Raw genomic sequence first — 72,089 nt, 5'->3', positions numbered from 1 at the left:
CTCACCCACTGTTCCCTAAATCCCTGAACTGTCATCTCACACACACAAACACACACACGCACACACACACACGATTCGGTGCAGAAAAAGACGGCTTAGTGATGGTGTTTGGTTTCGTTATCAGCATCACCTCTGTTGCGGAATGACGGGTCAAAGGTGTTGAATTCAGAAAGCGAGGATGCGTCGCGAGCCGGCGCGCCCGCGTGTGCGCACGCTCACACGCACTTGATCTTTGGCATCTCTTTCTGATTGGTGTTAGAGCAGTGACAGTAAAACGGCGAGGCATTAGAGACGAATGAGCGGAGAAAATAATCACAGCACTGTCAGCGCTCACTGGCAGGCAAGGCGAGCTGATTGCCATACAAGCAATTTACTTGTTTGATTGACTGACACAAAATGGCTGCCGGGCGCTGTGATTGAATTCAGGCTTGTCTTGAGGCCAGATATCGCGGGGATGCAATAAGCATAATAATGCAGGCGTGATCGATCCATCAAATCGCATTCTTTATTACAAATGAGTTTTCATAATATTTACAACTCTCAAATTGCCGTCCGGAGGGACCCCCGAGATCCAATCAGGCACTTATTATCAGTGTCTTTCATTGGGGAGACACTATGGGGGCCCCTGGACTGCTACATGACTGTTCTTTGTTTATGATTTATTTAATTGCAGTCAGTTTAACAGTGGCACCACTGGGGCTTTGATTCTCTTTGATCTGCACCATTAAAAACAGCCCCATGCATTATGTAGAGCCTGTTTGGTGTGTAAACGATGTTTAAGAAAGCTAATAATTGCTCTGTCTGTCTCATATTTCATCATTTATTCATAGGAGATGTGAGAATCGCAACGCGGGGGCCCCTTGCTTTTGCTCTCTTTTGATTTATTAACCACCTAGATAGGCCTAATTAGAGAACTTTCTGGAATAGTTGCAGAACGGAAACACAATTTTGACTCTCTCCTCTCCTGTTCCCCAGCTCTTTGTCGCTGACACGCAGCTGAAACGAGCTCATTTGCACTGATAACAGACAGCGCTGAGCGATCAGATGACAAGTTGCTGATGTGTCGAGACGTGGAGAGTAAACAGCAAATCTGAATGCATAATGTTGTCCAATTAGTTCCAATTATCGAGTACTGTCACATATTTGTCTTAACTTGCAGGTCTGGATTTGAGAGGAGCTGCGTGACACTCAGGCGGAGCGGCGAGGTCTGAAACGTGTTGGAGGCTCGAGATCGCCCAGAAGAGCGCTGCTGGATTCATCAGCAGGCATCTGATCATTAATGAAGATGTGGGCGCTAGAGGGGAGAGCATTTTCAGAAGGGTGGGCCGAGCTTGTCTTTTTTTTTTGTTTTTGACAGTTGATCTTTGTATCATTTTTTCAGGGTTTGTCAGTTTTGATTATTCCTCAAACTGATAACTGACACCAGCTTGCTTTTGAAGTCGAACTGAAATTAAAATGAAATTTTCCTGAGCAATTGGTATATTTTCTGTTCTATCTATCTGATGTTTGTTTTGACCAAAATGATGAGATTTAGGTTTTTCTACCATGACAGCGCCCCCTTCAGTGTCTGCCAGGGGGAGTCAAATTTTAATGCTGTATTAATGCTTGATTGGACACATATCTGTACAGGGGGACATTCAAAAGAGCCAGTTCATTCTCATGTAATTTAAAACCTTTGATAACGTTGACTCTTGGTTTCACATGGGACATGAACCCTGGCCTCTTGGGTGAAAGTACTGTGATTGTTTCCCTCCATCCACCCCACCTTCTCCATACACAAACTTTCTCACTCTTTAGGCTTACACTATTCACCTGATGGGGATAGGTTTACACTTTTAGTACTGTAAGCCCAGTGCATCTCATATAGATGCTACAGAGTACTTTGTACGTTGGTATTTGATGACCTGGGAATGAGATCTGACCAAAAGCGCTCTCAGTATCACTACAGATCTGAAATAGATATTGAGGTTACAAGTTATTTGCTGTCATTACATATGGACTCAATGAGGAGAAACAGCTAACGGTAGCTAGACTCTGTTCCATAAAGTGGGACAAAGCCTGAACTTAGTGTGTGAGTGCTGCTAATGACTCAGTATGTCTTGTAATGTCAAGTGAATTAGTGTTAACATCAGCAAGCTAGGCAGATAGCCTACCTTCTGAGTAAGAGCTAGAATGTCTAAACCTACCAAAGTGTTTTTGATGCCCAAATCTAGACAAGTGGTTGTGGTCCCTAAAGCTAACAAAGTATTTTTGGTGGCTATGTCTAAAAACATAGTTTTGGTGCCTAAAACTAACCAAACATTTTTGGTGCCTCAGCCTATTAAAGTAGTTGTGGCTACTAACCTAACAAAGTATTTTTCGATGCCTAAACCTAACCCCATTGTTTTGGTGCCTAAACCTAACCACGTAGTTTTGGTGCCCAAGCCTAATAATGTAGTTTCACATCCACTCCTAAAGGGTCCACCTATATGTCCCAAAACAGTTTTATCCTCCTTTTCTGCATGCTGGAGTACCATTTTAGTTTACATTTCCTTACATAAAAAGTGAGGAGAATTCAAATCTCATTTCGTCCTTAATTCAGGAAGAATAAATAAATCCCAAAATATCTGTTAGCAGCACCCATCTTGCTGTTACCTCGCGTAGGAGGCAGACGGATTTTCATATTCCGAGTGGCTACGCTTCTGCTACAGCGCCTGCTAACACTCTGTGCCCTGAGTAGCAAACGATGATAAATTGAGCCTTGACCTTGTCCTCTCTGCAAGCCTCTTCACTGTAATGAGAGATGCTCCACTACGCAAATGCCAGTAATTATACACACACACACACACACACACACAGCTGTACACACATGCATGTGCACACACACCGTCAAACTCAAAGCTTTAATTATTCACAATAAAAAAACAAAAATAGCATCAAGGATAGAGTATCTATTTTTACTCCAAAGTCGGCTGATCTTTCCCACAATGCACCGAAATCTGTCATCAGCAGAGATCATTAGGGCCGCTTCGGAGAGGCTTTTGGAAAAGAGAAGGCTGTTAGCACATGTAAACACACTGCACACAGAGGGATCTATCCAAAGACAATGTCAGACTGTGTTGACAGAGCTTTTGTTCGTATCTTTGTCCCGGTAACGCGGTGGAAAGAGAGCTTCGGCGTGGGTGCCAGTTCGTGTTCTAGGCGCTGTAACTGTAACTTGTAGGCCTTTGTTTTCTGACAGCTCGCGTACATGAAGAGGGTCGCTCTCTGATTGTATTGACAACCCTGAGGCATCATTAAAGCACTATCTTTGTGTTGTAAATAAACACCTGGGAGACATGAGACAGGGAGAAAGGGAGACATGGAGACAGGAGGAAGCGAATGAAGACAGTTGACAGCCATGCAGGGATGGAAAAATATATCTGCAGGGTTCTTCTTCTTCTCTCCTTTTTTTTTTTTTTTTATTTTAGCCAAAGCAGCACGTTTGTTTTTTTCCTATTTACAGTTGGAAACAAACAGATCATTAAAATGCATCTCCTTGCTAGAAGCAGGTTAGTAAAACTACATTCAGAGCACAGATTGAGCTCCACGCCACTGCAATCTGAGCTTGTCTCTGTGATTACATGATTAATCAAGCCAACCAAGAGCGGTCATAATGATCACATCCAACTACCACCATGTTTCACACTGATAATGAACCATTCATTTGAGCTAATTTGCTATGGGAATCTAGTAATCTTCCCCTTGAGTTGAGATGGAAAATGAGCCATCGTAATCTTCTTATTGAGTTTGCTCTGTTTGTTTGTGTCGGTTGGTTTGTGTGTGTGTGTGTGTGTGTGTGTGTGTGTGTGTGTGCGCATGTGTGAGTGAAAGAAAGTCAGCGCATTTCCTTTCTCCATCAGAAGTGAGGTTACACTCCGGGCCGTGGAAGTCTAACTCCATTTCACCTAAAGAGGAGGTGAGCGTATTACTGCATAGTATTTCACGTGTGAACAATCATGGCTTAAACAACCCTGATGATCCTGTCTTCGCACCTGTCTAGGTGTTCTTATTGTTAAAGGCTCAGTGAGTTGGAAACTCGCTGTCACAGAGGGTGGCGGGCTGCCGCTTTGCTGTGGTTCTGCTTCTAGTTATTTGGTGGCTGAACGGTGGCTGCATAGGGCTTTTTGCCATTTAATAACTGTTTATTTTAGCCATCCTAACAGCATGTCTCTATGGATCTTTTCCTAAACCAAGGCAAGTAGTTTTATGTCCTAAATATAGCCAAAAAAGGTAATAAGTCAAGTAAGTCTTAAAATAATAAATCAATTATAAGCTTCACATGGGGGTCAAATCCTTACATCGTGGGTGGAAGTCCTTTATATTAATGTCATGTGACTTCCAAAGCCTTTCTGAGCTTTATGACCTGTCCTGAAGCGTAATGTCTTCCATGTGCACCAAGTACATTATGTCAATAATGAGAGGATGAAGAAGAACTCTCCATCTGGTTACGAAAAGAGGAAGTGAGGGAAAAGCAAGCAGGTAAACGTGTGTTGTTTCCTCTCTAAATCTGATGCCAGCAAACAACAGAAAGTTGACGTGTTAGCTTGCTGTGCGTAGCTTGTTTGTCTTGCTAACCTCTTGATCTGTCTCTGTCTTCTTGAAGACTCTTCCAGGGCTGTGTTGTTCCGTGACTCTTTCCCTGACAGAAGTGACAGTGAAATAACTGTTTATTGCATTTGATGAATGCCAACAGGCACCAGTGTTTATGAACTGAAAAAGGTTCTGCATACTGTGTGAACAAACGCATGAAAAGAAACTTGTGCTTTGGGACCAGTCCAGATAATTGTCATGACGACACTCCACTTACACGCACATTCATTTTAAAAAAAGACAACGATTATCTAGTCTCTCAGACAAAAGTTAGTTGGAATTCTAGACTCTTATTTCCTACATTTTATATTTTCTAAAATGATTAAAGACTCAATACAAAAAAATCTACTCAGTAAATATTATTTGTTTATCACTAATTATGTTGTGTATAGGTGCTTATTCTTAGAGTTGTTGCAGCAATGGTGTCACCCAATTCACAGAAACTTGATGGGGACTAAAAAAGTTAAAAATAATAAAGTATATTTGCACAGTCAGCGCCTCGGGGCAGAATATGTGGGTTCACCATGTCCGTTTTTAAAGTTTGCTGCAATCAGGCTGCTTCTATTGCAGAGCTTGATGCTAACAAGGAAGGAAGGAAAGTGACTTTTATTCTATTGTGGCTTCATCTCATTTGCTTGAGTTACAATATTTCAGCATTTCCTGTCGTGCTGCTCTACTGAAATATGACAGTGAGATTATGTTTATGTTTATAGCAGCAAGTGACGAAGATGAAGTGATTGAAGGGCAGATTGAACGGCATTTTGAGAGAAGGCAGGTGGGACATAACGATGGGATTTGAACGTTGAAAAGTGGGCGTCCCACTAATCCCATTAACCTGTTCTTTGTTAGCTCAACAAAAAGTACACAAAAATGAATGGGAACTGTTGAAGACTGGTTGATGGGTGGTTGTCATGATATTCTTGGTTGAAGTTGTTTGGTTCAAGCCTATGTGAGCACACGTTAAAAAAACATGACTGGATTTTAATATTACAATGCAAATGAAGTTTTTTGGCATTTATTGTTAAGTATGTGCGTGTGTGTGACTAGAGATGTGAACTAAAAGTAGACAATGTATGTAATGTAGATAATAAGACATATGGTATTGGTTAAGATGAAGATTAAGAAGAAGATCACAGCACTGTTGCCTGTGCATTACAGTGTTGCAGGGGGAGTACACGGCACATTGCTCACACAGCGTGGGTCTGTCAGCTGGAAAAAATCAGGAGTCCATGCTGTTCATTCCTTTTGTTGTAATGTTTTATCTTGAATTCCAGAACTTCAAACTGCATTGTAAAGAAGCAGCGCCAGACAACTTTAACCTGACCTAGAGAGGCTACAAACGGGTGACGAATTAACACCTCAACCGTGAAATCATTCAGAGGTTCACAATGTTCAGTCTATTTCTCTCATGTTAAGTGGATCATTACAGCAAATTTTCCATTTTGGCATTAAAATCACATCTCGAAACATTTCCAGCAGTGGCCTCATTCTGCTGTAGTGGCCTTGTTGTTATGAAAGCATCTCTCCCTATAACCAACTAAAGGCACCCTCTCTGCTTGAGTAATAACAGAATAAGGCAGGGAGTAATTCTGGAAACACATTTCAGCATTTTAGTACTCAGTGTAGTTTTTTATTGTTGTTATTGTCGCACAGATAAACATCATGTGAGGGCAGGAATTTCAGTGTTTCATGAAACACTGCGCCTCATGCAGCAACGTTCTCTTTATTTCCTAAAAAGAGAAAAAATAAGAGAAGTCGACTCCAAATGTGCTGAAGGTTCTTAACCATCCAAATCTGCTCTTACCAGATGTGTTGAATGATGTGATCAAATGGTTGGTGGTAAAGGAAATGACATATAAAGCTTTTTGCTACTTTTTCCCGACTGGTGGGAGCTTAAAGGAAAAGATTTATGTTTCTTTTTACACTTTAATTTAAACATCTAATCAACAGAATTGTTTATTAATTAATTCTTCATTATTTTGTTTTTTTTTTAACGTCTGATAACATTTACTATGTCAGTTTCTGTGCTCCATAGAGATCTTCAAATTACCTGTTTTGTCCTCTTTCAGTCTACAAAACAAAACTTTAATAAATTTAAGATTATATAAAAAAGATAAATATTATCATTACAATCTCTCCAGGAAGTTGCAATGTTACGATTGCAACAATTCACTCAAATTCAACCAATGAAGTCTGCGTGACCTTGCAATTTTGTCCAAGCTCTGCAGCTTTTCTGCAAATTTTACCTGTCAGCATTGCTTCTCATGAGTTCCACCAATCATAACAGTCCTCCACATGGACATCATATATGTACACCTCAATGAACCTGGGACTGAAGTTTTAACTTGAGTTTGATTACACTGGACAAACAATTCAAGGGCTGTGAAAATGAGACTTATTTTCCTCTTATTTTGGAAAGCATGTTCTCAACCACTCATAAAAGTTTCTCTTAAGACAAGAAAACATTGGTGAATGCCAGAAGTCAATGGGCATCAACAAAATAAGAACAAATCATGGATATGAACAAAAATAAGATGATATTTGTTAAGAAATGGCTTCCTAGTGCGGTGCTTCAAAGTCCCCCACAGATGTTCAGCTGGGTTGAGATGTGTTGACTGTGAAGGCTGTAACATATGATTCACATCATTTTCATCCTCATCAAACATTCATTGAGCCCTCGTGCCCTGTATGGAAACATCTGCATCATGTATTGTGTTTCTTTATTTATGTAATTTTTTTCTTTAATTATCCATATCTTTTTTTTTTTTACATTCTCCAGTGGTTCATGCACATATGTCCATCAGTCGTACACATCCCCCGGCTTCGAGAATGTTTAATATCAGGATCTGAAACATACAATAACGGCTCATCAGACTTCCAATTTCTGGCAATCAGTTATTGCTTTCGACTGACCTCCATTATGATGATAATTACAGTATTTGTACGTCAAATCACCACAAACCCTGATGAGCAGTGGCGAGGACGAAGAAGATAATGATGATGATGGTGAGTGACACTTGTGTAAATAATGATGATGATGACGGCGGTGGGGTTGACAGCGTGGGCGACATTGACGATGATGAGGGGGAAGTGGATGAAAATCGATAAAACAACCCCGACAACGGCTGCAGGTGATATCTGGAGTTATTCAGCTGGCGGCGGATCTTCCACTGCTCTCTCTCTCCCTTAACATCACACTCTCATCTCCCAATCTGCAGACGAGGGGAATTGTCCCATCACTTCTGCTGAGTGGGCAGCCATTTCAAAGTATCAATTGGACACGTGTCAGAGGAAAGTTTTTGCTGCCAAAGCAGCACCTTTCAGAACATATGAGCCCTCCCAAATGAATGAATCGTCCCCTCTGTCTTCCTTTTCCCTTCTCGCCCGTCTCGTTCTTTTCATTCCTCTGCACCGCGCAGGAAGGAGGAGTGCTACTGCGAACGGTTTGAGTGATGAGAGAGATAAGTGGCAGAGATGCTTTGGAAGTGGGGACTCTGCGTTTGCAGAACAGTGTGTGTATGTGTGCAAGTGTGCATAGGTGTGTATTAGTGGCGGAAGGGGCGGGGAGGGGGAAGATGAAAGACTGAAGGTGACAGATGTCAGTAGCCTGACGATGAGGAACATGATAAGCAGCCTTCCTGTCATTCAGATGTACAGACCATGACATCCATCCAGCGAGCGGTTCAAACCGCACTGTTGTTTGTACAAGCCAGAGTCCAGTATGTCTGCTGAAAACCCAAGAACAGACAAACATGAAACCATCAGCGACTCGCCTGCTTCACGCTGGAAATAAACTTTTCAAAAGGCTTCTCTTTACTCAAAAATATTTCTCTTCACAGACTTTTTTTTTTCATTTAGTTTTGTAAAAGAAAACTCTACAAAAAGAACGCATGCTTCTCGTGGTTGTCACTCTTAAACTATGCCCATGGCCGCCAGTAACTCCTCAAAGGATGCTGAACCAGCACGCATAACTTTAAACCTGGCAAGATGGATTCTTGTATCAACTCATGAATACAGCTGCCTTGCAAGGTTAGGTTTAGCTTCCTTTGCCAAGCAAACTCCTGGTCAAGAATGACTTTCCTTTCCTTGAAAAAAAAAAAAAAAGAGCAGGGCATGGAGTATAACACGGCTATTGATACTGGACAATTATACTACACCCCGGATTTCACTAATGGTCAAGGTAAAAGTGTGGTTGGGGTCAGGCACTAAAATCCTTGATAAGCATGCTTCATGTCATCCAGATGTACAGACCATGACATCTATCTAACATGAGGTTCAAACCACACTGCTATTTGTAGAACAGACAAACATGCAACCATCAGTGACTCATCTGCTTCACTCTGGAAATGAACCTTCCAAAAGGCTTCACCTTGCTCACAGATATTTTTCTTTACCAACTTTTTTTCCCATTTAGTTTTGCAAAAGAAAACTCTAGAAAAAGAACACCTGCTTCTCGCTGTCATGATGCCTAAACCACACCCCTAACCACCAGTAGTTCCTCACAGGATGCTGATTGGCTCAGCAACAACAACTAACTTGATGCCTGAGAAGATGAATTTTTGCGTTACCTCATGAATCCAGCCGACAAGCATACTTGTGGTTGATAATGAATGTTCTTTTTTCAAAAGCAAAAAGAGCAGGGCGTGGGTAAAGCTAGTGAGTCTGGGTGGAAGCTCAACTATACAAAGCATCTGATGTCAGTACTGGAGAACATTCATTCATTCATACCAAATATATCATCAAACAAGACTAACAACTCACCCATTTGCATGTACTATAAGTGAAAAGCATTCCAAATTACTGTGAAACAATATGGCTGCAGCAAAGATATGTACTCACTCATGGTGTAACAATAACCCAGCACAAAATATTACAATTACAAGCATTAACCATCATAAACTACCATGTTCTGAGCATCCATCCATCCATCCATCCATCTTCAACCGCTTATCCGAAACTGGAATGTGGAGGTAACAGTTCCAGCAGGGGACCCCGGACATCCTGTTCCCCGGCTACACTAGCCAGCTTTGACCGGGGGTTCCTGAGGCGTTCCCAGGCCAGGGCGGAGATATAATCCCTCCACCTAGTGCTAGGTCTGCCCTGTGGCCTCCTCCCAGCTGGACGTGCCTGGAACACCTCCCTAGGGAGGCAACCAGGCGGCATCCTTACAAGATGCCCGAACCACTGCAACTGGCACCTTTGCACGCAAAGGAGCAGCGGCTCTACTCCGGGTTCCTCATGGAGGACTGAGGTTCTCACCCTATCCATAAGGGAGATGCCAGCCACCCTCCTGAGAAAACCCATTTTGGCCGCTTATATCCACGACCTTGTTCTTTCCGTCATGACCCACCCTTCATGACCATAGGTGAGAGTAGGAATGAAGATTACACAAACTACACAAGCTTTCCAAACAAAAGTTCCACTTCAGCATTATGTAATCTTATGACTACTACTACTACTACTAGAAGTAATAATAATAATAGCAGCAACAATAGTAATGTACTACTACTAATAATAATACTAAGAAATAATCATACACAGATATCCAAATTCAGATATCAAAATCAGAATGGAAAAAAGTGGATCGGAACATCTCAAGCAAATACACAATGGTTTAGATTAAAGTGAAGTTGGACTCTCAAACACTTGATAAGCAGCCTTCCTGTCATTCAGATGTACAGACCATGACATCCATCTAGCAAGCGTTTCAAACCATGCTGTTGTTTGTACAAGCCAGAGTCCAGTATGACTGCTGAAAAAACAGACAAATATGAAACCATCAGCAAGTCGCCTGCTTCACTCTGGAAATAAACTTTTCAAAAGGCTTCTCTTTGCTCAGATATATTTCTCTTCACTGACTTTTTTTTCATTTAGTTTTGCAAAAGAAAACTCCAGAAAGAGTCATGGAGATAAATGAATTCAAAAGGAACCTTGTAGTGCATTCTTTCTCCACGACTGGAAGATTAGGAGGTCAGGACCTGTTCATTTGAGCTCCTTTCTGTTTCTGCTGAGGCAGGATAGTGTGGTTTCTGAGTCAAATTAATCATCAGGAAACCGCAGAGCAAAATATGGCATTTAGAGGAGGTTTTTATGCTCGCACAACAGGGACTGGTTTGTATTATGGAGTAGTACATCAAAATATTGAGGTAGCAACATGACATCCAGTGACAGTCACCACTGGTGCAACAGTAAGCCTTTATGCATGCATGATCATATTGTGCTTTGATTGAATCAATATGATAAACAGTGTCACACAGGAATTTAAAGACTGCTACACAAACAGAGAAGCCCCAATCATTTTTTTCAGTTTGCAGGAGGTTAAATATAACTGCCATGTAAAATCGATGAAGCAGGGAGCCAGTCGGCACTCAGTTTAATACTATGTCATCAAAATGCCTTCATTTGTTTGGTGCATATGAGTGAAAATGTAAATTTGACAACAAATCAAAGGCATAATCACATTTGTCCTTAGTTCAATGAATTTGGCCGACTCTCTGGAATGAAAAAGGATGGCATGTCACAGGTCTGATGCAGGTAATAAATAATTATTGAACGGATCGTTCATGGATGGTAAACAGTCTACAAGACTGATGATGCGGTTAGTGGACTGGTATTATATAAAACTGGATAACGGCAAAGCAGTCAAATATTGACTGGTCAAAATTGAACAAAGGTTAACTTTGACCTACAAGTCTGCAGGAGAAAGCTGGGGATTACACTGACGCAGGAAACGCATTCTCAGATTCCAAACACAGAGTGAATATTTGCAGACACTTCCACAAATGTGATTAATGAAAATAGTCTAGTAGGAGGTATAGGTTCCCATGCCCCCGAAATGGCTTTTTTTGTTAATTCTCAGATTTTCCAGCCAAATTCCCTGACTTTCATGTCATATTATGTGACCTTTATTCCATATTTTCTATTGACATCCAAATAATAGCCCCACAAATGATAGAGGAGAATAAACTAGTTTCAGTTTGGCTACAAGCGCTTAACTTGAAACCTGACATGAGGGATTCTTGCATAAGGTTAGGTTTATGTTCCTTTGACAAGCAAACTTTTGTTCAGTAATGACTCTTTCAAAAGCAAAAATAGCTTGGTGTGGTTATAGTGTGGCGAGTTCAGTTGGATGGTTAAGTGTACAAACCATTTGATTTAGGCATGGCTTTCATCCAAACTATACTGCCAAACAAGACCATCGATATTGGACGTTTCTACCAAAACCTTTATTAGTTTCACTATTAGTTTTAATTTTCTTATATTATAACATGGAGGGTGTTTGTCAGGGGCAAGATTTAATGTTTTAGAATAGGTATTACAATACCAGCACTTTGTAAAGGCAAGTGACTCACAGTCATGACATCCCATTCTCAATAAACATGCATCAGTGCCTTGTGGTGACAAATTCAACCAAATTTCTATTTTATTCAGTTTTGTAAGTACTTATTTTTTTTTCTAGTCTAAGTTTATTTTTACTTAATTCTACTTAAATGTTTTTCATGCCTAGTTTTAGTCAGGGAGTTTTAGTTAACTGTCATAACATTGGTTGCTTTCTTGCAAATTGTCAGACAGGAAGATCAAGAGGCTACCACTCTCATATCTGTCTCCAAATTACCTGTCCCCCCAATTAAACTACAATGTGTCATTTTTACACCTTGGGTATTTTTGTATGGATTAATCAAACAGGATGTTAATTAGTGAGCTTTAAAGGTGCTGTTTGGCATATTCTGTTTCCTTCACACAGAGCCTGGCCAGCCACTGTCTTCCCACTGTTTCCAGTCTCTGTGTTTAGCAAAGCTCATCAGCTGCTGGCTGGAGCTTTACATTTAAAGATTAGCGGCACCTAGTGGGTAGACTGCATATTGCAACAAACTCAGTACCACTCGTCTCACTCTCCCCTTCCAAGTGTGTCAGAGAACCTACAGAGGCCATATCTGGAGCCAGTGTTTGTAGTAAAATAGCAGTAAAACTCAGTGGAAGAGGTCATTCTAAGATAATGAAAACACAATTCCTATTTTCAGGTGATGAAAACGTACTTATGAATATTATGTTTTATTTCTACCAGTAGATCCCTCTAAATCTTACACACCAGTCCTTTAATGGACAGATAGTGGTATCAATCTTCTAATCTAACTCTTGGCAAGTAGGTGAATAAGGATATTTCCCAAAATGTCCAACTGTTGTTTTAAAGTTGGTGAAACACTGTGGTAAACAGGCGAATGTAAATAGCGGGTCAGACTTGTACATCCTGTACTTAAGATAGAATGGACTTTTTACCAGTGTTTGGGGTTTGTACAGGTGATTCTGGATAATAAAATGATTCACATCATTTGTACAATGGAAAGCAGTTTTAACCCCAGTATTGGGGTTTGGAAGGCTAAAAAACGAAAGTAAATATCTACTTGCAAAGTGAATCATTGCCTCGTTTTTCATTTGTGTTTTGCTTGTGCAGAGCATCTGTGCATCCTTCTGGGCTGGCCCGAGCAAGCACATCGAGAACAGACTTGATCGAAACAAGGTCCTGCATCACGCCCGTAATGTCTCCCCTCCTGGGCCAAGCCAATGAACCGAGAAGCTGCTACAGTGCATTTTTCTCATAGAGGGAGCAGACATCCTGCACACTGCAATAGATTTTCACTGTTGCTTCTTCATCCTCCTCCTCTGTTCTCGATCGATTCGAGCGAGAACGTGTCCTGGAGGCATGTGAGACTGTATACTGTACACTATACACTGTATGTCAAGCCATCTGCACAGGACTCCGGTTATTCAGCCACGACGCTCTCATTTGCAAAACAGCCACACACACACAATTTCTCTTCTTTCTCCTATTATTTGTTATTCTCTCACACAAATGTGCTCTAAATCTCATCTCCTCCCACAATAAACGTATACATACACCTTGTAATATCTCTTAGGCAGTAATTTTCCTGCACCATAAAATGAGTCATTTGTCTCCTCTATATTTTTCCTCTCTCGCAGCCAGCAAGGAAGGAGGAGCACGCTGCAAGAGCACTGCTGCTGAGATTAAAACCTGATGGAGGGTGTCTGAGCAATGCATGTGTGTGAAGGGGAGTGTGTGTGTATATATGTTTGTGTGAAAGAAAGAAAAAAAAAAGAAAGAAAGGAGGATGGAGGAGGGGGATTAAACCTGCATCTTGGGGTCTCTTTTCGATGTCAGGGAGGAGCTGGGGAGGAGGAGCGTTCGTGCTGACAGGGCAGTCTCACTCTTGCATGATATGGACACACACACTCAACACATACTATGAACAAACACACACACACAGAGGCAACACCCGACTCTTCTTTTGCATTATTTATGAAATGCTGCCATTATCTCTTGTTTTACACTTTGCATCAACTGTGCCAGGAAAAGAGCCATGCGTGTGCGTGCATGCATGTGTGTGCGTAATGTGACCGTGTGTGTGTTCAATTTATGAGTTAGGAGCGAACAAAGGAGAAGGAGGTATAAAATTGTTGCCCTCGAAGAATAAGAACGCCAGAGAAGCAGTCAGATGTAATATGTGACAGTATCAGTGTGGGGGAACAAAGAAAAGACCGACGTACCTGAAGTCTCACAGCTACAGAGGAGAAAAAAAAAATACAAGACAGAGAAAAAAAAAAGCAAAAAGTTTCATTAGAAGTGGCGTCCATGTTCATCTAGTGACAAAGTTTGCAAGACAGAAAGTGTGTGGGATGGAGGGTGTGGGTGGGGTTTTGTCATTAAACTATGCCAAATACAGAGGAAATCGAGTAATAAAGTGTCAACAGAACGTTGCAGTAAGGAAGCCATGACTTTTATCATCACTGTGACAAAAGACAGTGTCATACATACTGCTGTAGTTGTCAGCAGTATAATCACTGAAGCATCACCTTTCTGAAATCAACTTGTACTTCACCCATTCCTGAAAACTGGGACAAATCATGTCATACCAAAAGAAAACTTTTTTTTAAAATTAGTAGTATTACTACTTTTACTAATTTTTTTTCTGGTGAAAATGTATTCAGCCGGACTAAATAATCAACACCACTGTCATATCTGCCTCTAAACTACAGCCAGCATCAGGTTAGCTTTGTGTAAAAACAGTCCAACACATAACTCCCCTTAAAATCACAATGAGTCAGTTTTACCCTGGGGTTTGTGTACAAATTAAACAAACAAGCTCTAATATGTCAATTAGTGAGCCTTAATGTTGCTATTAGGCAGAATTTGTTACCTGCAAGCAGAGGCCATCTATTTTTTTCCCACTGTTTCAAATAGGGGTGGGGGAAATTTCCGATTCTTAGATGCATCGTGATTCGGACGTGGACGAATCTGAATCAATTCACAAACGTCCAAATTTCGATTATTTAAATCTGTTAATTAAAGTAATACAGAAGGTTCTAAATAATGCGGAACTAAGAAGCGCGGTACACATCATCTCCAGGACACTTTGGGATGCGCACCTGGAGCGGACACGCCAACATGCGCACAGAGGAAAACAAACATGGCTGACCGCCAGCCACCTCACCGTGAGATCTGAACAGCTCCTTCTAATGTAAAAGCAGACGTGTGGAAACACTTCGGTTTCTACAACATTGACGGCGGAAGCGAACTGGACAAGAGCCACGTTATATGTAAGCTGTGTTGTGCTAAAATAAAATACTTTGGCAACACAACAAACATGAGAAGCCATGTAACTCGATTAGTTTAATAAAATATAATGGAAATGAATTCAACTCTTGTTTCTTATTACAAATGCACTGTTTTTAAAAATTGCAAGTGATGAATGCTTATTCAGTGAAACAAAAAAAAAAGTGTGTTGTGAAAAAGTGCATCAATATACATAAATTAAAGATGCATCAATAATCGATTTATAATCGAATCGTAGCCCCTGAATCGTAATCGAAATCGAATTGGCAAGTGCCCAAAGATTCCCACCCCTAGTTTCAAACCTACCATGGTATCCTTATAAAGCCCAACATGTATTGACATGTTCTGGTTTTATTACAGACTAATCAGGCATAAAAAGGGTTAGCTACACCCTAACGAGCCCTGTCTAACTTCCTGGTTTTGTCAGTTTACTCTTTTTTGACAAATTCATTAAGTTATATTGCTACACATATACACCGTAGCCACCTCCATTAGGCTGCACCTCCATTGTTTAGAGTCAGGCTAACTACCTTCAAAATGTAGAATATAAGCTTGCTAAACCATAGGTACTGTGTTGTTTTATAGTTCTGCATATGTTAAATACAAAATAAGTGATTTGGAATACTTTGGGCTGTGTAACACGCTGTAAGTAATGTAGTGGGTAATGTTGCGCACTTGCTAAAGTAACAATTATCTTACTTTGTGAAGACATTATCACACATACTAATATCCAACTTAAGCTCAACAGTTTGGTATGTAGTTTTCTTTGTTTAATTTTTTATCCAGTGTTGCTGAAACTTACCAGAAAACCACAAGGCTCCCAAAAAATAGAAGATCTAAATGACATCTCAGGCTAACTAGGATAACATGGTCTAGCTTGCAAACAATAGCTGCCCCACTGCCAAAGCTGTTTGGGTGGAACTCTGACACTTTATATCAAGATGGAAACTTAACTAGATAACATTAAGCTCATACAATAATAATTATTTTGTCCATAGGTGTCCATGTGTACAAAACCAAAAAGACCTGTGCTCAGTCCTGCAGTAAACTGTTTGGGTGGGGTGCATTTACATCCGCAGTAATATAGTGATGCAGCATCTTACAGAGGTTTCTGATCCATAAGCTCGGCTAGATTAGTTACGGTGCCCTGTTGGCAGTCTTTTTATATTTGGAAAGTCAAGATCATCATTACCTTGCAGTGAACAGCATGTGGTGTAATTCTGAGCCTATGAGAAAAGTGAACGTCCTCGCTTCTCTTTTGAAGTCTGTGGAAATCGACTCACGATTAATGTAATTGAGGTAATAGAAAGGTGTTTGACTTCCCCTGCTGTTCATGAAAGCAATGCTGAATTTGTTTCACAATATATATGAAGCAATTATCTTCTTGGAATAAGGAGAGATATATGAAGCAATTATTTGCATCATATTGCTGTTTATTATGTAACCATATAGGACAATTATCAGACCCAGTGACTCTCAGTAGATGTCTGCCACATTACAGATAGAGCCTGTTGAGGATTGTATTTATAGAATGAGTTAAAGGTGACCCTTTTTTACTCCCTAGTAAGTTTTCTGGAAAAAAAATTGCATCATTCCACAAGGAAAATAGAAACAATGTTCTGAGACCTTACTTGAGCCAGTTGTGTTAAAATTATGGGACCCGTTAAATATGTTTACCCCAGTTTTTCTGTTACTCAGGTGTCCAGGATTTGTGCTTTCCAGCTGCAGAGTTTTGTAGCCGGCCTGTTTAATGTGGTTGTCTATCCCTGTTGGAGAGCATCAACATTTCTTTTTTCTCATGCTGTTTGTCTGTGTTTGGTAGGCCCTGTGTTATCATGATTCACAGCCCTGCTTACCACATTAAATAATTCAGCTGTTTTTGCGTTGCGTGTGTCTCTGATCCAGCAACTGCGATGTCTTTGGAGCTGCATTCATGGAAACTTTTTGCCACTAATTATGAGGACATTCAGCTTATTGGTGGTCTATGCAGTCCACAAAACTAAATAATAAACCTCAGTGCCATTTATATCAAGAGAGAGAAACTACATCTCTACACCTACACTATCAGTATGAACTGGGTGAATTAGGTTACCTGGTTATTAGTGTATCACATCAAACAGCCAAACAATGGCTTTTTTATGCAGTTACCATTATAAGCTATGGTAGTCATGTTAAGCAAGTTCAAACTTTAACTTTGAAATCAAGGTCCAATTTTTCTTGGATGGCTATTGAACTAGAAATTGATGTTTGAACTTTTCTCAAAGTTGAAGTTTATACAGTTGGAAACTGAAGTTAAAGCTTTCTCAGTTGGAAATTGAAGTTGAAGTTTATGAAGTTATGAATCAAAGTTGATTTTTCCTCAGTTTAAAATCAAAGTTGAAGTTTTGTCACTAGGAAATTGAAGTTAAAGTTTTCTCAGCTAGAAATCGAAGTTGAAGTTTTCTTTCTTCTCTTCTTGGAAACTGAAGTTGAAGTGGCTCACTGAGGAAAGTTTGGAGTCCCATAATCACATACATCTGCACTCCCTCCATGGTGGCGACAGGAAAACGGTCTAACACAAACAGTCCACAGTGAAACTCACTGCAATGCAGTGACTCACTTTGTATTGGCGCTGTAGGGAATCTTCAACATAGATGTGACCAATTGGCTCCCGGTGGCTCAGTCTAGCGGTGCTGTTCCTGGAAGTGAAGTGAGAATGCCTGAGAATCTGGTGGACTCATAACACTAATCCAACATGACAACATGTCATACGGAGTAATCCATAATGTCCACTGTGTATATGTGGAATTAATTTGGGCTGTCCACTGACTGAGCGGCAGTAATGCTCCTATAGGCTTCCCAAAGACAGAGTGAAACTCTGCTTGTTGTCTCTTCTCCATCCAACACTGTCACAATATGTCAGTGAATAGTGGAGGTACTGTACACTAAGCTGGAATAGCTGCTTATAGTCATAAAGTGAGTGAAGCCACCTCTATGGGAGTGTCACACAAGTGTGACAACACTTCACACACATTCTGATTTTCTGTTCAAAGTTATCTATTTTTGTATGACTGCTCAAGCTTTTTTTTTGGGTAATTTCAGGTGGTATTAAGGTGACACAATCTGCAGGCATAAATACACAACAACCAAAGTCTTGTCATAGGTGTACACTGGATTATATCATGATTTGAGCCATTTTTTTTACAGGTATTTTTGTATTCATGACAACTGGTGTTGTTTTGATTTAGTTTTATAATCTAATAAACCCTATTTCTAATGCACTATTCAGGCATTGAATGCAACACAAAGTCCCAAATAACTGTGACATTTGCAATAAAAACAAGGATAAAAACAACATAACAGGATACATTTAAACTAAAGAAGGTAAAATAATAGAGAGGCAAAACCCCTGTAGGAAAAATGTTAAATGTTTTGGCATTTTGTTGTCTGCTGTTAAACCTCAGGCAGAGTGTTGCATAGTTTAGGGGCATTAAAAGTAAAAGTTGCCTGTCCATAATTTTTAGTTCTAGCCTCAGGAAAAAAAGGCTCTTTTGCCCGAACTGAAGGATCGAAGGAAACTATATCCAGTAGATAAAATGGGGGAAAAGATCTGATTCCAAGATTTAAGAGCCAGGGTGATGTAGGCTCTCTGGTCTGTATCAGAGTGTGTGCTGCTCCGCTCTATATGAGCTGTAACTGATCAATAGCTTTCAGAAGAGCATTGTAGTAAACAAGCAAATACAAGCAGGTAGTATCCTTTGAACTGTCTAACTTGAGCAACATTTCATAAATGATAAATGAACATTGTTGTAATGTTTCCAATGTGAATCTTTTTGGTCACGATCAAATTACTTCACCAAGGTTACTGACCCATAGGTGTTAGGTGAGAGGACCGCTCTCTCACAGATTTTGATCTAATAACTTCTCAATTCAGCTGAAAAGTTTTCCACAGATTTATATTATAAATGCATGCGATCAAATCATAGATATAGCCTAATTTAATAAGTCTTTCTGGGAAACTAAAACCAACATTTTTTATTTCTGACATATCTGTGTAACTGAGCCCCATTGAAGAACAAAAGCTATTAAAAACACATAAAAGAACTATACTTTCTCAGCTGTACTTCTGTCAGGGTTAGATGACTTAATGCAACATGGTCAGAGACGTGGTTTTATGTTTACACTGCTTTATTAGTTTGATACGCTGAGAGAGAGAAAAAAAAATCAGTTCTGGAAATTTAGCTTGTTCATTTTGCAGGTACGAAGACTGATTCTGATTGCATGTCTTAGATACAGTAGGAAGCTAGAGCCAGGAGCTGATTAGCTTAGCTTAGCATAAAAACTGGAAGTAGGGGGAAACAGCTAGCCTGACTCTGTCAAATCTCTAACTCTTGGTGACAGATCTGAGTGGCGATATTATTGTTTCTACAATTACAAAGGAATAAATGCACCACTTTTATTCCATTACAATGTCCATCCACATGGATGCTGTTTGCACTACTTTTTTATACACATGGTACACAGTCAAGGTTTACACCCCCCTGTGGCCCCCACACACATGTGAACCTTAAGACCTACTCTGTCTACACCGTCTGTCATGTACTCCTGGACTTCTAGTGCATTTCCACATTTACTAATACATCCACTCAGCCACACTCATATACTCTATTTATTGCCTGTACATATTTCTGCTCCTGTACATATTTCTGTTAACAAGTCATGCATTCAGAGACCTACTATAGATTTCCATGCCCAGCTGCTCAGTTTTATCTTACAATATATATTGCGTTATTTTCTTTTTATTCATATTATTCTATTTCACTTCATTGGATCATTCTTGTTTGCTTTGTTTATTGCCTGTGCTTCTATAATCTCTAATTGTTCCTTTCCTGTGTTTCACTCTCATTGCTGCTATGACACCTGAATTTCCCTATGGGGGTTAATAAAGGTTTATCTTATCTTACCTTATCTGTTCTTATAACAACAATCGCACTGTCTTTACATGTCACATTCAAGAAAGCTAGGCTATAGTTGTTTCCCTCTGCTTCCAGTTATACTAAGCTAAGCTAATCGCTTCATGGCTCTAGCATCACATTTGATGTAAAGACATGAGTCATCAATCATCAATCATCAATCATCAGTCATCAATCTTCTTGTCTATCTGATGGCAAGATGGCTAATAAGTTTCCAGGTTTCCCAAAATGTCAAACTATTCTTTTAAAGGACCAGCGTGAATAATTTAAGGGGATTTATTGGCAGAGATGGAACATAGTATTCATAAGGATGTTTTCATCAGTGTATAATCACCTGAATGTAAGAATGGTTGTGTTTTTATTACCTTAGAAGGAGACTGTTTCTACAGTAAGACTGAACAAACATACCAAACACTTGCTTTAGAAAAGGCCTTTCATGTTTTTGCAGACCCTGTAGTTCTCCTACACCGTTGGAAAGGATGAGGGGAAAGGTGTTCAGTTGTTAGCATTCTACAACCTCACCACTAATCCTACAGACTGGTCCTTTAAGTTGAATTCCTTTACATGGTAGAGACATTTACAGACAGTCAGCAGCTCCTAGATGGGCAGCCAACACATGACTTTATTTCGCACCTAAAGTTATAAAAACTCTTTTTATCCTCTTGGACGAGGTAAACTCCAGCCCTGTGTTGGCCTGAAGCAGGTCTGAGAAGATCCATGGCATCAACATTTCCCTCTCCGTCACTGATTTGTGATTCTTGTATCTTGCGAGCTCGGCTTCTCCCAGGAGGCCCGCGCACTGCTTTCTGTTTTCGTAGCTGGACTCCTCGGTGAGCACAAATAAACACTTGTTAAACAGAAATCCCAACCTCCCTAGCTGTGTGCACAGCAAACCAAACAAAGGAGCCAACGGTTGCACTTTGTAAGAAACTCATAAGCAGGAGTCAGGGGCCAGATGAAAGAGGTAGATATCCAGATTAAAGCTGGAGACAAAAATGAAACATGGGTTGCAGAGCAGAGGGCTATTACCAGTGCAAATCTGAAGAGCTTCTGGGGGAGGGATGCTCGGAGAACAACGTCCATTAGAGGAAAACACCCAGTGGAAACTGTCATTTCCACTTTGTGTCAGCGTGGTGGAACAGGGAGAGACAAAAGGACAGAGACGGAGTCAGAGGGAGAGCAGAGGAAAAAGCTTAACAAGGTCAACAAAGCATTTGAGGGATGCTCGACCTCTCATCTATTTTTGCAAAACTGCAAACGGCACACATGCACACTGACACACACGCAGCAACACACACGGACCCTGCAACATTTCAGTATGCAATGAGACATGACAGTGGCCAAAGGAAGATTGTTTAAGGCGATCAGTGTGACAGCTTCTTCTCTCCGCACTGACACAAGAGAGTGTGAATACATCACTAAAAGCCTGAATATTTTACCAGGAATATGACCTGCTTTTCCTGTTGCAGACACGCCACTGTAGTACTTATAACACCATATAAAATAAATCTCATTTGGCTAAAAAGCAGTCATACTTTTTTCCTATATCCAGGTTATAGATCTCAGTGAGTAGAGGGATATCAGGATACTTTTTCCCCCGTAGCTTTTACCCCGAAAAGTACACTCTAAAGGTCGTAATCTCCTTCCAGGTTCTGCCAGTGTCTGCAGAAAGTCTGAGCTGTCTCATCAGTATGAGAGGAATGGAGGAATTCAATACACCAGAAGGGAAATTCATAAGTGAACACATTTTCTTGCTGCTCAACCAAAAAAATACACCACGCTTTTATATTATTTATTGATGACTTTATCTCAGAAATAACACAAGAAGCGGTGCTGCTTTAGAATTAGCTCTAAAGCAAATTGTCTATCCAAAAGTGCAGGAAGAACTTTGCTCTTTGGTTACGTATCTTTTCATCTTTAAGAGCACCCTAAAGTGAATTTAGTGCATGTGAGCGCTCAGCTTCTGCATTTCTTAACAGGTTTAAAAGCACCTTTGAGTCGACATCCAGACTAAACCCTATTGTATTCTATTTAATTCACAGTGTGAACTTGACAAGCCAAAGAATAGCAAAATGCATTTTAATCATGCTTCAGCTTGACTGTTAAACTATGTAGTGTTTTTCAAATTACCATTGATGACTTGATTTTATTAGAATATGAGTTACAGAAGAAGACTATAGTACAGTGCCTACAAACACACTATGTCCCTGCAGCATCGCAATTAGTCAATAATTTGTGACGTTGTATCAATGTTACTGTAACATTGCAGTTACAATGTTACAATTAATTACACTGCTGTTTGATGTTGAAATATTACAACACAACAGGTATTCTATGGTATTTTTGCAACTTCTGTTCAACATTACCTGTAACTCCAAAAAGTGCAACATACTGGCGATGTTTCGAACAACGTGCTGGCAACGACACCCTGAAATTTCACTTGGTCGGTTGCTACAACATCACATGTCACAATAGTTTTATTCCAACGACGTTGTGTTGGGTTGTTGGAGCTGAAGTGAGCTGAAGTGAACTGCTGGGCTGATTTGGACAGAGAGAGTCATTGAAGGCACGTTCACAACTCACCACTAGAGAGGGTGAGGGGAGGGGGAGGGGGAGGCAGTATCATTGTATGCTGGTTCATGGGGTTTATAATAGTCTTGGGGGACCACGACTACAGCACATCACTAACCCATGTTTCAGGTCCACCCAAACAATCCTGAACACAAACTATGCACATGAACAGTTTAAAGCTTTAACTCCACAATTCAGTGCTACATAGTTCTCAGTTTTTTCATGTTTTCAGCAACTATGTTCTAAGTTGTATAAATTGTTTAGAAGAAAAACTCCTATTAACTACAACTCCCAGTGCATCACTGCCACTAATATGTTGATAATTCAATCACTGATCATATAGTACAACAAGCACAAGCAGTCTGATGATCATACAGAGTTCAAAAAACCCCTCCAAAGAAGATAAAACTGAAGCAGATGGTGGACTGACAATCCAAACTACTGCATTTATGGTTTCCTTGTTCATCAATTAAGGATTATTAGCAACTTCCAGTTATACTTCCAAATAATGTGGTAGCTAATCTGTCTTGTTTTCAAAGTGTTTGATCATCTCACTGCTCATGTTTGTTGCCCCGTTGGACCTACTTATTGCAAATTACTTTGCTGAGTGCAATATTATCATATTGGCAGTTGGAGCATAAAAAAACAAAACAAGCAAAGTTGTAATAAACTGTAGTTTCCCTTTAATCTTTTCTATGTTTATGCTGCAGAGCAAATGCAGACATCTGCTGCCTGTGGCAAACCAGGGCTGTGATCACTTTTAACTTGACATATTGTACAATGTATTTTGTCTTTTCTCAACCTGTGTACTGTATATTTGTATCTGAATATTGTCACTTGTAATGTTTCTGTTTTTGTTACCTGCCTTGGGACTAGCCTGCAGATGTAAATTAGCATTCTTGCTAAAATCCAGCAAGTATTTTGATGTGGATGTTCATTAAAATGCTCTGTTCCTATCAAATAAACAAATAAGCAAAGAACGTTCTGTGTGTTTGGTGAAATGCAGTGTATAAACTGTTAAATGAACTGGTTCTCTCGGTGCTACTCTTTTTCCTCTATTTGTTGTTAAACTGCTGCATTTAGCACCCAAATTGAGTTGCTGTATCTTTCCCAAAATAAGCAAACAATTTCAGTCCTGGCTGACAGACTGTATCACATCCTGCTCTCAGGCCAATGGAGCCAGTTGTCCCCGAAACCACTGAGGCACGTACAAAGCCGACACTGAAGCGATGCTGGGGGGCTGCATCCAAACAAGCCTCCAAAAGCACCACGAGCCGCGAACGCGGGTCCAAACCATGAAGTGGATGCTGTAATCCATCCAAACTGGCTGAAAGGAGCATCAGCATGCAGCAGGCCTGGAGGGAATGAAGCCTATCTGGTCTCCTAATACAAACACGATGGGATCTGTTTGGCCACGGATTGCTCAGGGCAATGGAATACCAATGCCTCAACACTCTCTTTTACACACATGCGTGCACCCTGAGCCTCTTGCATTTAAAACGACATGACCACACGCATGCAAGAGGGTAAAACAAAGTTGCCTTTATTGGCCAAAGTGCATGTTTGTATTGCACACACAGACACGAACACACACGTTGACTGATAGCTTGTGAAGGCTCTCTCTAACACACTTTGCATTTCAGCTCAGAGGGTCATAGCAGACCCTGGAGAATCATCTGTTCTTCTGGAGTCCTTTAACTCTTATTGACACACTCATGGAGCCTAGAGGGCATGCATAATAAACACATGCACCCAGAAAAACACACTGACACACACATTAGTGTACTCGTGGGGACCTGTCATTAACATAATGCATTCCCTAGCCCCTTACCCTAACCCTGTCCATCACAACTTAGGGCCTAAAAGCCTTTACGCACCAAGAATGATGAGAATAAACGATGCAAAATTGTGTGTAATTTGGAGCTGAAATTCATTATTCAGCTTCTAAAAAGACATCATGCCACAGCGAAAAAGATGTAATAAACATCAGTGATCAGTGGCTGAATGAAAAGAAGAAAAAAAACACATACCTTGGTACACCCAATATTGAGAAGGAGAGAAGAACTTGACTTTCACTGCAGAAACTGGACCACAGCCGCTTCATCAAATCTGAAGAAGCAGAAGAGTAATTTCAGAGAGTCGATTGACCCGGAGCAGCTAACACGTTCTCATCCAAACTCATAACATACCAACAAAATGTCACTGCCTCTCGGCGTCTGATACTGAAGTAGAAGGTATCCTCAGGCTGCTGTATCTGTTGTTTTTAACACGTTCAACGCCATGAAAGAACCTTTTGACATGTGATTAACACTGTGAAAGGGTCACAGTTTGGTGAGATTTATGCACTAAAGCTACTTGGTTAGCTTTAGGATAAAACCATGTTTCAGGTTACCATAACTACAAATGTCATGTGACATTTATCACGTGTCACTGAAGCGAATCACAACACAACTCTTACACTGCTTCCCACTGTAACCCCAAGCAATGTGTTTCAGTTTTTCCTGATGAGGATGTCCTAACTTGCTCCATGCATCAGTGTTGCTGGTTAGAAAAATTATTTTGCTGCTGCCTCACCTCCATCCGAATTTCTTTGGCCAAAATTGCACTTACGTCCTTGACACTTCTGTTACCCCTTCAGACAGCCGTCAACAAGAAGACAAGAGCCGAAATTCCAACAGATACAGGTACTTCATTAGTATACTAAAGAAGATTTTTCTGGTATTTTTTGTAATTTACTTGAATATTTATTTTTCTGACAGCTTTTTACATGCACACACATACACAATTACCTGCACTTTCTACTCCTTACATTTTTAAAACAGGCTTGTTACTGTAGTTTTAATGCATTTGAGGGGCGTAATAACTTATTTTTATTTTTTATATTTTATTATTGTCATTGGGTGCTGCCTTTTCAGCAACAAGGCTGATCTCAACCTACCAAATGGACAGGTTAATAACATTTGATGACTCCTTGATATATCCATCGATGCATAGCACATGCGAGCATGGTGGACAAAAATGAAATAAAAGACCTAACAAGACATAACAGACAAGAGGGGGAGACACAATCATGGAGAGAGGGCTTCTAGTGAATCTGTCAGCTGCCTTTGAGAGGATTTTTAGGATCGTGGGGCTTATTTTTAGACCCAAAAGGGCATCCAAACTTTGAGAATAAGTTGCTGCTGAAACTGAACAAAATATTTTGGTAGTCCTGTAGAGATAAAGCAATTTCTTACAAAAGAAAATGATTAATTAGACCTGAACAAAGTTTCAAGCTCTGTTGCTGACACTGAAAACTGATTTGCACACTGAAGCAAAGTTAATTATTTTCAGTATATTGCTTTTTAAAGATAAAATTGTTTAGCAGCCTATGAATTAAAATATTTTTAAAAATATTAGCGGTTCAGTTAGCTTTACACAAAACCAGCCTGTAGCTACTTTTTACACTTTAACTTGAGTAAAGAGGTTGAGTCAGTTCTTTAACTTTTACCAGCTTTTTTTTCTAACAAAAATATTTGTACTTCTGCTTGAGTAAAGAATGCATGTACCTCTGCCACCTCTGCTAATTTTTAAAGCTTGAGGGATGTCTTACATAATCCACAACCGCCTTTTTTAAGGAATATCCTCCAATAGGATGTTTGGAAAGAACTCAGGGAGGTACAAGCAAGTGAACCTTCAGCTACAGAGAAACAAGAAAAAATATACTAGTTATGAATAAATAACTTTGTTAAAACATGAAAAATCTGGTTCAAAATTAGATTCTGGCTTCAGAAGGGGTATGAGAAGTGCTGCACCAGAGCACAGCACTGAGCTTGAGTTTTATCCTTAGAACATGTCACAGTGCAAACACTGACATGTAACATTAATTACTAAACTATCTGATCATGTATGAGGTAGAATAATTGCTAAAATAGTGTCAGCCTGATGTAATTATCACCAAATCAGTTTCTTTTCTTTTTTTTCTGTAGTTATTATAGTAACTACCTAATGGAAAATTAGACTCCATCTGTCTCTGGGTGCAGATTTGTTGTGTTCATGTCTTGATGCTCTGAATCATCAGGATATTTATCCTGAGGTAAAGCTTTCTGTTTTCTCTTTATCACATTTAACTGTGACTGGCGCAGCTGCTTCAGAGCCATGAGACCAGAGATGTGACTGTCTGAGAAAATACTTGCTAATAACACTCGCTGATCTATATTCACCTTCACTGAACCCTTTGCATGCTGTGCTGCTGCACATACATGAACCAAAAGCGTGCACAGAGAGTGTGCACACAGTGCATGCGCCTTGAATACATACTATAAAAAAGATGCATACATGGACAGCTATGGACACCGTGGATGCGTAATAGTCCTTATAGAAAGTCCAACTGAGGGTATAAAATATTCAAGTCTGTGGAAAGGAAATAGGGAGCTGTTCTTCTAAAGATTGTACAAGCCCCACGAACTGACACACAATGACACCGCCTCCCCCTCCCTCCCTAGCAGTCAGTTATGAACGTACCTTCAGCGACTCTCTGAGTCCAAATCAGCCCAGCAGTTCACTCCAGCTCACTTCAGTTCCAACAAGACAACACTGAAGAAAAAAAAAACATTCTGTCACCGTCCTCTGGCTCTGGTATCTCACAAATTTGGACATGTCCAATAAAGCTGCTAGATAGAGAGAGAGATACAGATTTTCAGGTCGTAGCTCAAAGCAGAGAAAACTGCTAATTTTTTCACAACTTTCAGACTTAATTTTGTTTTTTAAATATATATTAGTTTGGGGGCTTTTTTCCCTTTATTTTGTTAGCGAGAACTGACGATATGAAAGGAAAGGGGTTATTGAGAGGCGATGACATGAATCAAAGGGCCACAGGCAAGAGTTGAACCAGTGGCTGCTGCAGGGGACTGACAGCCTCAGTACACAGGGTGCATGCTCTATCAACTGAGCTACAGGACCGCCACACTGATTTTATATAGTTAGCAATTTTTTAATCATTCAAATTTGACCTTACAAGATCTTTAACTCTGACTGGCACAGCTGTTTCAGACCTGTGAGAAAAGTGATGTGACTGGCTGAGAAAGTACTTAATAATGACAAGACCCACCGATCTACATTCACCTTCAGTCAACCTGATGCACGCTGTGCTGCTGCACATACATGAATGCATACGCGCACAGTTTCGCAACCGTCCTCATTCAAATTTCAACTGAGGGTGTAAAATAGGAAGCAGGGGGTGCAATGCAATTAATAAAAAAATCTCACTGTGTTAAAATTCTGTGAAAATACCAATAGTCATTGCCTCACCATAACAGGATGTTACTTTAGAGAGTATATGGAGGCCTATATCGCATATTGAGGAATAGCCTTAAAAATACTGACATATTATATATAAGCCATATCGTCCAGTTGGACCTCACAAGTATTGTTAAATAATCCCCCCACCCCCCATACGCACACACACAAAAGATCTACATTTACATGAGAGGTGCATGTCTAAAGTCACACACACAGTGGAAACCTTACAGTAAAGTCACATTGTTGAGGTGCAGTCTCAGTGTCAGGCCTAAATTGGCCTTTGAATATGCTAATGATTCAGCTGGAAGCAATTTAGAAATGGAGGGAGCATTAATGTGAAGTACCTCATCGTCTAACCAGGCGGCCATGCTCAGAGTGACACAATTACACTTATCACACAGCCTTTACACCGCAACTCACACACGTACACACACACTCTGACAGCCGCATTCACGCAGATTCCCATTCAAACCTGTCAAAGTGACGGCTCTCACCATGGAATACTTTGGCTAAATGAGCTTAAGTGGATGAGAAATGCAACAGGGGGGAAGAAAGAATGATCCTTTTGTAGCGTGATTATCCTATAAGAGGTTTGGAGAATCGGTGGGGAAATGGCGTATACACACACACACACACACACCTGTCTGAGAGGACAATATCCCCTGCTACTGTATCAAGTCAACACATCACTACAGCCTGATACAACAGTGACAAACAGCTGATGCAAAGAGCACGTTCATGACTGAAATACTGAGTCTTTTGTAGCGCTGACAGGCTCTCTTTTGAATTATTTTGTGCATTTACGCCCCAAACTCTCTTCATAATGTATGATCAACCCAGTTGTGGTCATCAAAAAGACAGATCTACTGTGAGAAAAACACAACAATGGCAGTGCTGACGCAAAGTAAGGGACCGGGCCTGAAATAAAGAGCCATCTTCATAGCTAACAGGCGTCTTTTTTAATATATCTTTTTTTTTTTTTTTCACTTTGCTCACAACACAGTGCTGACACGCTCTGGTTAGTGAGGCCATGTTTTTCGCATAAGAGCGGGAAGCACTTCATAAGTGGTATGTATAGATGTAATTAGAGCTGAAAGATTATGTAAATAAGACTGTTGTCGTATTGGCATAGAGAAAAGCAGAGTGGCTGTGGCTGAAAACATCTGCAAGCACACACACATGCGTAGACTATTCCTCCGAAGGGACAGGATAATTGGCTGCTGAGCAAGAGCCCCCTTTGGCTCCTCATTAGCAGCTGTGGACAACTTCTGTGTGTGTGCGTGCACGCTTGAGCATTCCTAGTGCACGAACTCCGTGCACACCCAGCGCGTGTGTTTGATGGAGATGCATGTCACGTCACGTTCATGTGCATCAGCGATCATCTCCTTTGATGTCTTCCTACAGATATGTGTTTTATCATTGTCTCCCATATGAAGAAATACAGCTCTACACTCTAAGGGTTAGGGTTAGACTGAGAATAGTAATAAAACAGAATTTAAAAAAAAAAGGGTTCCAACAAAGTATTGAGGTTCTATCCAGAACCTTTTGAAGATTTCTCTCTACGACTAGAGGTAACCCTTCCATCCAAGGAACCCTTTTTTGAAGAAAGAGTTCTTCAAAGAGGTGTTAAAGAATGTTTTCTCAGTTTCAAGAATGATAATTGTAGCGTATATTGTTGCAGTGATGGATGACCACAATATGCTATTCATAATTTTTTTACCTAATCTGTAGAATACAACATGGTTCTTTGTAGAACTTGCGCAAGACAGAGTTGTTATAGGTATAACCCTGATAAAAAAAATTTGTTTAGATTTCCCGGGGTGGGTTCCCTATGAAAGCCTTGGAAATCTCAAAGAGTTCTTGGTAGAATCCCCTGTGTGGGTTCTTGGTGAAACCCTTGGAATATCAAAGTATTCTTGGTGGACCCCCTAGGTGGGTTCTAGATGAAACCTTTGGAATGTAAAAGTATTCTCGATAGAACTCCCCGTGTGGGTTGTACATGAAACCCTTGGAATGTCAAAAGGTTTTTGATAGAACACCTTGGGTTGGTTCTAGATGAACCTCTTGGAATATAAAAGTTGTTAGCACTTACAAGGCAGCACTGGATGGAACCATTACACCATTATAGAAGGGTTCTCTGTAGAACCTCTCAGACAGGATTGTGAGTGAGAGCCTTTGACAGATGGTTCTTGGTAAAACCTTCTGAAAGGGTTCCAACTGGCAACCAAAAAGGTTTCTCTTATGAGGACAGGGCAAAAAATCCTATATGGTTCTAGTTAGTGCTTTTATTTCCAAGAGTGCAGTGTGTGTGTGTGTGTGTGTGTGTGTGTGTGTGTGTGTGTGTGTGTGTGTGTGTGTGTGTGTGATTATTCGGTCTCCTCAGTGTTCTAGTTGTTTTTTTCTTCAGAGAAGGGATAATATGAGGTAATCTCACAGCATTAGGCAGCCCTATAGTTAAGTTGGAGAGCTGTCTTTGCTCTTGCTGCCCACAGTGCAGATAAACTGACCAACTTGGTGGGCTTTTTTTCTTCCTCACCGAACAAAACCCGAACGCCTCCTCACAAAGAGATTTCTCTATTTCTCACCCACATAGAGCATAAAGAAAAACTTTTCACAATCTTGTTTGTGCCTTTTGATGAACTCCTCTATTCAGGCAGATAGCGAGTAGTGTCAAGTGTTTCATCTTTTTGCATTCATTTTCCTATCTCACACCTCCTATCCTAAAGAGAGAAGTCGAGAAAATACCAGCGTTTAACATTTGGATGCTTTTGAACCGGTGCCTTTGATTTGCACGGAGGCTGATAAAAAAATGTGAACTCTGAGACATTTAGCTCAGATAAAGTCCAGCTAATAGAGAAGCATTCAGGCACTGGGAGCTGGAGAGTAACCAGATACTGCAGGCTTCATGCCAAAAGCCACGGTAGAATGAATGGAGCCAAGGTCTATTCATTGATCCCGTGGATTGTGCAGCATCAAGGGCACCACTGGAGTTGTTTGTTATGTGTCAAACTGCATACTGGATGCAGTTCATAGTCCGCAATTTCAAACTGGTCCTGACCTTTTCTGCAAAGTTTCACCCAGTGAGCCAGAATCATATGCTGACTCGAAGAGTTGAATAAGAATTAAGATAGAGCTCTGGCTCAAGGACAAACAGCTTATCACTCTGAGAGTGCTTCTTCGTTCCTGCATTGGTAAGTTTTGTTGTACAAAAATCGGAGACCACCTAGCCATACATTCACAATTTTGGTCTTCTAAATAGTAAGATACTAAAATCATGTCCCCAGCAGATTATTGGCACTGGTACTTCATGCATATGGTTTGGTAGTATTGTTAAAAACCTAGCAACCAACTAGAGCTGCAACGATTGATTGATCATTAAGCAAGTTTTGAATAAATAGCCAACTATTTTGATAGACCACTAATAGATTTGAATAATTTAGATAATAAGAAAAAAAATGCAGATTTCATCTTCTTAATTTTGTGACTATTTTCTGGCTTCTTTACTCCTCTATGACAGTAAACTACATATCTTTCTGGTATGGGCGAAAGAAGACATTTGAGGACGTCATCTTGGACTTTAGAAAAGACTGATCAACATTTTTCACCATTTTCTGACATTATAGACCAAACAACTAATCGATTTTGTCTGAGCTCCTCAGTTAATTTTTTTTTTTTTTATTTCCAAGGGGCATCATCAACACCCCTACACCAAAATGTCTATGCACGCAATTGGATAGATATACAACCAATCAGAGCAATGAAACTTAGACGTAGTGGTGTTCGGTCCATTTTCAAGCAGGGCACATAATTAATAGCCACACCATTGCAACCTCTCTCACAGTATAGGTAAATGGGAGGCAAAAATATGTTCCTGAATCAATTTAAGGCAAGAAATAAATGCAGTGACAGAACATTGATGGTTTGATGGTTTGATCTGAGTTTCAGGAGCCTACTTTGTTTTGGAAGTACCTGCTGACTGGATGAAATTGGAAAGGCTGCTAAGATGCGAGGAAATTAAGCAAATGAGGAGCACCCAAAGTCAAAATAGAACTAAAGATGTATGACTCCAGTGAATAATTCCCAGTGAGAAACAAAAAATGTGTTCAGTGACGTTACTGTAATTTTGGCCTTTGACCACCAAAATCTAATCATTTAATCTTTAAACCAGACTGAAATTCCCTCAAGGCGTTCTTGAGATATCACGTTGACAAGAATGGGATGACCTGAAAACATAATCCCTCCAGCCATAAAAACATACAGACGCAGGTCCAGTCATCAAGCACACACAGAAGGAATTACATGATCCCTTCCTGGTTTACGCCTGGCAGGGATGATAATAAAGACCATCAGCTGATTTTGATCCAGACAACATGGTTTTTCTTAAGGAGTGCAGGCGGAGAGTACTTCAGTTTCTAGGGTGATTTTCTGTGACCCCCTTACATTCATTTTAGCTGAGCGCTTTGAACAGAATCGAGCAGACAGTTTGTACAGACACATTGTCCAGAGCCTCTTTTGGCAACCAGAATAGAGACAAGGAGACAGGGGCACCGTCTCTGTCAGCTGTGACCCTGTGTGTTCAGCCGCTCTAATATTCCCTGACAAACGCCAATATTAAACGCCAGAGAGACAGACAGACTAAAACACAGTTAGTCTGTGCTATCTAACAAAGCCATCCAGAGGCCAACAAATCTATCCGTCCTTTTGAGTCACAGAAGCAGCACAAAAGTAACATTCACTGCTATTAAAAAGAAAGAAATCTCTCAAAACCCTCAAGCTAATGACTCATGGCTGATATCCCTCTCAACGCCTTCAACTAGTCGTCTAAAACAGACTCTTCTATCATATTCTTCTTGGGAAAGAATATTACACAGTATTTTTAACTGCTTGGGTCATGTCATCAAAGGCCCTCTCCTACAAAAAGAGTGAAAATGAGTTTTCTTTTGCAACTTTTGGTCTGTTTCCTGACAGTCTGAGAGGTGTCAGGAGAGACTGTAATGAGATATGGGTGTGCAAACCGGTGGGACATCACATCTTCTCCCCACAGAATCCATTCTCTAGATACTGGGACGAAGCTTATTGGTATTCCCTGTGTGATCTACTAAAGATGAGGAAACACAATGTTTGCCGTTGTCAGGAGGTGTTAATCCCCAAATAGCAGATATAGCTAAACCTGAATGACATGGGGATATTAAAGTGCACACGCTGAATCCCAAACACCAGACACAAGATCTTTCCAGGATATGCCTATTCTTAGACATTCACGCTCCAAATGTTTCTTTCTGTGTTACTCTGCTGACGTTAAGCTGACGTTTGAGTTACAATTGTGCATCAATATGCGGACTCAAAACTTCCACAGCAGCTGCAGGAAGGTCGCAGGTGTGATTTCTTGGAGTCTTGGGAGCTCAGGGAGTTGTGGAAGTGTGTACTGGCATTTGGAAGGCTGACAAAAGAAGCAAATTGAAAATGGTGTGAAGTCTATGAAGTGGACCAACAACCTGCTTCACACTGGACCCCGTGGAGCTTTCCAGACCAATAGAAGGTAGCAGATTGTGATCAGGCTGCAGATGTCACTGCTGTGGGTGCTACAGTACCGCTGTGTGCCCTTGAAAAGGCAATAAACCCCCACCAGCTCTAGCAGTATTTGCTTTACGCACAAGGTGCAAAATTAACTCTTCCGTCCACTGGCCAAATGGCTAATGCCACTCAATTGGTTAACATTTTCTTGGCTGGTGAGTGAAGCCACTTTTATTTTAACAGCGCTTGCCTGGCGGATGGGGCTAATTTTGTGGCCTATTTGCATGTGATGCTGTGCAACTAACGAGTGTGTATTTGCTGTGTCCTGTGTGCCATCTTTGTGTAGATTTTAATAAATCTGGAAGTCCCATTAATGGAAGTGGAAGTACATGTAGATGCTATGGCTGGTAGCTCCATCAAACTTCACTGTTTTTTTGTTTTAATCAGTAATTTTTTTGGCATCCTTGCTGAAACGCACATGACCGAAATACACTTATAGGCATTGGAAAAGGAAGCGTCAGGTTTGTATTAAAGAGCAGTGGACTTTGAGGCGATTAACAATGTGCATTGTATCTTTTAACATCCAGTCAGATTGCACCACGACGGATCTCCAAAAGGATGAGGCGAGGAGGACTGTTTTTTTAAATCGATGATGCTTCATGCTCAAACACAGTCAAAGTTAAAGGTCAATGTTTTCTAGATGATGACCATTTTATGTGAAGATGTTGACCATATTATCATCACCATCTTGTTGTTTGGTCCTTGTAACGTACTGAAAAATATTTTTATTTAGTATTACTTATTTCTAAATGTTGATGTCAAAGTCACCTCTCTGAACTCTGGCTGCAAATTTTGTGCATCTTCCTGAACCAAAACGCTAACAACTGATTAACTGTTAATAATTTATAAGATACAAAACATTTTTTTTCCTCATTTTCAACAAATTGCTCCATCAGACAAAACAATGTCAAATGAGATGCAAATTACCGCCAAGTCTATTGATTAAATATCCATGAATTCATTTTTAATTGATTAAACTCTTAACAGGAATTAAATGATTAATGATAAACATCCCTACTCCGAATGTGTGCTGTCACAGCATTTTGTTTTGTTTTTCATCCACATGTCCTGGTTTTCATTGGCCGGATCACCTGATTGGCTACTAAAATGCAGATCAAAGGTTTGGATATTAATTCAAATGCAAATTCAAATTCAAACATTTAGGTATAACATTTACATCTTGTAATTCATCCTAAAGTATGAGTAAAAGTACATTGTTGAAAACTTATTATATACAAGTACCCCAAAAAACTACTTAATTACTGAAATATGAGTATTTGTTATTAGTTACTTCCATGTGCATTTTGGGAAATAAACTTAATCACTTTATTACCAAGTGTTGGTGTTAGATGAAAAGATTGATACCACTCTTATGTCTGTACATTAAATATGAGGAGCCAGCAGTCGGTTAGCTTAGCTTAGCATCAAGACTGTAAACAGCTAGCCTGGATACTGTAAAGTGTAAAAATGGGAAATAGTGTTCTTAAAGGGTTTATGGCTGTAGATTATTTCTTCACTATTTTTTTTTGTCTCCACCTGTCACAGTGAGAAGACAACCAGAAATTGATTGAAAATGACAAAATGTGGTTTGCTTTGCTTAGACTCATAAAAATAATCCAAGTCAGTCATCCCTTATGACCCACTAGAAGTGTGTGGTGGTGTTTATATCTGCAGAGACCCTACTCTCTGCCTGTAGTTTTTATACTTTAAAAGGTGCAATTACAAACAGTAACCCAGAAATCCTGCATATTTTCTCTCTAAGCATTTTTTCAAGAGCAAGGCTACGTAGAAAGCGGCATGTGCAACTAAATGATGCTCAAAGCATAAACCGTCTTGGTGAGGATCAACTTGACAACAGAGCGGTATGGATTTCTCTAGACGATGTGATCCAAAACACACATAAAAGGACTGGGATAGCACATACACCAAGTTACATTTCTTACACTCTCTATATGTGACCGGCATGGAAACAACTTACAAACAACTCACTTATATCCTCCTACACAAATCTTTGACACAGACCCTGATAGCCTCCTACAATTTTTATTGCTTGGAGATATGGTGGCTGATGACAAATGATAAGTCAACACATTAGTACGTTAGCACAACAGAGCACCAAGTTCCAACAGAAAATTGAATTAGTTTGTACTGAAGCATTAAGAATAGCACTCACTAATAAAAGTCCTGTGGGCTTGAGAGCGAGGCATGCAACCCTTTATAGCAAAAATGTGTTGTGGTGTCAGTCACTCTAATGGCACCGAGCAGCTGACAAAGACAGTAGTTGGAGGTGGCGGTGGTGGGTGGGGAGTCTTTGTTCCAATAAACCAAGCAGGCTGGAGTGCTTAATCTTGACAGTTCAATGCTGCTGTAGTTGTGACTTACAATTCTGTTTCCAAGGTTCAAGCTATTTTGTTCAGTTCAGCTTCGGGTAAAAGAATGTCTGTCAAAGAGGGTCTGAGTAGTGTTAGTTAGCAGGATAACTCAAGAACTGAAATATTTTGATAAAATTGGGGGTAGAGTTGCGTCACAGACCGTCTCTAAAGGACCACTGAACCCTCTTTTCTAGGTCATTTCCAGTTCCTCCGAGCTGTGGGTAATAAGCCGGCTACAACTTCTATTTCTTTCTCTTTTTTATTCTTCTTTTAATCATCACAAAAAAACAAGACAGAGCAGTACACCCAATGTCAGTGTTCACAGAAAGTTTCTCCCTCTACTGCACATGGCACTCTACTCTGTTATACTCGTACTTGTCCCCACAAAACAATGGTAGGTAGGGAACTAATTAAGTCATTATCAAGGGGACATGAAGAAACTACTTAAATACCGCATATAAAGATATATAAATGAAATAATATTTAAAGTGCTATAAATAACAATGTATTTGCCAGTTAGTTCTGCAAGTGGATAATGATGCTGTGGAAATATTCCTACTGAAATATATATTGTACAAAGTAAACTGCACAGCTTAATATGTAACGCACAATAACTTAACATTACCTAAAATGTAATGTGTACTATAATTAATGTGTACTATAATTGTGCACTATAATCACACTACCTTTTTGCTCTTAGCTCCTAATTCATCAGACATCGAACCAAAGATTGGTAAAGCTTATTTTTTCTACTCCTCCTACAGATTCCATTCAATATTTACTATTTGAACAACCCTGAAAAAGCTGATCCTTATTTTTCTCTGTCAGTGTTACATGTTTATGTTCAAAATACCAAAAAAGTATATTTTCAAGTAAATCCATGATGTACAATGTTACATCAGCTGTCTTGGTTTCTTTATAGCAAAATGAGTACGTGTCAGGAGTAAAGCATGTGCAGCTGCAGCAGCTTCAATTCTCCATCTGTATCTATAAAAGATGCATTCAGGTAAATTACTGAGTGTAGGTCACCCGTATTTTTGCAGTGCACAGAGTTCAACACACAATCACTGTAGTTATATGCATAAAACAGAAGGTAGTGTAAAAATATACTCAGGTTTGTACTTTGAATAAACTGTGAGTGATTACATGGCCTGTATAGATGTTTTGATTGAAATAGAAGCGTATGTGTCTCTTCAAATGCGCATGAGATGAAGGATGGAAAACACGACTAAAATGCACCCCGTTGCTAAATGGAATATGGCTGAATATTATAAATATAATGTATACCGTGACTATACCAATGAAATATGAAACTCCGTCTGAACCTACATTGTTATACTGTATGTGGTGGCTGAAAGATGCCGTGTATCATTTCTCATCTCAAGGTTCTCTGCTCTTTAATCCAAACACCATGCTGCCTTTGAAAATGTCTACGTCCCCCTGGAATTATATTTTTTTCATTTCATTTCATTATATTTTTGTCAAAATTAAATGATTCACATATTATTATTCTGTGACCACTTCTCAACGTTATGTGAGATGTTTTGCAAGTTATATGCAATTTTGGACATTTTGTTTAGAAACCAAAAAGGTTTTATAGGGTCTACCTGTATTTCTGTTTTAGGTGATATGTGTTTCAGCAATAAAGCAGATTAAAAGAGAAAAGTAGCTAAAGGGGCTGAAGAAGCTACAGCATCTGTGTGCACAGACGGGGCTCAAAAGTGAGTACTAAAAGAGATTTCGGCAGCCTGGAAAGTGAACAAAAGTTTGAGTCAGAACTACTTATCAACAACCTTTGCTCCTGCATAATAAATTATATTGTGGCCATTTTATGGTCTGATGCCATCATATAATTGTTATATTGATTTTTTTTTTTTTTCAAAAAGAACTGAAAGTGAAAAACCAAAACATCTCTGCTGTCTCACTCTGCTGGTTTACTTCTATAAATGCTAATCTGTGAAATAAATCAGTAAAATGACAGGATCGGTCAGCATTTTTCAGATCAGATTAAAAGTTACTTTCATATTGTCTTTTTAAATCACCATTTCTGATTTAAACAAAACACCTCCAAAGTAACGGCTGAGCTAAAAGTTGAGTCCTGTTAGAAAACAGAGATGGAGACCTGAGAGGAAGTCTCTAAAGTGCTGCTGCTAAATGGGTCAAATGCTGCTGATTTGTTGGCAGCTCACACCTGAATCCATGACTGTACTGAGTCCATCTGCTTCGCAGTGCAGCAGGTTTTCTTTTGAATGCAGAGGAGTGGAGGCCAGACACACACACACACACACACACACACACACACACACACACGACACCAGCGAGAAAGATCAAGTGCATTCATCATATTGCCTGAGGAAGGACGTGACTACTCCCACTGACTAGGGTTTGTTAGGGGAGTTAAAGGGTAGTCCCTGTTAATTTAATGAAATGGTGATTCCTGTGGCGTGAGAGTAGATTATTAACCGGACGAAACTAAATATAGAGCTTGATTTTTATCTTAAGATATAAACCAGAGACAGGGAAAAAAAAAGGATCATTGGCTAACTGCTAATCCTGATCTTCTTTTTAAGCTGCAGTGTTAGCAAACAGCTACCTGTTCACACAGACACTATTCATTTTGAGTTGTACCAAATGTCCCACCCTATTTTTGCTCCCCTCTTTTCCCTTGATTTGGTCTTCAGAAATTCCTACTTGCTAAGTATCCACTATTCTCACAAGCTAGTAGCTAGGTTTGTCCGTTAGCTGTTTTGTCCTGGGCAGGTATTTTTGCGGATAAGCACTGTCTCCTGTGGATGAAAACACGCTTGTTGAGGGTACCAAGACTGAACTAAAACATTCGAGTTCCCATGTGGTCAAAATCAAATGGGCAGTTCATCCTAAAATCGGAAATTCATATTTTTCCCCTGGCCTGTAGTGCTATTTATCTATCTAGATTTTTTTTATTTTTTTTTTATGTGAGTTGCAGAGTTTTGGAGATCAGCTGCAGACATGTCTGCCTTCTCTCCAACATCATGGGACTAAATTACACACAGCTCACTACCAAACAAAAAAAAAATCCAACAGCAATGTCTCTTTCAAAACATCATGATGCAGTCACTCAAGATAATCCACAGACCTTTTTGTGAGTTTCATGTAGGAACTACTTTCTTTCTAGCAGTACAGAAAGTAGTTCCAACAGATTAGGTAAATTCTACTGTAGTAAGAAAGTAGTTCCCACATGAAACTGCTCACAACAAGGTCTGTGGATTATCTTGAGTAACCGGGTCATGATTTTCTGAAAGTGACACTGGTTTTTAATTTTTCAAATATATTTTTGATGCTATTAGCACCACAAGCCGAGTGTCTTTTAGTCATATTATATTAAAAAGAAGGCAGACATCTCTAAGGTCAATATCTTCAAACTCTGCAGTTCACACCAAAACTATTTAAATGGATAAACACTACAGGCCAGGGAAAAAAATGTGTATTTTTGATTTTGGGGTGATATCATATCATACGTATTGTGCTATACCTAATCTATACAGCAGTATCTGTCTCAACAATGACAAAAGTCATTAATAGGTTTTTGGTATTATTAATGGTATTTGTCTTTGGATCATATTTTATGCAGATAATATTTTCTGGATCCCCCTCTAATGTCCTTCAGCTGCTCAGCCTTAATTCTCGGTTATTTAATTGCAGAGTTTCCTGATGGACAGATAGCTTTAGCTAACTGTCACTGTCAGCGAGCAACAGAACCGGGCTCAGCAGCCTCCCAGTGAATATGACCCGCATTCAAGACTGACAGGTAATACAGCATTGAGGTCGTTTACAGAGTTTCCTGATGGAAAGATAGCTTTACTTGTTGCTAAAGTAACTTAGCTAACCACTAAATGCCGGTAGCTTGGTTAGCCGTGACTCAGCCCCAGTGTGCTGGTAACCAAACCTGTAAAGAATGCCACCTCAGTACCTTAGCCAATTCTCTGCTGTAAAACTGGCCTCTGCTGTGTTCACTGGCAGCTCTCAGTCCAGGAAGAGTCAGCTAATGGGACTGCTGTCCGTCTTTGACCCATGGACTGCTTTAGCTGCAGGGGGCGGGGGGGTTAAACACAGTGCTATTCAGTCTCTGCAACAAATCTCTCCCTAGCTGCCTGTTTTCCAGGAAACATGTAAGCAATGAGTGCTCCACTATGCATTTCATGGGAACTTTAAAGTCGCATGTTGTAAAACCAAGCAATGAGCTGAAAGACTCTGAAACACTGCAGAGCTGAGGGCAACTGCAGAGGAAATGTTGGGCTTGTTACTACAAGCAACTGCTTTCACTTTCACATCATTTGACCCATTATTAAATTAATATTAAATATTGACTAGTGCAGCTTTAAATCACTCTAAACATTGCACACACAGAACACTGTCTATAAAACACTCAACACACATTGGAATAAATATATTGAAGAGAAAAGGGAAGTTTTTCTCTTGAGCTACAAAGAGAACTTGCTGTGTTTTTATAGCCTCCTCCAAGAACATCCAACTAAAATGAAACTTCTAAAGCCAATTCTAGCAAGGGTCAGAGGTTAACATCAACATCTCTATTCACGGGGTGACACAAGAGACCACAGCAGTTGGCTACAAGAGTAGGATGTCTTCTCTCCAGGCGCCTCTTAAAAGAATGTGCATAACCTGAAAACTTGAGATGACTCAATATCTCCAGAGATATTTTTTGACCAGCACATTTGCAAGAAGCATGCAGGAACAAATATGAGTATATTATAAATCTTGGTATTTCATGCTAATTTACTTTCACATTTTGTCATTGATTTATAATATGTATGAAGTATGTTACATGAATCACCTTTAATGTAATTTTTTGATAATGTTAAAGAGCTGAATCATTGACTCCAGTCTTACCCACTTGACACTGACATTATAAACTGGATTATCTTTTTGACCAACCAATTCAGATGAGTTCAGAGGTTTGTGGAAAAGGAAATGAAATGCAGTGTTAAAGGTTTCATTGATAACTGTAGGAGCAAACGTGATGGACCTTTGAAGCCTCTGCAGCGTGGATCACAGTTGGGTATCATTTTTAATTAATGTGATAATTTCCTGTAATTTAGCGTTTACATAATTAAGAATCTGCACTTCAACTGACTTGCATGTCTTGGGACTGTAGGAGGAAACCCATACAGAGAGAAACTTTTTTGGTCATATCCAAAGTATGTTGCATTTTAAAAACAAAAAATACCAAACATCTGCATTTTCATGAGATGTCTTCTTGTGGTAAACCTACTAAAGTTTAATTGCATCCCGGGTCTGAGCATAATTCCATTCACTGCATAATATTGAAAACTGCATAAAAGTGACAAGGAGTACAAGAGGGTGGCGGACTGAGGTGCGTAGCCTCGTGGCTATGTAGTATGAGACACTAAAGCAGTGAGACGGACTGAACACTGCTCAGTTTAGCAGTAGTAAGAGCAGATAGTCGGAGCTAACCCACCATGGGCAGCTGCTTGTCAGACTCCCTGTGTCTGTGGAGAAACACTGGAGAGTCCACTTGAGCTTTGACAGTCATTAGAAGCACATTTGTGGCCCTTTTTGAAAAAGTTTCTGTGCTATACCTGAGTTGTCGCTAGCTGAGCCAACACTGTCGGCTGCGTCTGTCTGTATGTGGGGTGGTGTCAGTACAGCAGTAGCCCTGCTGTTGCAGTCTAGTGGTGCTTCTACAGCTGTCAAAAATGCCAAAATGTAAAAATGCTGAGTAAGAGGGTTTGCAAAAAAATAACGGAAACTCCTGTGAATGATGCATCTTGATGAGCATATATTTGAAAACTGAAGAGCAGGGGCTGGGGGAGGTGAGCCACCCAACTGTGATTAACATTCTTTTTAAAATATAAATCTCAAGATGTAGACTCCCCCCAGTGGGCTGCTCTATCTCAACATTGGCCTTGCTAGGCTCGGGATGATTTAAAACAGTGGGTGCTCTTTTGAGCCACTGTTAACCCATGAAATGTCTAAATTAACACCAGCATTGATGGTGATATAATGTAGTTTACAGCACAGAAAACATGTTTTAGTGTGCAGTACCTCTTAAGTATAAATACAATCTAATGGAGAACATCACATTAACATTTAGTTAGTTCTTTTATAGTTTAAAATAACTACAGAGTATTTCTGATTTTTCAGAACTAATAAAACAAAGCAATGGGATTTACATTACATGTTATTCTTCATTTATCTGTCACATTAAAGGGATAGATAACCCAAAAATGAAAATTCAGTCATTATCTACGCGCCCTCATGCCGATTTAGGGTCTGGTTTTGTTTTTTTAGTCCACAAAACACTGCTGGAGTTTCACAGGAACACAGTGTTGCAGAGTTGGCCAAACAATGGAAGTGAAAGGTGACAAGTTTTCAAATGGAGAAAACAACTGAAAAAAAACAAACAAACAAAGTCTCCTAAAGTCCTGACATGCCATTTGCACATCGTCACAACACAGACACACACTTCAGACAGTGTGTGTGTGCATGCGAAAGCTAACGATCTACTGTGAAGATGGTGTAAATAACATTTTTTCATTCAACTTGGCATGTTGGGGCTTTAGGAGACTTGGATTACACCAGACGACCAGTATGGAGGCATTTTATGTTTTTATTCTGTTTTTTTTTGAAAACTGGTCACCATTTACTCCCATTTTTTCAGAAAGTCTACAACACTGTTTTCCTGTGAAACTCCAGCAGTGTTTTGCGGACCCAACCCAACCTTCAGTCAGCATGAGGGTGAGTAGATAATGACTTTTCATTTTTGGGTGAACTATCCCTGTAACACTTGAACGTATTCTAAATCTTGTCACTGATCTGATTAGTTTTGTGTGTTGTCATTAAAGGTTTGGAGTGTAACTAACAAATTCACAACATTTAATAAAACATGGCCAATTACTGGATTTTAGTTAATCCACAAAACAAAAATAATTTTGTAAAAATATACAAAAAAAAGTACAAAATTCCGGTAGAAAATTTAATTATTTGAGCACAGTAACATGGGCATCTAGAGTATAATCAATAACTCATTTCTCTTCATTTTTATCATTTTTGAATTGCCAAGAAACTTTTTCTGTGCCATGCTGTGGTTAATATTGTCTTACATCAGACGTCACAACTTTCAGAACCATCGGGACATACAAGTCAGGTGAAAATCAGTTTAAACACCTAAGATGTTATATTTTCTATGTAGTTTTTTTGTGCTTGCTGTGAAAGTTTTCTAAAAAAAAATCTTTTACAGTATCTACATTACAATGACATTTGCCTTTTGCCTACAGTGAGAAGATTCAGCTCCCTGACATTTCTAAAGCACACCCAAAGGGAGTTGCAAAAAGAGTTTTCTTTCTGAAGTTGAAACATTCCTCACTGGCACCTTTGAGAGTTTCAGCAAGTTGCTAATTTAAGAAGTTTATTTGCTGAAAGTATGAGCTGATGAGGACACGACGATTATCTGGGCATTTGGCTATTTTGAACGTCCCTTTTAAAGGATTTTAGGCGCTGGGTGGCTTTTATGTTTGTGTGCGTGTGTGTGTATTTTTAGGGACAACAGATTAAAGGCACAGCGTGAGTTGAAGCGAGTAGACACTTCATTTCTTCAAAGGCCACGAGCCCAACTGGAGGCTGAAATCAAGCTGGCTCTTCTGTTTTCAGCACAAACCTCACAGTAAGAATGATGCACACATGTACATGCAGTAACACAGCAGCCTGCAAAAAGCTGAGCAAAGCTGCACTGTGATGAACACACATACCGACAAGCACGCTTACTGTATATTCATACACACAGACGTTCAAACACACACACACACAAGGACACGCAGACACACCAATTTGTAGTGACAAACTGCAGAGTGAAACTGCAGTCGGACTTCTGTTCACCTTTTCACATCTGAAGACACCATCCATTAGAACGGGCTGTCAAGGCATGCTGGGAAACGCACACACATACACACACTCACACACACACACACACACACACAGTGATCTTATAGACTTACACACACATACACACACACACGTACACAGAGATAAAAAGCTGTCCTGTTAGCGGCTTTGAGCTCTGTGAGCATCAGTAGGCTGTCTATTCACTGCAGCTTAAAACTAGTTCAAAACCAGCTTCTGGAGCTCTGTAAACACAGAACATTACAGTGGAAAAAACATTGTTATGTGTCGCACTATACTGCAAAGATAAGCGATCGCAAATTAGGACATAATGCACTGTAATGTATGTTTGGTTACTTAGCAGCCAGGGTCTTAAGATGTATGTACCCAAGGAGGACACAAATCTTTTCTTTTTTAAATTATATCCTCTGGCCATAGAACAGCTAGAAATGTTCAGAAGATTACATCTAACTGGAAGAGACATTTCACACAGTTGAACGTTTATAGCAAATGGCTTTTAGATTTGGTGAGAAAGGCACTGCTCTTTGAAGGAACTCTGCAGGGAAAACTAATCCCCCGGCATTACAAAGACAAACATATGAACATTAGATCTTTATATTACATGGTATCAAACAAGCAAGCTGCAAATACAGACTCGGATGAATCTGTCAAATATATACTATGGGAGGAATTACAATGTTCTTTCTATTTATTTTTTCCCCTCCTAGTCATTGCTAAGGGGAGTAGATCTGATGATGAAGTTGAGTAAGGGGAGCTGCCATACTGTAGTGCCCCTCAGTTCTGATTTTGACCGTTGATGTTGATCATGATCAAGGCATTTTTGTGTAGATAATCCAATCAAGTGTAAAATCAGCAGAAGAAGCACAGAAGCAGAAGTGAAAGCATGGCTAAGGTTAAGGCCGGGATGAGATAAGGTGTGTGTGTATCAGTCATGATGTGTCACCTAAAAGCTCAGAAAGAGTTAAGAAATTGTGAAAGAGTCACTAAAGCAGAATAAAGGCCACATGGCCATTGAACTGAATGATTTTAAAAAATAAACTTCAAACAGCTAGGCCTACTTTTTTTTTGTGAGTCAGAATTACACACATCCTGAAGGTAACGATATAGCTATGTCTGAAAAAGAAATGGTCTAACTACAGGATTCATTTACTTGACAACGTTGTGTAACTTGGATTATCAGCCATTTAAGCTACCAGGTAGTATCACTCATTGCACTGTGGCTGGTTTAATTAACCAAGAGATAATATGATTTTTTCCCCCTGATCTAACAATTGATTAGTTGAAGAGTAGGTAGAATCTAAGTCCACCAAGATTGTCTTTGGCTTACTACAGTGCTAGTTAGCATTCCTCTCAAAGCACCACGTTTTCTAATTTTAGCCTCACAGAGCTGCCGGCGTGGTTGTAGATTCTTAGTTTTTCTAAATCGATTGATTAATCTGTTATTCCCTGAAGCAGTCTGTCTTCTTTCTGTTTAAAACTTTCATATTTGTTACATATTTATGTCTAAAAAATATTGCAGCAGACATTTTTAGTTGCCATGACAAGAAAAGACAGGTGTATCTAATAACATTAATGAGGGCTTCATTTCATTTTGGTGTGCCAGGGAGCCATGGCAGGGAGTCAACAATAACAATAACACTGGAACACCTAAGTGGAATGCGGCCATTGTTAATGTTATTAGCTACACCTGTGACAACACGTTGCCCTAATTAAATATTAGTATTTGTTGTATAGAGATATGAAAATCCTGACTAAATGTGAATTGTGGATTGAATGAATCACTTAGCGAGTTTTTTATGTGTGTATTGATTAATCTATAATAGCCTAAGTAAGCACTGGAGCAGTCTGTAACAGCCAGGCTGTCACACTCCAGCTTGCATAGTACAAGCCAGCAAATTGATGGCTTGCTAAAGGCAGTGTGGGTGAGTCTGAGACAGGCAATGCTGCATTTCCAATAATGCCTTTTTTTCCTCCACAAGCTCTGTTGGAACGAACACACACACACACACACACACACACACACACACACACACACACACACACACACACAGAAACACTTGCACATCTTTGTGCAGACACTGATTTATACACGCAAATACACTCAGAAAAACACAAGCACAAACACATGCAGATGGCTATATAGATCACCACACCCATTGAGCTATAGGTAGATAGATCACTGCCTCTGTTAATCTATACATAGATGGACCACTACACACCTGTTGATAGATAGATAGAACATCTGATAACAGATATATAGATAAATAATAATGCTTGTATATACTACATATATTAGACTATTAATAAATTCACATTATTCATGTCAGTGAAGCCTGTTTATTCTTTTGACACTTCCGTGTGACATCAGATTCTCATGTTGTTTACTGTAACAGCTTAATAGACACTGATCTTCTTTTAACTAAGCTGTCTGAAGTCCCCAGACAATTCATGCAGGGACACAGATCGTCATCTCTCCAGGTGGTGTGTGTTTGTGTGTACGAGTGTGTGCCACCGCGCACACACGCAGCGGAATAAAACTTCTCCACAATTGTTACTCCCTCTATTATACGGTGTCAGAATATTTTTCTCTCTTTCCAAAAAGAAAAGCTCTCCCTCATCTCAGCCGAGCTAATCTGTCTCCCCCAACAAACAACTTGCACTTTGACGATCAATCTCGGGAGTGAAAGCTTGAGTCATACAGCGCAGCTCCACTGCTTCCCCCATTCAGACTCTGTGGTCTTAATATCCACCCAAGAGAATATGACCAGACTGGTGAGGTTATTAAGATATGAACCATTAGTCGGTAATGTGGTGGGAAATGGCTCATGACCTCCACCTTAGTATTTAACATTTAAATGTACTGCATGACTCATGACAGCCATTTAGAGAACGGAGAGAGGGTGGAATGTTTATATGAGTGAAAGACTGAGAAAGAAAGAAAGAAAGGGAGGAAAGGGGAAACGAGAAAGCAGCAGCAGCAGCAGCAGAAGAATGACTTGTTAAATTACAGGTCAGACAGAGGTGAGATTAGAGTTTCTCAGGTGAAATAAGGTTAATGTTATTTGGAGCCCATGCAAATTCATCGATTCATCAAGCTGCACCAGTGAATGAGATCCAAAATAGAGCTGGTGTGTTTACTTGTTTCATCAGTGAAGGCTGTGCTTGAAAAAGAAAATATTAAGATTTTTTTTTTAATGTGTTAAAAATTAAATGTCAGCTTAACCTCTTCAACTCCAGACAACATCACTGTCTTTTAGAGGCCATAAGCAGGATCGGTTTTAAAGCTAGAAGGTCCCACTAGTGAAGATACTGGTGTCAAATGCAACTAGAACAACTAAGGCATATATTGGTACCAATCATGTCATGCTAGCTTGTTGGGAAGAGGCTACATAACGCTTCACAATGGACCCTTCCTGAGCTCCACCCGTTTTCACTGTGTCCTCAAATGACAGTTGAGCAAACTTGGTAGTTTCGTCAACTTTCTTCTTTGGTATTATTTTTTTTTAACTTAAATATGTGCTTGGCTAACCAGCTAATCTACATAAATTATTGCTAAGCTAGTTAGCTAGCTAGTATTTTGCTCACAGTAACTACTTTGTTAGTTGGCATTTTGCTTTACCTTAAGGTGTGACCCATGTCACTTTTACAGGAAAAGGAGCAATTGACGCTTCAATAACAATTAAGCGAGCTTAGATGCTCTGTCAACTTGTTCCTTTTGCTGTAAAAAGCAATATATAGGATCACATCATAAGTTAATGCAAAATGCTAGCAAAACACTTGCTAAGTAGCAACTGAAGGTGAGCAAAATGCTGGTTAATTAGCTAGCTAATGATTGATGTAGATTAGCTAGGTACTTAGCTTGTGTTTTGTTAACATAAAGCTGTGAATTTGTTGCATGACGCATGATGTCCACTTTAGGCTTATTACTACCACTTTAGTTTCATAAAACTCATAAAACTACTCCGATACCCCGTCATGAAAATTAGCCGCTGGACACAAACAAACATCCAAAGATCCAACAGGATGCAGAGTTCAAAGAGTTTGCTAATGCTTACCGTCTTTTTTGGTCGCGTTGTCATCATCAGGGAGGGACTCGCTGTCCTCAACATTATCCTCTACTGACCGCAGCGACTGGAATCTGTCCGTAAATGTCCATGTAAAACTGAAGTAAACACGAAGACTGCACCTGTAGACTGCAGCCAGCCGCTGTCCTGGAAGTCCCGGCGGAGGTAAACTAGTTGATGCCTCGACCAATTAATCCGAAGACGAAGAAAAAACACCGCAGCCACCAGTCTGCAACCCTCTTTTGTTGGTAATAAACTGCTACAACTTTTATTTGCGTACTTAATCTTCACCAAAACGGCCTGACAGTACACCCAAGTACACCCAAGTACACCCAGCTTCAGTCTTTGTGGTTCACAGCAGGGTAAACAAACCTGCCGCACATGGCACCACACTCATACCTGTCCCCCCCTAAACAATAGCAGGTAGGAACTAATTAGCTCTTAGACAAGACAGACATGAAGATTTAACTTAAATACTACACATGTAAATGTGTCATTAAAATAGTTAAAGTGCTGCAAATGATAATTAAACTTAATTCTGCAAGTCCATAATCATGTTGCAAAATTATTATACTGAAATATATCATGTACACAGTAAACTGCAGGTTAAGAAGGAACACAAAATCAGTCAAGTAACTTACTACCAATAACCCAAAAATGTAATGTGTGCAGTAACTATGGTTACACTTGTAGCAGGAAGCAGCAACAATGATTTGTTACATTCTGAAAGTGAGCATCCAATGAAATAAAACATGTTTTCAAAGTTATTGTAAGAAGTATAATGGCATTATTAAGTACTTGTATCAGTACTTGGTATTGGCAAGTACTTAAATGTAAGTACTTGTACTTGTACTTGGTCTGAAAAAAAACGTGGTATTGGTGCATCCCTAGTGAGCCCAATTATATTCATGACGTTAGTGCTTATAGTAGCCATTTGCAGCAGTCATTTGTAGAAATACCATTTTTTTGAAACTTTACCTCAGTCAGGATAAACACAGCCTCATAAAACTGTACAGCCACAAACTAGAGACATGGGGCATTCAGAGGATATGTGGCTTTTATAGGTATATTGCTCTAATAAGTGAGTTTCTGAGCAATTCCCCAAAGAGCAATTCATCTACTTGTGAAATATATTCTCACAGATATCCCCAGTTTTTTTTTGTTTTTTGTTTTTTTTTTTTACTTATTGTGGTATTTTGAAGGGATTTTTTGACCATTTTATAAATTTTTGAATGGTCAAAAATAGTAACATTTTGCACCAAATCTGTGTAACAAATGACATGAACCCATAAACTGCAGCAACAACTTTATAAGACATAATAGAGTACACATTGTTCAGTGGAGTTAGCCCACTTTGAAATGTGGCAGGATTTTTCTAGTGTGAATAGCTTTTTTAGCCTCGAGCTAACAGCTCCTTTAGCCTGGGGCTAATAGCTCTCTTAGCTTGGGGCTAAGTGCACCGTGAAAAGCCCTTAAGTTTGCTTAACTGTTTTGGAAGCACAGAGCAAAACGGGTAAATTAGGCTAAATTTTGGTGAGGCAAAAACTGGCATGGCTATTTTCAAAAAGGTCCACTGATCTCTGCAATCTTTCTAAGTGCTTTCCATCTAATTGCAAAATGTATTCTCACAGAAATATCCAAATGTCAGAAGTTTTTGATACTGAATCACAGGGTGATTTTTTCTTTCGTGATCCTCAAGGTCTTGGTATCTTAATGCAGGATTTTGAGTTTTTTAGCATTTTTATCAAATAGTCAAAAATTGTAACATTTTGCACCAAATCTGTGTAACAAATGGTGATGCTGCAACAACTTCTGAGACATAACAGATCGTGCTGGTCATCATATACTTCCATCATAATGTTCTGAGCTGATATATGCGCTCAACTTTCAAAATTTGAACAGGCATCTCAACAAAACACAATGTTATTACAGACACACAGTATTAATCTGCAATTCAAATGAAGCAGGTTTCAAGCTTTCAGATGACAATACCACTTCTATGGGACACTGTTGACCTGTTATCTGCCCATTAAGACTCCTCCAGACCACGCGGGTACACATGCACGCACACAAGGACGCAGGCGACACCATACACACTCCTGTCACTGGTTTCATTCTGTTGTGCTGATCAACAGTTAGTGGCGGTGTACACAAGGATGCACACCAGCGTGTTAACAAAAAGAGAGAAGTGGAAGCTGCAAGCTAGCAAAACACTGATGAAAACAATACATAATAAACAATTTAAAAAATGTGCTTTGCAAATGTTTTATGAGGAACGAAATGCCTTCAACACATTTGTTAAGCCTCAAGGATTCACATAATGAGTTCTGGTGAGAAACACTGAATGTAAACAGAAACTTTGCTTACAATAAAAGTCCACGGGGCTTCTTTAAAGGTCTAGTGTGTAAGATTTAGGGTGATTTATCAAGGTCATTTATTATCAAGGAATCAAGGTCATTTATTATTGCACAGCACATAAAATATAAAACAAAACAATACACCCACACACATACACCCAGGAAATTATTTTGCATCATGTTCAATGTAAACAGCAACAAGAAGATGATGATAATATGGTCACGTCGAGGCATCATGGATGTAAAAACAGTCCTCCTCCCCTCTTCCTGCCGGAGTCTTGTGGGTTGCGGGTAGGAGACAACTAGCTAACGAGTGATGATTGATAGCTAGCTACTTAACTAGCATTTTGCCAACATTAGCTATTAGATGTAACAAGCTAACGACTGATGTAGCTGGCTAGTTAGACAGCATTTTGTTTTTCAACACAGACGATCCTAGCAGGTAAATAAGTACAGGAAACAGGAAATGAGAAAGTTGACAGAGGTTCCACAAAAATTTTGCTACAATCAGTTTCACTGATATAGATGAAAGGGCCACAAAGACACTGACAATTATTTCTTCTTTTTTTTCCCCTCTCTTCTGTTTATATTGTATGTGGCTTGTCAGTATATCATTTTACCAATATCTGCATCTTAAAGTAGATTTTTTTACTAGTTCATCTTTGCAGGTACTAGACCAGGCACAGGCTAGTGATATTATATAATTTTGTTCTATCAACAAATGCCATGAAAAGGCCAAAACCAACATTGCATGTGTCCTGTAAGGAAGTATTGTGTGTGTATCTAAATCATCATGTATCTTATTCCTCCGTGTCTCAGAACTCCATTGTTGTCCATAAACTATTAGAAACAGCCTCTCTGTTATACTGGATGACACGTTCCTTTGTTACCATAAATACACACAATGAAGTTTGTTTTTTTTTGACTCAATGCTACATATACCACACTGCTGCTGTAAATACTCAATAGCGTGTATTTTTGTCGTTAGTGGAAAATACTCCCAGACAAACACAGTTTACCCTCTAGTTACAGTGGCCTGTTATTTTAGGAAATGACTTTTAGTCTTTTTAAAAAATGAAATTCTATATTTGTGACCTGTTTTAAAGGTTTATATTTTTAGTATAAGTAGTATTAAATATTAAGTAGATATGGGCTTTGGGCTGGTTGCAACACACAGTGTAGTTGTATGTTCTGTGGTATTTGAATGGCAGCATCATCCTATATTTCTTCAGCTTTGTGAATCTTATGACAACTTGATTGGTCATAATTCCATTAATAAATGATTTTCCTGATTAAATAATTAAATTATTTTCTTGTATTTATCTGATTATATTTTTAAATTGTCCTCAAAAAGCTCTTTGTTGTTTGCTTTCAAATGTCCTCTGAAGATAAATGAACCTAACTTTGGTTGACAATTTTTATGTGGTTCTAAGTTTATAGCAGCCTCTTTGCAAAGAGACAAACAACAGTCAGAACTCAGATAGATCCTGATTTGTGCTGTTCACAACATCCACTTTGCCTGTGCTGCACAGCTATAAATTGTTTAGAGGATGGTAAACAGATTCATCTGTTCTTATCCAGAGCTATGCAGCTCAAATCTGCCTTATATTACAGTCTATCAGTCCTTAGTATCAGGAAGGAGACTTAATGGAAGGAAAATCTGCACGTGCGGCACACTTTAAATGAAGCTTCCAGCCTTTAATTGCTCCTCTGTGCCTCATACACTTGATGGCTAAAATGATGCCTTTGGTGGAAAAGACGAAAACATTTTGGTCCATAAAACCTGACGTACAAAAGCTGATATATTCTGGGAGACCTGCCAAAATGGATATTGATGGAGTAACTAAGTATGACCTCTGTTACCTTGGAAATATAACCAAACTGACCCAGTTTTCAACGACGTATGCATTAATATCCTGAGATTCAAGATGATAAAGGTGTGAGGGAGAGGGCTAACGTAATATTTCACAGTAATTATACCCTGAAAATTCCTTCTAATTAAGTTGATATAATTAAACTGTCCAATGTGCCTTCAGCTCTTGTTCTTTTTCACAGCTTGATCATCATTTAGCGCCTCAGACAGCACAGATGTGATTCCAACATCCACACACGCACTGCAAACCAAACAAGGCAAGACGGAGAGAAAATCAGGTGAATAAATAAAAAATGATGAGGCTGAAGGCTCCTCTAATATGAGATGCCTAACTCTGCATTTTAAAAGACAGCACGACCCTCAGTCGTACACTGTTAAACATCATCACTCTGTGATATTCAGAAGAATCCTGGAGTCATTTTGTGATGTAATTTACCGTCCTGTTGTAATCACTTTCCCAAAAACCTGTCATGTTAACTGTTGTGAAATACTTAGTGCAAACCAAAGCCCTTTGTTTGCGTTGATGACCCAGATTTCAGGAAATTTAGGTGCATAAATTATTATACAGCAAGTACATTCTTTAGTCAGATGTCCATAAAGAAACTAAACAAACATCAATCAAAAACATGTATTCAGAAAGATACAACTGACCCTTCCTAAATAAGTCCCACCCCTTTTTAGTCTGTGCTCCAATAGCAGCTGAACAAGCCGGTACCTGATGGAACCTCGGTCAGTTTCCCCCTAACTGTTTACTGTACTTATGCTATATAAACTGTGTGCTACGCTCATCCATCTAGAAAAGAAAATTTTGCGACACAGACACATCTTAAGTTAGCAAATGTTACCAAAATGCAAGCTTACTGGAAAGCTACCGATTGATGCAGACTTCCTGGGTAGTTTTGCTGACATTACCTATCAAGTTTAAGTAGCTAGCTAATGATCAATATAGATTACCTAATGAGTTTGCTAGTCTTTTGCTAACATAAGCTAACTTAACATGTGACTATACAGTAATGTAGGGGATCTGTAATCAAAGTTATTGACCAAAACATCCCAGTACCAACTATTAAATTTCTACTGGTTGCTGTAAAAGTGACACAAAGTCACATTTTAAGTTAATTAATGTTAACAAAATGCTGACTGATGTAGGTGAGCTAGGTAGTTAGATACCATTTTGCTAACATGAGCTATCAAAATTAACAAGGTAACTATTAATTTAGATTAGAAAGTTTGATAGCTAGCTACAAATCAAAACACATGATAACTGTCTGGCTAATGATTGATGTGGAAAAGCTAACTAGTCAGCTAGCGTTTTGCTATCACAAGCTAACTTAATACTTTACATTAGGGCTGGGTATCAGTACTCAGTACCTTTAAGGTATTGTCTGAAGTAACCCAGAACCAAGTACTTATCCAGTCAAACGATACCTGCATTTGGTATTTCTGATACCAAGATCTAGAAAAAAATGACTATATAGTTACATTCATAGTCAATCACTGCAGGTGTTCTTTGATTGAATATGACGTGTGATTGGTCCTCTACTGCAGCAGCTTCAACCTGTACAGTCTGTGGTGTGGTGAAGTCAAGTGCAGTGTATTTCATTTAGTGTATTGCAGTTTAGCAGGCTGAGATACCACTGAAATGGTCATAGGTATGGTTAGTCTTCACACCTGTGGCATCTGATAAAAATAGATGCATAAATATGACAAAAAATCAGAAAAGCTTCCATTCACATGATGGTATCAAATGAAGTACTCTACTGGTATCTGTATCTAAGGATACTGGTGGTACAGGTGTTGTAATTTTTTAAATGCTCAAAGTGAAAGAAAGTTGACTGAGGTTCCAAAAGGGGTGGGACTTAGTAGAAGTCACTTACTTCACTAGTTTTAAACAATGGAAAAATGTTTACATCTTATCTGGGTGAACATGTCCTCATTAACAATGCAGTAAATTCTGTTCAAAACAGACCCACATTCCACATTATGTCTCAAAATCATGAGCATACATGTAAAGCCACTACACATTTCTTGAGCTGGCATGTTTTCAGAGCTTGCCATAGCTCAGATTCTAACATTCACGACATGTCTGCGTTGTTGTAATTCTGAGATGCTGCTGGAGGGTAACAGCATGCCAAAAGTTATAAATTCCCAGTTTTACATTTCTCATTCGATGGATCAGAGGTAGAGCAGATACAGTGTAAGTTAAAGTAACCGGAGGATGCTGCTGATTATATTTGATATACTGGAACACCTGGAACAATGTCCTCCTGGATTAAAGCTGTAATAATTAAAACGTTTTAGATGAAAAATGGATCAATGACTATGCAATGTGAAATTGATGAACTTACAGAGATTTACTTTCAGACTCTGAAGTTGTCCTCTGCTTTTTGGAGCAGTTTTCTGTCTTTTAGCACATAACTATTTTGGTCGAGTCTCACCATTCAAATTTAGGCCTACCTTGTTTCCAGCTGGAGCTGTTTCAGAGAAAAAGCTTACTGCTGAGCATCAAAGGCGAAAGAGACAAAGATAGCTATCTGGTGACCATAGAGGAGCAAATATATAATAAAAAAATTCATGGAGACCAAAAAAGAGGTAAAAGGAGAGTGAATACTGAACCTGGATTTGTTCAGTGGTCACAAACACAACTCCAAATTAAAGCCCAAACAGTGATGAACGGGACGTCGCACCCCTGCCAAGGTCTGTAGATTTCAGACATCACTTCTTAAGTCAAACTGATTAATTCAGTAGGAGGACTTTGTTAAGGTAAATGCCTGGAAATTGCAAAAAATGACCACTAAATTCAAAATGGCCGATGGGTTTGTGTCCCATATGAAAACTAAAATGTTATTAAATATCACATAACGTTAAGTCTTTTGTTTTGCAAGTGTCGTCATGTGACGAACATAACATAACATAGATAATATAAGCCCAAACATGGTGTTATCCTTAACCTATGCTTGTAGATTTTTTTTTTTTAGCCACATGTTAAAAAGTCTTTCTGGCAGTGTCTCATATAAAGCCTGAAGGGTATCTTGTACCCAGTGTTGTGCTAGTTACTGAAAACCAGTAACTAGTTGCCGTTACTAGTTACTTTATTTCAAAAGTAACTCAGTTACTTTACTGATTACATACACCAAAAGGTAACGCAGTACTGTGAAAAGTAACTTTTTAGTTACTATGAAAAAAAAGGTCTCCCATTAAGTTTTGAGTTAAGTTTTCTTTAGCTCGGTTTCCATTTTTGCGTATTCGCGCTCCAGGTACTTAGAAAAAGTGTTTCGTCCCATTTGCCGTGTGACGCCCGGTATCATGCTAACTAGCTTCCTGAAAGCAGGCAACTCCACAGTAGAAACTGGCTGCATGTCTTCTACAACATACCTTGCAATGGCTTTATCATCTTTTTCCTGGTTAGCAGGAGCAGTCAGTCCCTCGGTTCAAATCCAGCCGCTGTTGCTGAGGTGGTGGAGGTGAAGTGGCATCAGAGTCTGTGTCTGTACTCTTAGCTACTAGCTTCGTCGCAGCATGTTGTTTCTGTAGGTGTTTCAACAGGTTTGAATTGTTATTTTGGGCAGTAGATAAGATCTTTGATACAAGACACAACTTACATTTAACTAAAACGTTCTTGTCTTTGTGCTCGACAAAGGTCAAGTAGTGAGAATATCTCCATGTAAAGAAACTTGACTTTGGCTCCGCCACCGATGCCATGATGATACCAGTCTTGCAAACAGACACGCCCACACGGCGTGTCTTCTCCCATCTCCCCACTGCCACACACACACACACGACACACACACACAGGAAGATTCAGGACTACACGGCTCTGGCTGCAGCTCAGTCTCTAGCCGAGACTACACAAAAAATAATATAAAATAACGGAGTAACACATCATGTAGTAACGTTAACTGAGTTACTGAATTTAAAAAATAATGCGTTAGATTACTAGTTACTGCAAAAAATAATGGCGTTACAGTAAGCTGTTAGTCCCAACACTGCTTGTACCGCTGTATGAGACGCTGAGGAGCGTTGACAAAACACTTTTATGTGACAGTTCAGGATGAGAACTGTTTGGTCTTTTTGCACGTCTTGGCATGCTACGTGTGCCTCCTGATTTTGGTACATCTCGGTGAAACGTGCCGCAGAGGGGCTGCTCTTTAGGGACCACGATCAGGTCAATTTGCCACTCTTATGTCCAAGACCCATATCATACGTAAACTTTCACTTTCACTTTCACTTCTGACATGCGTGCTGAGTTTCACAAGTCTTTGAGCACCTTGAAAAATGCGATTGATTTCATGAAATAATAATAGTTCCTTCAGTTTTCATCAGCGACTGTTAATCTAGCTCCAGCTGGATGTGTAAATAGACAACTGTTTTAATAACATGTTTGTTTGCTCGCTTCATAATGTGAAAATGTGTGACTGCTGTGATTACAGCTTGTTCTGCTCTCCCCAGGTGGCCAAAAACAATCTTTAAAGCACTGGTTCTGGCCCAACCCATATTTTTTATTGATCATTAACAATGATAGAGGAAGCAATAAAAAACTTTGTTTCACTCAATATTTTTCCCCTGGTTGTCCACCGTCCCACACAGTTTCTCTATACGCCCCAATTATACCAATACTGTGCTTGTTCGTTATTCTTCCTGTTTGTCTTACCTTGACAAATTACCATTATAACACTAATAAATGCAATCAATTCATTCGTCTCTTCAAACAACATTAAAAGAAATTCTCCTTCTTTAAGTGCTTAAACCCTAGAATTAATTTCCACAAGAGCAGTAATTATGGTTTTGAAACATTAATTGGTAAACTCAAACTTGTAGACTAAAACCCCAAGATATCTGTAATTACAATCTATAGAAGACTCAAACGTAGATTAGGCTCACTTTGAACTAAAACTGCTTTGAAAGACACAGATTGAGTTTCATGTTTTCTGCTCAGTTTTCTCAGGAAGATAATTATTCAGAGGCTGTCAGATAGCGGAGAGGTTTACCCAAACAAAGGAGGAAAGTTTGGTGACGATTCCAAATGCTCCGCGACTCTTCCTCAAATCCTCTTACAAAGTTGAGCCTCAATCTGTTTGTTTTAGCAGCTGACAGCGGCTTCCGATACCAGAGGCATGTTCAAAGACGTTCCTAAATACCTTCTGCTGAGTGACACAACAGGAGACAGTGTTCAGACTCACACATTTTACTCACATCCGGTGTTCTCTGCAGCATGCTGGTACAAGTCGCACTTTATTTTACAGTACACTAATAAGATGCATTCGACAAAAACTAGAAATCAACCCTTTATAAGACCCTTATCAGACTTTATTAGAGGGTAGGAACATGTTATAACAGAACTGTACTGTAAACTAAAGTGAAATCAGTAGTCTGTCCCTCTATCTAATTACCCTCTAATTAGGTATAATAAGGGTCTTAAAGGTGGAAATTATACACTTTATCTTACAGTACAGTTCTGTTGTAATGTGCCCCTGTATACCCTCTGGTAAAGTCTCATAAGGGTCTAATGAAGAACATATTATTTCAAGTTTTAGTCATTTATGATACAAAGTATGGCTTATTATGTTTTACTAGTGCAGAATATTATTCCTTTGTGTTCTATTTGATGCAAAGTACAGCTTGTACAGCTGACTTCAAAGCTCAGTCGAAAAGTAACAACAACCTTCCTACAAATGTAGTGGAGTCAAAAGTACAATATTTGTCTTTGAAATGTAGTGGAGTGAAAGTCAGAAGCTTCCAAACAAAAACACATACTCAAAAAATGTACTTAAGTACAGTACTCAAGTAAATGTACTTCACTCCTGTCCACCACTGCTGTCAGGTTTCTGTCACTTTATAGTTAAGTTTGGGTGATTAACGTGTCTTGTATGTGTATTCGTCTTACTGTGTAAAAGTTAAAATAAAAAATAAAAAAAAAATTATAGAGGTGGAGGAATATTTTGTCTGCGTAGACTTAGTGTAACACTATAGGCAGAAAGGACAATACAGTCATAGTCGTCATAGCTGTCGTAGTCCTCGGTCTTGGCTACTTTGCCAGTTGTATTGGATCAGCAAAAGAAGGTGTGTCTCGAGTAGTAAATATGTGATTTCACCAGGGGTGGAAGTAACTAATTACAAATACTCAAATTACTGTAATTAAGTAGTTTTTTGGGGGTACCTGTACTTCTTGTGAGTAGATTTTCAAGTCTGTACTCATACTTGAGTATGCATTACACTATGTAATCTACTTAGTTACTTTTAAAATCATAGTTGACTACTGAGTACAATTTGAATTTTGCATCTGCATTTTAGTAACCAATCGGGTGATCTGATCACAAACGGGCCGATGAAAACCAGGACATGTGGCCAAAACACAAGACAAAATGCTGCAGCAGCACACATTTGGAGTAAGGATGTTAATGATCAATCATTAATCAATTAATGCCATTAAGAATTTAACCAATTAAAAATGTGTTCATGGATATTTAATCAATAATCATGGCAGTAATTACACCTCAATTGATGAATAAGGAAAATTAAATAGACTTTAAATAGAAAAAATATATATATGTCAAAAAATTATATATACATATCTATATATATAAAATTATATTCATCAATTGTTAGTATTTTCAACTATTGGTTAAGGAAAACGCACAAAATTTGCAACCTTAGTGTGAAGAGATGATGGTGACATCAACAATTAAAACTAATACTCTGAGTAGTTTCTGAGACATATACTTGGTACTTTTACTTAAATGTATATCTAACACCAGTATTCTTTATTTGTAATTGAGTATTATTTTACTAATGCAACAGTACTTGTAGTACTTACAGTGCAGTTCTGTTGTAATGTGTCCCTAATTACCCTCTAATAAAGTCAAGGGTCTAATAAACAGTCTAATACTGTTTAATAAAGAACATATTATTTCTAGTTCTTGTCTAATTTGATACAAAGTACAGCTTGATAAATCTTATTAGTACACCACTGGGTGTATGATATCTAATTAGTGTATAGCTGTTTTTTTGTCTAATTTAATACAAAGTACGGCTTGTTATGTCTCATTTGTGTAAAATAAAGTACAACTCCAATATATTATGATTTCTTTTCTTGCCAAGCAGCAAACAATATTCCACATCTTACTCAATTTCCCAATAAATCCCTCAAACGCTGGTTCTTTCTGTGCTGAACAAAACATTTGAGCTATCAGAACAAGAATCTGTGCAGACACAGTAGCTGAGCGGCACCAGTGTCCAGCTCGGATAAGAGCTGTCCTGCCAGGGTTTAGAGCCAGAGGAACTGCTGAGACTGCATCTGCTGGTCCATCAATAACAGAAACCTTTCCACACATTACAGACAACACCATCAAATACTTACACCTGTATATATATATGTGTACACACAAAGACAAGCACACACACACACACACAACACAAGACGAAGATGGGTCTAGAGAGGATAAGACATTAATTATATGATAAAATTATTCATTTCAGATGAAAACTCATGCAGTTCAAAATGATAGACCACTTTAGGCAACTGTGTATCTCTGCTGCAAGCTGTTTTTAATAGATTGTTGGAAACCGCGAGCTTGTGATTCCAGAGACAAATCTTCAGTAGAAGAGACAGTAGCAGATTTTGACTGTGACAGATCACATCAGTGGTTTCACATTCTTATTCTGTCAAATAAATTATTTGACACGGGTGTTTTTACTACACTAAAAGTTCAGAAACAACAGAAAATGCTGATTTATTTATTCATTCAGTCCAACCAGAGCTGCTCCGGAGGCAGAAACAGTCAAAATAATGTGACTGTGATGTAGCTGAACCTCAATAGAAATCCAGTAAAATGCAAGACGTCAGAAGAGAGTTTGTCGAAAGGTAGCTTGTATTGTGTGACATTTTTTTTTGAAAAAGCACTTAGGTCTGTATTAAAAGTGGGTAAACTGCCTTTTCAGAATTTGTTAATGCCACTCCATCACCTGACTCCAGGACTGCCCCTTAATCAGCTCCTATTTTTCTCCCCCTCTCTGGAAATACAAAAAGCCTCAGTTTTAAAAATCTTGACAGTGCATGGAGCACTACTTTAACCTGCACGGTGTTAATTACTGCAATTGTGAATTAGAAGGCAACATCCATCTGCGTGCTTTTCCATGCTTATTTTGAAATGAAACTCAGCCACCAGCAAAAAAAGCAACTGATGCTGATGCCTTCCCTACATATAAACCTTCTAGGTTTATGTGTAGCAACGTTATCATGCAGAAACCTATGTCAGGTCACATGGGAAAACACTTGGGAAAATGGCATTTTGATGCTGAAACAAATATACTTCAACTAAAAGCTGAATGTTCAGATTTATAGGAATACTTCTGGGAGGCTACAAATAAAAACCTAAAATAAATAAATAAATAAATAAATAATGGACCTGTCCTTTAACAGCATAATGTTGCAGGTTATGAGTTATGGAGTTTACATTCAAGCTAACTTTATGCTACATTAACTGTACAGTTAAAACAGAAAACACCCAAACTTTAGCATTAGCTGCCAGAGTAGCACAAATAGATGGACAGGTTGCTCGTCGCTCTGTGTTAACAGGATACAATGGTGTTAAAATCAGAATATATTATTGTAACAGAACAATTGCGCTGGATTTTGAGGCCAATTTGACATAGGCTTGTGGTCAAACTGTGCAATGACAATGCATATGATACACAGCGGCCCAAGAATACTTTTCCCATACATGATGGATAAATGTTTTGGAGCATCACAACCCTCTGCTAAAAGATTTCAGAATTTCATCTGTTCTGTCTGATAACACTTGGAAAGTGTGAAAGAGCCATATGTTTAAGTCATGTTAGCCTAAAGTTAGGAGAGGGTTAAACTGGAAGTTAGCTGGTTTGGCTTGCATTCATCCAGATTATTTTTTTCACAGCAAGAATCTCAGGAAGTGGCTTTTATGATTTCACTGACCACTGACCAACTGTCCTCAGAAAGAACAGAGCCCTGCCTCTAATGCTGTCCGGTTCTCCTTTTAACATCAATTGTCTCCTATGAGCCAATTTTCCAGTCTTTATGCTAAGCTAAGCTAAACTAAGCTAACCAGCTGCTGGCTGTAGTTTTATATTTACTGTAGAAATGTGTGAGTGGTGTTGATCTTCTCATCTAATGCTCCACAAGAATAAACATTTCTCCCAAATTGTGTTATAACGTAATGTTTCTTTCTAACTGACTAACTAACACCATCTGATGTTTACCTCAACCTATGAGATACTGTAGTTTCTACATCTTAAATCTAATTTGATGTCCTGTACCACTTCGCCATCTATCAACAGTGAGCACAGGACTGGAGAAAATATCCAAAAAAATAAAAGCAAATTAAGCAGTTTATCCTACAGTACATTACAGTATTCCACAGAGACAGAAAACTGCCTATTGCTTCACTGTTCCTGGTTTTTACTGTGGCTTAATATGGTCGGTAATGATGGAGCATCTAAAATGTGTTCCTTCAGGCATGACTGGGAGTAATGGGCCCTCCAGTCACTACTGTTTATCTTCCTGGACAGTTGATGGCCCTCCAATGTGTCATTACGCTAACTAGGTATAGCCGGGCTGCCTGTGTGTGTGTGTGTGTGTGTGTGTGTGTGTGTGTGTTTGAGAGACAGACAGAGTGAGAGAGAGCAGCTGTATGAGTGCGTGCAGATTTTTGCACCTTGACACAGAGACAAAACCACTGTTGAATTTTCAAACAGTGCACTTACGATTTATTTGCATGCTAAATCACACACACACGCAGACATGTTGCATATGCAATGACAAACAAATAGTACATCATCACTCATTAGGATCACAAACTGCACATGTGAGATCATGCACACACACACACACACGCACACACACACATACATAGATAATGGCGTTGGGATCGACGCTATAGACTGATGGCTGCAAGCCGAGCTGTTTTACATTCTGCAGGGTGTGTGTGTGCTGGAGTGTATCCACCTGTTACAGATCGGGTGTCTCTAGCACCCTGAGACCGGTGACAGGCCGGTGATAAACAACCACACACATGCACATACACAGAACAGGGGAATACACACACGCAAACACACACTTACACACAAACAGATGCAACAAATGCACATATAGCACAGTGTCTCTCACATACACCTAAAGGCACACACAGAGAAACATAGGCATAGACATAATCAAACACAGACACACACAGAGTGAGCGATCACCCTTTCAGTTCCCCATCTCCATCATCCCAGGCAGGGGAGAGAACACGGGGGGAGGGGGGGGGGGGGTCACAGAGGCTGGGAGGCCAGACAGAAAAGTGACAAGCCCAACCATGTGAATACTCTCAACCACACTCCGCCATCTTAGCACTCCTCTCACTTCACCGACTCCATCTCCGACATCTACATTTCCTGACTGGAGCCTTAGCGAGCGCCAGCTGTCTTTAAAGTGGTAATCCATGATTTTTTTTTTTTTTTAAGTGCTCATTACTGGGGTGTTTCTGCACTGCACTTCCCAGAGATCAACTGTCAATCACAGTGAGCTCAGCTTCTGCTGATGAAGTTTGGGCTTCTGTAGGCGGTGCTCTTCTTCTTTGTCTCCGTAGTCATGGCGACTGTCACTGCTCATGTTAACTATATTCAACAAAAATACAAAGGTAACACTTTTGTCTTTGCTCCCATTTTTCGTGAATTGAAGTAAAAAGTCTTAGACTTCATCTGTGCACAGTAAATGTGTATTTCTCTCAAATTGTGTTCACAAAGTTGTGTTAGTGAGCTTGTCTCTTTTGCCAAGACAGTCCATCCACCTGACAAGTGTAGCATGAAGAGCTCAACAGTGAGGTTCTGGAAATGAACATCCCCTCATATTCTGAATACTGGATTTAGATTATTAGTTATAATGTCATAACCACCCAAAGTAGACTTACAATGAGCTCATGAAATGATGGTATACGCTCCCATAGAAGCCACAATACCGTATAATATCAACCTTGTTTTAAGAAAAACATGTTTTATCCACATTGTCATGGAGAAGTACTACATTACCCACAATCCTAAAGTACAAAAAGGGATGTTTTTGATTGGTGGAGCTCGCTGTCACCATGGTGACTTTGACACACCTGTGAACGAGTAGTTTCGCTAGCAAGTTGCTAACATTAACTAAAATGAATCACACTAATAATGTCAATATACAGCAGTGAATGTAATTTATAAACACCACACAAACTACAAAATATTACAACAGTTATTAATGGTATAAACCCTATAATAATGACAAAAGTGAAGTGTAAGAGGAAGATCATTTGCAGTGGTTCATGGGATTTGTTCTGTCACTCTTAAAATAATTATGAACACAGTGTTATACCCTTACCTTCTTTTTTTGTTTGTTTTAACAAATTTCAAATCTTTTTTGATCTGTATCAAATGATTTCTGTCATAATTCATCTCATAGTTGGTTGGCTTGGTTCCATGCTTAAAACTTTTAGCATGATTTTTGCACAGGTGTCCCCTGGACTGGTTACAATAAAACAACACTGTGTTCAGTTTGATCTTCAATAAAGACATAATTGGGCACTGAACTATGGCTATTTCCCATGGTGCTACAGATACCAAATGTTTTCCCAGGATGGCAAAGTCATGACTTGCCCTATTTAGATTTGCTTACCCTGATACTCTTATCCCAACCCTAATCAATCACTACTCATGCCTTAATCTAACCAACCCAACCAACAAAGGCAGTGAGTACTAGCCAATCAGAAGCAGTTTGTCTCCTTGTTTCCTTCACTTGCTTCCTCTCTTTGTGTTTTAGCTCCACCCACTTAGGATTTAAGAGTCAGATGTGAGGAAGAGACACAAGGAAAGAGGAGCCAAACCTGCTGAATGACAAATCCCCGGTTCCACAGCGGTCACTGATGTCAGTCACTGATGACCAGCTGCACAGTTGTATCAGCTGTCAAACCGACCGCTACCAATGTCCACAGAAACCCTTATTTAAGAACAACTTTCAACACCTTTTAGTATTCATGTAGATCTGTAAAGTTTTAAACAGAACTGATTATTAGCAGTGTTATTACTGTTGTTGAATTTTAATCACCATTAAACATTCCTTTCAAATCTTCCAATTATAAATGTAGGGCTCATGGGATATATTTTATCATTCTTTTATTCATTTCTTGCATATTAGATTAAACACAGTTCAAAACAATATTCATTCCGAATTCAACAATTACCCAATAAACCAGTATTTTCAATTAGAACACCCATGAAAGTGTTGTGCAGAACTGTGTTAGTGCAAAAACAAGAATCTCACATTTCTTCCTCTGAAGGTGTGTTGCTCAACACAGTTCTCACCTGCATCATACTTCAGAAGGATGCAAGGTTCCTCAGTGCAGTGGAAGCCCTAAGTAGATGACCGTGAGCTGCTACTTGCAGCGCTGCAACTGAAATTAAATGTTACTTTGACCAACAGATCCAATCCAAAGACTGCAAATCCAGATTCTGTAATCCTGATCTTGTTGTACCTCGATTGGAATGATTATATTTGAAACGTCATTGAAAAAATGGGACAAAACATATAAGATCAGTTTTATCTGTGACTGCAAAAACAAAAAAGGTATTACAAAATCTGGATAATTGTGATCTATATTGAAAGTTTTGAAACACTGGCCCCAGATGCATTGACGGGATTGAAAGATCCTTCAGGAGGGTGAAGTGGGAAGAACTTCCAGGTCATTGGAGGAGAGATGACACAAGGAAGCAGTGTAATGAAAAGCATCCTATGTCTTTTTTTGGATAAAACTGCATGTTTTGCAGAGGCCTAATATTGTGTCCAGTGTAATGCACACCTGTAATAATGCTGTACATGCTGTTTAAGCAGCATCTCTGAGCCACACCTGTCAGGTGGACAGATTATCTTTTGTGTGCAGAAGAGGTCTTAGATTTTCTTTTCTTCAACTAAAAAAAAAAATGTGAGCGAAAAAAAAAAAATCATGAAACTATTGCAGTAACACTTATAATCAATACCTCTCCCATGTGTATTTTTTTCACACCCCCTTTCTTTTTTTTCAGTCTACATTCAGAGCGAAGGTAAAGCCTCCAGCAGTGCTCCCGTCGCGTAGCTTCAAAGGTTCAGCCAGCACGTCCTCGATCTAAGTCCTGAGCCAAGAGGCTGGGCAGTGGGAATTTTTCATTCTTAAATTGTACTTTTACAATGTCAAATGTCAAATACTCAACCTGCATTGCCAGGAATTCCAGAAGAATAAGTGTGTATTACAATTTTTTAAATAGAACAGAGTTCCCACCACAGACAGGTGATAAACAACATCACTAAAAACTGGAGAAGTATTTGTAAAAAGTTGTAAAGTCTTTTCAGATAGACACATTTATGAATTTCTCAACATTAAAGGTATTTATTGCATTTAACCAATTTTTTTTTTTTTTTATAAAAAAAAAGGATACTGCATGGTACTGTGTTTTATTCTAATACTTAAAGTCAGATTCAAAAGTTATATTTACAATATTTCAAGGAACATATTTATATATCCAGTAAATTATTGAGCTGCTGAGTTGCATCAAGTTAGAAATAAAGACGATTCCTACTTTCAAAACAGTGCAGGAATGTAAATGACCCATCCTAAGTCCCGCCCTTTGTTGCTCTGTAATCCAACAACAGTGAGCAAGCTGGAGACTGGAGAGTTAAAGCAAAAAAGGGCGGGACTTATGAAGGATTAATTGTTCAGCTGCACAATTGTAATGAAGTACTTTAATGGATGCACTACAGCAATCTACTCTTACATTGTATAATAATTTACAGTCATTTACTGTAAAAATAAAAGCAGCTCATAGCTAGTAAATTAGCTTAAATGTTCCACTCTAATACTTTACAATGTACATCCAAAGCACATGTTGCAACATAGGAAAAGGGTAGAGCTACTGAATAAGCTTCCATGAGTAAGGGACCATGAGGATATCCATTGTCAATTTATCACTCACGCCATCGCAAGACAACCAGCCACAACCAAATGGGTAGTTTTGAGCAACTGAAACAAGAACTGAGGAAACACGGTGGTTATGGCTCTGAGAAGCTAACATTAACTGTTGGAGTGTGACAGCGATCCACACTGCAGTCTCTCGAATGAAAGTTGCTCCACATCAAAAACCCAGACCTCCATCTTTACTTTCCACTTCATAAAGGCCACACTGCTCCCTGCACTGGAAGTGAACATTTGCACTGGATGAGAATCATGAGTCGCAACATAAATGTTATTCCTACAGATACTGAGCTGAGCCAGAAAGATAAAGCTTTGGCTCTATTTGTGCGGGAGGATCATGGTTTCTTTGTGTTTAGTTTTTACTTTCCATGCTTATGTGTGTTTATTGGTTTGATGTTGTCATTTGTTCATTCTGAAAAAAGAGTGCAGCAATTTCCTCCAGTTTCTGGACTGAGAGACACGTTCCCTAAAAGCGATGCACAACAATCTCTCAGATACACTTTCTCTTGTTTGGTGGGTGTGTGTATAAGTGCTGCCATATTAACACTGTGCTTGGGTACACAACAGGTTATTCAACGCACCACTGTTTCTATTTAAACAAACGTTTTCCAGTATTTTGCCAGGGATGAACTCAGGTATTTCATTTTGTTAAGTCTAGGTAGGTCTGAACACTCAAATACACTGGTCAGTAGGATTTTTCTGAGCTGTTTGTAAACTCACCAGGACTAAAATATGTTTTGGGGTGGTGAAACATCCTCCACCACAACACACTTCTTCTGGATCGTACTTGATAATACAGATGGTTGATTATACAGATGGAGCTCAAGATCCCAAACCAGGAAAATCAGGCTTTGCCTATTACATCCCAGAACTTGAAATTGTAAAGGTCTGCTGGAGGGGATTTCAGTACATAAAACAGAACTAATAGCTATAATATGGACACTACGGACAGAACATTTTAAACTAGACAATGAGAGGAGACACACGGCCATTATGACAAGACTAAGACTAGGCCACTGTGGACTGGCCTGGGATCTTAAGAAGAAGCGTGAGGATGGACTACGTGGAAGCTGCAGGCAACAGGAAATTCTTAAACATCTAATTATGGAATGCAGCCTGTATGAACAACAAAAAGCACAGTTATATATCACATTTAGAAACACAGTCAGTCTCAGTGTGGAGTCTTTTTAATTCCACGAGAACCAAAGACTGTGAAAGCAGCCCTTGAGTTCATCACTACCATAGGATTACACCTTGGGAAACTGACTTAGCCCTGAACTGCAACCTAATCCTGACCTGCAAGAGGCTGCAAGGGATCCAGTCTGCCAGAAATACATAATACATAATAAGTGTATTACTTGAGTTAACATACTGTTTTGCAAGCTTTATTTTTTAAGCAGAGTTATGTATTTTTTAACCTCTTTTAATGGTTATACTAGTCTGTTGATTTAGTTGCCCTCAGTTATTTGTTTTGTTGAACTTTAAACCTGTGTTTCCTCGTGCCACGACTGCTTGGACCACAGCAGTTATAAAGATGCAATTATATGACATTTAATACTATAACACTCATGGTGGCCAGTTTTCTGCATTGAGTAGCTTAACCGTAGCTTAAATGCTTTAAATACAGCCTCTATTCCAAAAACGCTGAGACATGGTGTAAAACAAATAAAAACAATATAATGTTTTGCAATTACTTGTATCAAATTGAATACTGCAAAGATACGTAATGTTCCAACTGAACTGTAAATATACATATACATCTCACCAACTATAATCAATAATATAATTAAAATATTCAGAGTATCCATAGAAATCTCTGCACATAGGGAGCAAGGCAGAAAACCAGCAGTGAATGCATGTGACCTTTGACCTTTCAGGTGGCGCTGCATTAAAAACTGAATTAAAAACCCATGTAATTGTATGAAGGATACTACACGGGCTCGGGAACACTGTCAGTAAACACAGTTTGTCACTGCATATACAAGTGCAAGTTAAGACTCTACCATGCAAACTAAAAGCCATACATCAACGACATCCAGAGACACTGTCAGCTTCTCTGATGTCTGAGCTCATCTGAGATGGACTGACGCGAACAGGAAATGTGTGCTGTGGTCTGACAACTCCACATGTTGAAATTGCTTTTGAAAATCACGGACGTCATGTCCTCCTGGCTGAAGAGGAAAAGGACCATCCAGATTGTTAGCAGCACTAACTTCAAAGGCCAGCATCTGCGATAGTATGGGGGTGTGTTAGTGCCCATGGCATCATGGGTTACTGTCACATCTGTGAAGGCGCCATTAATGCTCAAAGGTATACACACGTTTTATGGAGCAACATGTCCTGCCATGCAAACAGAGACGTCCCTGGATCCCGTGGCTTTGTAGTTAAAAGAGTTTGGGTACAAAACTGGCCTGCCTGCAGTCCAGACCTGTTTCCCACTGAAAATGCACGGTGCATCATGAAGCACAAAATTCAACAATAAGAAGCACTGGACTGTTGAATAATCAAGTCACATATCAGACAAGAATGGGAGAGAATCTGACTTTCAAAACTAGTGTTGTTAAGAGAAAAGGTGATGTAACACAGTGGTAAACACGACCCTGTCCCGAATTTCTTTGAGCATGTTGCAAGCATCAAATTCAGAATGAGTATATATATTCATTAAAACGATGAAGTTAATCAGTTTGAACATTAAATATCTCGTTTTTTTATTGTATTTAATTTGATGTAGGTCAACACATTTTTTGCAAATCATTGCATTCTCTCTCTCTTTTTTTACATTTTATACAGTAGCTTGTACTGTACTGGGTTGTACATTTTACTGATAATACTTTTGTACTTAAATAAGGTTTTTAATGCAGGACTCTTACTTGTACTGGTAATGACACTGTCTTCACAGACATGATAACGACTTAAAAGAGCAGGAAGCACATGAAATAATGATGGCTAAGAATATCATCGGCCCTGTCTGTTGTTTCTACTCTACGCATCAGCTGACTAATTTTCCTGCAGTGTCATAAAATAAAGTGAAAATGACTCCTAAGTGTAGGCCACACTTACTTCTCCATCCTTCTCCATCCCCCACATCTCCAGAGAGGCCATAAAACGGCTCTATGTAATTGTCCGTCTATTTTTTTTTTTAATATTGAACCAATATCCTGAGCTTCCATCTGTCTGTTTGGAGTTGGTGGAGCAGCGATGGATTCTTGTGGGATCTTTTTACTGTGAGCAGTCAGTCAGTCGTCAGTGGGCAGAGTATGGAAACGTACAGCGACGAGGACACAGGGCGAGCACGCCTACAGAGAGGACCTGTCCATCCTGTCAGAGCGGGAGATGGATATATAGATACATCACAGCAGGCCCACGTGGACTGGAAGGCGTGTGTGTGTATGCGATCCAGGAGTTGGTGTGTGTCCTGCGCAGGTGTGTAAGGTGTGTAAGCAGGCCGATGTCTGTATCCGTGCGAGTGTTATTTTGTTAGCACACATGCTGTATTTTTAAATCTATGTGATTTTCAGAGCACTCTTTCAAACAGTTGTGTGTGTGTGTCGGTGTGTGCACTGATGTGCTTGTTTGTGTGTGTGGCCTGGAAATTATCTGGTCATTCATCACTGCCTGAGCAGCCGAGGCTAAAGACCATCCATCTTCCCCCCTTTCACAGCCAAGGCTGACACTCAAGGTGTTTGTATGACTTAATGTTCCTCTCTGCAGGATTTTGGAGCAGCGTGCACACCGCTCTGAGTGTGTTTTTTGTGCTTGTGCGTGTGTGTGTGTGGCTGTTCAGCTGATGTGAATGTTTTTTTCCTTTTGTTTACCCGCCTGCCTGTGTGTCTGGATGTTTCACTGCTGCAACAATGGTTGGATGTCAAAGGCCCCATTAAATCAGGATGGGGCTAGGTTGCGCCAAAAAGGATTCCTTTTTAAACTCGATTAAATCAGGGTTTAACTTTAATTTATGTTGCACTGTACTGCTGCTACATTTGAACTAGCTTAAAGTTAAGAACGATTCAATTTAAACCTCAGTTTTAAATTTTAAACTCCAATTTAAAATCCAGTAGTACCTTTAAACTTACAGCATGAATAGCTAGGCTAACTAACTTTTTAGCTTGCTAATAGGCAAAGAAATATTCTGTTAACTTTTTAGCAAGCTAACAAACAATGTCACTGTTGGGGTGTGTTCTATTTGAACAGGGAAGTCAGAATTTCCTACATCCCAGTTGGAAATTTCAGCCGGAATGCCAAGTGGGATTTCTGACTCGGAAAGTCTCCTGAACCCAGACCTCAACCAGCAAGATGGCTGCTCCGGTCATCAACAGTAGAGAAGGCTGTTTATTAGCATCTCTATCTTTTGCGTCTCAGTAAATCAGTCGTATGCACGGTCCTCTCCATCTTTCTTCTGTGGGCATGTTGTTATGGCATTTGTATGCACAAAATACCATGTTTTACAATATTTTGTTCTCAGGTGCGACATCATTCCCAGCTCCAACCTCTGAGGTAAATGGAATGCACCATTAGTTCACTTTAGCTAGCTAGCAAACAGTGTAACTTTTTGTTAACTTTTTAGCTAGCTAGCAAATAATGCAAAATTTTGCTAACCTTTTAGCTTGCAAGGAGCAAACAATGTAACTTTTTTTTTTTTTTTTTTTTTTTTTTTTTACTTTTTAACTAGCAATCAAACAATGTAACAATTTTGACTTTTTAGCTAGCTGGCAAACAGTGTAAAATTTTGTTAACTTTTAGCCAGCAAGCAAACAGTGTAACTTTTTGTTTACTTTTTAGCAAGTGAATAAACAATTTAACTTTTTAACTTATTTAACTTTTTTAGCTAGCCTGCAGACAACATCATAGATTTTTATTAAGGAATGCAGAGCGGCTGAAAGTTATTGGTTTTTCCCACTCTTTTATTTACTCTCTTTTACTTAAGTTTACACGTTGTACATCAATTAACTACTACTACTAACTACATTATTAAATGTGGTTCAGATTTCAATTTTGCAACAGAGCTCTGCTTAATTTTAAATCCAGATTCATTTTAAACCTAGTTTTGCTGAACTCTGATTAGAAATAATCATAGCTAAATTAATCCTGGGGGAACCCAATCATAGGCTAAAGGTTTTGATGAGCTAAGGAAGTTTCATATTTTCATTTTAACTGGTCCAACCTAGTTATTTGAATGTGTGTGTATCATCTGCATTTATTTCCATCAGTGTTTTAGAGAAGCTCCTCCTCATGTTTATCTCCAGCATGCAGCCATGTCAAACTGTTTGCTGGGAACTATTGGCAAACACAAAAGCTCACCACTCTTATTGACTGCCTCAGGCTATGACCTTCGAAGAGTGTGTGCACTTGCCTATTTCTCCTCATTTGTGTGTGAGTGGGTGCTTACAGTTACAGGCCTTTCTCATTCTCCCACTAAAGGTCAGCCGTCAGACGGTATTGAGCAGCGCTAAAGGTGAAAGAAACGTGAAATATGTTAAATGATAAACTATGGAGCAGCACGATCCTGTTCTCCCGCCGCCCCGCTGAGTCTTAGTGGGATGAGATCCTGCTGGTGATATATGGGAACCAATGGATTACACTCAAATGAATTCCTGTTGAGCCATTGGTGCAGCTCATAGCTTTTTTTGTTTTTTGGTTAGATGTTTATTGTCCCACAAGAAGAGATTCCTTTTTTGCATCAAGGCAACATAAAAACACAGACACAAAAAGAAACAAAAAAGACAACTGAAGAGATATATACACAATACAGAATAATGAATACAATGTAAGTTCATAAAAGCAATTAAAGTGGTAACAATAAGAATATGGATGAGATAAGATTTTAGTGCTAAAGGTGTAAATGGCACTAAGGGGCAGTTTATGGTGTATTACAATTAGGAGTGTTTATTGCTTATGGAAAAAAT

This window comes from Lutjanus erythropterus, chromosome 16 (assembly GCF_056507025.1).
Source record: "Lutjanus erythropterus isolate fLutEry1 chromosome 16, fLutEry1.hap2, whole genome shotgun sequence".
NCBI classification, from domain to species: Eukaryota; Metazoa; Chordata; class Actinopteri; order Lutjaniformes; family Lutjanidae; genus Lutjanus; species Lutjanus erythropterus.
The sequence above is the reverse complement of the archived record's forward strand: the minus strand, read 5'-3'. Positions refer to the sequence as shown.